This window comes from Emydura macquarii, unplaced genomic scaffold, assembly GCF_026122565.2.
Source record: "Emydura macquarii macquarii isolate MOO-44397 ecotype Brisbane River unplaced genomic scaffold, CSIRO-AGI_Emac_v2 contig_2897, whole genome shotgun sequence".
Taxonomy (NCBI): Eukaryota; Metazoa; Chordata; order Testudines; family Chelidae; genus Emydura; species Emydura macquarii.
In genome coordinates this window covers 41,736,708-41,808,796 of record NW_027133034.1, presented here as the reverse complement: position 1 = coordinate 41,808,796, position 72,089 = coordinate 41,736,708, and the positions used below count along the sequence as shown (strand labels likewise).

Here is a 72,089-nt window from a genome sequence, read left to right as displayed (position 1 = left end):
TACAGGTAAAGTCTTACAAAATACAAGGAATGCTGATTTTGATTAATTTCATATCTGTGTAATGTACATTGGCAAATGCATGATTTTTCCTTATTGCAGATCTGGAAATTAAATTTAAATGGAGCATAGCTCAATTATGCATTTTAACATGTTGTAAATAGGAAAATACAAATTAGTATGTTAATATTAACATAGCTGATTGAAGTAAATACTGAGGCAGAACTGGACATTTGGTGAAATACATAGTCATTTCTAATTCTTTATATACAATTTAGTAGCTACAAATGCATTTAGGACAGAATGAAGCCTTGTCAATCTCTTTTTTCTCATGGTAAATTTCAAGCTGTTTAAGTGAGGTTCAAACCCCAAATAATATAGTCTAAATCTTACAAAATCATTGGTTTAGTGAAGGATGCAGGCCAGAAAGTTTGATCTAATTTGAGGAACTAAAAAATACATTTCCCCCCAAAATTGTAACCTGAGCCAGAAATTCAGTGAATGAATTGTTTCAAGAGGCTACAGTTAATAGGCAGAGCATAAGGTCAGGATGAGCCAACCATTTAGTCTTAGACTAGAAGCCCCTATCCAATTCTGACCCATTTCACGTTTTCTAACCTCTTAGCAGCACAATTTAACTGATTTATATTCTGTGCAAGACTTTCCTAAAATCCTTAGCTCTTTAAGTGGTTCTACCAAGCAGATACACAAATCTCCCCGCTCGCTGACTGAAAAGTGTAGAATTCACTGATCAGGTGGTAACTCAAGTGCATCTGTGGTTTTTGCCAAATTATCACACAGGCAGGGCTAGGTCTCAGAATCAGGTTTGCATAGCGGTTCTGTAATTCTTACAGTGACTCATTTCAGAGGTATATAGTGTACCGACGGTTACAGACATAAATAGGAGCCATAGAGCTAAAAACAGCACAATGACACAACCGCCATTTCCCCTCTCCTCTCAGCCAGTCTCACACACATTTCATTTGTTCTAACTGCTGTCATGTCATTTCTTTTGAACTTTGATCTCACCATCAAAGCAATATCAGCAACCTTATCATGAGGGGAAAAGCACATGCAAGACTATTATTAATGATAATTGTTAATGATAATTAATATTATCAGACAAATAATTTCTTCCAGCCTTTATGCACAACAAACATAGCTCATGTGAGTAATTCCATTTAATTTAGGTCTATCAAAATACTGAATAATTTCCCAAGGAAAGTAGATAAAGTAGTTGAAAATATAATGTAAGGAATAATTCAGTGTTAGAGGGAAAATAAAGTTCTTTGCTATCTCTAATTTATATCATTCCATTTTGGGCTAAATAAAAGAATGTGAGTATCATTCACTACTATTAAGTTAGGAAAGAAATGTTCCTGGGTGGCCTTGATGGTATATAATTGAATTTTACATGTGAGAAAATTGGGGAGGTATTAATAATGCCATTTCCATGTAAAAAAAATTAGGGAACGAGAATCTGTAGTCTCAAGGAGTGATGAAAGTAAAAATCATGCAGCACTGGTTATTTTTTCCCTTTCACAGTCCCCTTCCGGAACCCACAAGTGCTAATATGTATAGCCCCTAGTTTAATTAGAATTAGTTAAACTGGACTGCTGTTGATTGGCAGGAATTCATTTGCCCTCTATAGATTAAACAGAGTTGATCAGATTAGCATTCCATCACCCACATTAGCTTGTTTTCTCCTACAGCAATCTTCCTGAATACACTTATCAATTTGCTCACTATGGCAGGAGAAATCTGTATTTCCAATAATGTTGCATCATTTCTATTGTTACTGAACCTTTTGTGTGTCAATCCCCAGTCTATAGCAATGCATGGGATTCTTCTGTCCTAAATGCAGGACTCTGCACTCGTCCTCGTTGAACCTCATCAGATTTCTTTTGGCCCAATCCTCTAATTTGTATAAGTCACTCTGTATCCTATCCATGCCCTCCACTGTATCTACCACTCTCCCCATCTTAGTGTCTTCAAATTTGCTGAGGGTGCAATACACCCCATCCCTCAAATCATTAATGAAGATGTTGAACAAAATCGGCCCCAGCACTGACCAGTGGGTCACTCTGCTGGTTACGAGATGCCAACTAGACTTCGAGCCATTGATCACTACCCATTGAACCCAATGTTCTAGCCAGCTTTCTATCCATTTTATAGTCCATTCATCCAACCCAGACTTCTTTTTCTTGCTGATAAGAATATTGTGGGAGACCATATCAAGAGCTTTGCTAAAGTCAAGATATATCACATCCACCACTCTCCTCACATCCAGAGCATGTCACCTCATCATAGAAGGCAATCAGGTTGGTCAGACATGACTTGACCTTGCTGAATCCATACCAACTGTTCCTGATAACCTTCCTCTCTTTCAAGGGCCTCAAAATGGATTCCTTGAGGACCTGCTCCATGATCTTTCCAGGGACTGAGGTGAGGCTGACCTTTCTGTAGTTCCCCAGATTCTCCTTCTTCCCTTTTTTGAAGATGGGCACTATATTTGCCTTTTTCCAATCATCCGGGACCTCCCCAAATTGCCACGAGCTTTCAAAGATAACAGCTGTGACGGGGCCAGCCCTAACAGCTATAGGAGGGTGCTCCTATTTGTGAACTAGGAGGGTGGGCGGGTGTCAGCCCGCCCACCGTTCAAGGCCCCTCCCCCAGCCTAAGGGGAGGAGCCACCAGACCTAGAGGGCAACTAATTATAGGAGGGTGCTGGAAGGCATATATATCAGCCCCAGGCTTAGCAAATCTTTGTTCCCTGGGTGATCCAGCTGCGGCCACTCCAGGGCAATTAGGCCAATTAGGCCAGCTGGGGCCAATCAAGGAACTTGCCCCAGCAGTTAAAAGTCTCCCAGCCAAGCAGATGGGGGGCAGTTGAGAGGGAGTTGAGTAGAGCTGCTACATGGTGTGGAGTCAGTAGAGGAGCGTAGAGGAGCTGCTGCAAGGTGTGGAGCCGGTGGAGGAGCTAGCGTGGGTGTAGCGAGAACACCCAGCCACGGGAGGTAAGAAGGAGCCTGTGCAACCAAGACCAGAGGACACCGGCCCCAAAGAGCCTGAAGGAGAGCTACAAGCCAGGGGGGGTTACAGAAGAGCGACCCAGGGAAGGTAGTAGCCCCTTGGACTAAGCTGTTTGAGGCTACTTCTTGCAGGGTCCCTGGGTTGGGGCCCGGGGTTGAGGGCAGGACCAGCCCCCCCCCCCCCCCCCCCCCATCCACACCACCAGCATAGCCGTAAGGAGCGCAGACCCATGGTGCAAAACAGGCCCACCTTGCCACACAGCCAATGGCTCTGCAATCACATCAGCTAAGTCCCTCAGCACCCTCGGATGCATTGCATCCAGCCCCAGGGACTTGTGCATAACCAGCCTTTCTAAATAGTCCCGAACCTGTTCTTTCAGCACTGAGGGCTGCTCATCTCCTCCCCGTTCTGTGCTGACAGTGCAGTAGTCTGGGAGCTGACCTTGTCTGTGAAGACAGAGGCAAAAAAAGCATTAAGTACTTTTAGCAGCTCTGAGTGGTGTTAGGGCTGGCCCCTAGAAATCAGCAAGCTGGAACTGGCTATCATGCATATCAAGTAGGGGCTCTGCTGCAGACCCCATTTGTGAAGACAGAGGCAAAAAAAGCATTGTGTACCTCAGCTTTTTCCACATCATCTGTCACTAGGTTGCCTCTCCCATTCGGTAAGGGACCCACACTTTCCCTGACTTTCTTGTTACTAACATACCTGTAAAAATCCTTCTTGTTACCCTTCACATCCCTTGCTAGCTGCAACTCCAATTGTGCTTTGGCTTTCCTGATATCAATCCTGCATGCTCATCAGTATCTTTATATTCCTCCCTAGTCATCTGACCAAGCTTCTACTTCTTGTAAGCTTTCTTTTTGTGTTTAAGCTCAATGAAGACTTCCATTTTAAGCCAAGCGTATTTGCTATTCTTTCTGCACATCAGGATGGTTTGTTCCTGCACCCTCAATAAGCTTTCTTTAAAATACAGCCAGCTCTCGTGGACTCCTTTGTGAGCAGCAGGTCAAGAGGAGCATGGCCCCGTAGGTTCCTCCAGAACTTGCATAAGGAAGTTTTCCACAACCCTCTCCAAAAACTTCCTGGATTGTCTGTGCTCTGCTGTATTGCTCTCTGAACAGATGTCAGGGTGATTGAAGTCCCCCATGAGAACCAGGTCCTGTGATCTGGAAACTTTCACTAGTTGTGAAGAAAGCCTCATCTACCTCATCCTCCTGGTTTGGTGGTCTATAACAGATGCCCACCACGACATCACCCGTCTTGCTCTTGCCTCTAAACTTAACTCAGACTCTCAACAGGCTTTTCTCCAGGTTCATACTGGAGCTGTGAGCAATCATATTGCTCTTTTACATACAGTGCAGCTCCTCCACCTTTTCTCCTCTGCCCGTCCTTCCTGAACAATTTATAGCCATCCACGACAGTGCTCTAGTTGTGTGAGTTATCCCACCAAGCCTCGGTTATTCCAATCACATGACTGTGCCAAGACTTCCAATTCCTCCTGCTTGTTTCCCAGGCTTCTTGTGTTCATGTACAGGCATCTAAGATAATTAGCCAATTGCCCTGTTTTCTCAGTATGAATGAGGAGGCCTCCCGTTACACCCTCCTCCACCTCCCTGCTTACCTCGGGGCTTAGGTCCACATCCTCCAGCGAACCTAGTTTAAAACCCTCCTCACTAGGTTAGCCATCCTGCCTGCGAAGATGCTCTTCCCTCTCTCTCTCTCTTTGTTAGGCGGATCCCATCTCTTCCTAGCAATCCTTCTTTCTGGAACAACATCCCAGGGTCGAAGAATCCAAAGCCCTCTCTCCAACACCACCTTCATAACCACACATTTACTTCTGCAATTCAATGGTCCCTACCTGGACCTTTTTCTTCAACAGGGAGGATGGACGAGAACACCACTTGTTCCTCAAACTCCTTTGTCTTTCTTCCCAGAGCCAAGTAGTCTGCAGCGATCCACTGAAGGTCATTTTTGGCAGTGTCATTGGTGCCCACATGGAGAAGTAGGAAGGGGTAGCAGTCTGAGGGCTTGATAAGTCTCAGCAGACTTTCTGTCACATCTTGACAGATTCTAGCTCCAGGTAAGCAGCACACTTCAAGTTTCCCGATTCGGATGGCAGTTGGATGACTGTCCCCCTTAGGAGGGAGTCCCCAACCACCACCACCGTTTCTTCCTTTTGGGAGTGGTGGTCATGTAACCCCCATCCCTAGGACAATGCATCCCATGCCTTCTGACATTGAGTGGATGTTTTCAGGGAGCTATTTATTCCTACCTTTTGTTTCTTATCTTTGAACCAATTACCGATGCAGGAAAGGACCTTCCCTCTTATCTCATGACAGCTTACTGTGCTTAAGAGCCTTTGGTAAGGGACTTTGTCAAAGGCTTTCTGAAAATCTAAGTACACGATATCCACTGGATCACCCTTGACCACATGCTTATTGACCCCCTCAAAGAATTCTAGTAGATTGGTGAAGAATAATTTCCCTTTACAAAAACCATGTTGACTCTTTCCCCAACAAATGGTATTCATCTGTGTCTGATAATTCTGTTCTTTACTATAGTTTCAACCAATTTGGCTGGTATTGAAATTAGGCTTATCGGCCTGTTATAGCCAGGATCACCTCTGGAGCCTTTTTTAAAAACTTGTGTCACATTAGCTGTCCTCCAGTCATCTGGTACAGAAGCAGATTTAAACGATAGGTTATATATCACAGTTAAGAGTTCTGTAATTTCTTATTCCTTCAGAATTCTTGGATGGATACCATCCGATCCTGGTGGCTTATTACTGTTTAATTTATCAAATTTGTTCCAAAACCTCCTCCTCCAATATCTCATCCTGGGACAGTTCCTCAGATTTGTCACCTAAAAAGAAAGCTCAGGTTTGCGAATCTCGCTCACATCTTCAGCTTTGAAGACTGGTGCATATAATTAATTTAGTTTCTCTGCAATAACCTCATCTTCTTTGAGTGTTTCTTTAGCATCTCAATCATCCAGTGGCCCCACTGGTTGTTTAGCAGGCTTCCTGCTTCTGATGTACTTATACTTTGCTTGCCAGAGTTTATGCTCCTTCCTATTTTCCGCAATAGGATTTAACTTCCACTTTTTAAAAGGATGCCTTTTTGCCTCTAACAGCTTTTTATTTTTTTGTTTAGCCGTGGTGGCACTGCTTTGGTCCTCTTACTATGTTTTTTTAATTTGGGGGTATACATTTAAATTGAGCCTCTACTATGGTGTCTTTAAAAAGTTTCCATGCAGCTTGCAGGAATTTCACTTTTGGCACTGCACCTTCTAGTTTCTGTTTAGCTTCCTCACTTTTGTGTAGTTCCCCTTTCTGAAATTAAATGCTAATGTGGCGCCTCCCTCCCCCCCCCCCCACACACACACACACAGGGATGTTCAATTTTATTATGTTATGGTCACTATTACCAAGTGGTTCAACTATATTCACCTCTTGGACGTAAGCTCCACTTAGGACTAAATCAAGAATTGCCTCTCCTCTTGTGGGTTCCTGGACTAGCTGCTCCAAGAAGCACTCATTTAAGGTGCCACGAAACTTTGTCTCTGCATCCTGTCCTAAGGTACCTAGTCAATATGTGGATAGTTGAAATCCTTCATTATTGAGTTTATTTTTATAGCCTCTCTAATCTCCCTGAGCATTTCACAGTCACTATCACAAACCTAGTCAGGTGCTTGGTAGTATATCCCTACTGTTATCTTCTTACTAGTCAAGCATGGAATTACTATCCATAGAGATTCTATGGCACAATTTGGATCATTAAAGATTTGTATTTCATTTGACTCTATGCGTTCTTTCACATATAGTGCCACTCCCCACCAGTATGGCCTATTCTGTCCTTCCAATATATTTTGTATTCTAGTATTAGGGGGTCTCATTGATTATCCTCATTCCACCAAGTTTCTGTGATGCTTATTATATCAATATCCTTATTTAATAGGAGACACTAAATGTCACCCATCTTAATATTTAGCATTTGTATATAAGCTCTCAAATTGTCACTTTTTGCTGTCGGCCACTCTGTGATGTAATTGAAAGGGACTCTTTTTCATTTGACTGTTCCTCATTGGATCTTACCCATATTTATCTCTTCCATCCTCTCCTCCTTACAAGGATATAGTAGAATATAGAGAATCTCCATTAATATTTCCTCCCTTAAGGGATGTCTCTGTCTGAACCATGTACTCCTCCGCATCTGTCAGCTTTCCCCCAGCCTTTAGTTTACAAACTGCTCTATGACCCTTTTAATGTTACATACCAGCAATCCGGTTCCATTTTGGTTTAGGTGGAGCCCATTCTTCCTGTATCAGCTCCCCCTTTCCAAAAGGTTCCCCAGTTCCTAATAAATATAAATCCCTCCTCCTTACCCCATCGTCTCAGCAACACATTGAAACCCTACAGTTTGCATATCTAACTGGTCCTGCATGTGGAACTGGAAGCATTTCAGACAATGCTACCATGGAGGTCCTGGGGTTCAATCTCTTACCTAGAAGCCTAAATTTGGCCTCCAGGACGTCTCTCCTATCCTACCCTATGTCACTGCTACCTGTGTGTACCACAACCACCAGCTCCTCCCCAGCAGTACATATAAGTCCTTCTAGCTCTCATGAGAGATCCACAACTTTGCACCCAGCAGGCAAGTCACTATGCGGTTCTCCTGGTCATCACAACCCAGCTATCTAGGGTTCCAATGATCAAGTCCCCCATTACTATTACCTGTCTTTTCCTAATAACTGGAGTTCCCTCCCCCGGAGAGGTATCCTCAGAGGACACCATGACATCATCCCCATCAGTTATGGGACCCTCCTTCCAGATGACAGCAAATGTTGAAATATTGGATTTTCCCACAGGATGGAAATTCAAATTTATGATCCTGTGGAAGGGCTCATGTACAAATAATAGATGTGCAGTGAATAAGGCAAGAGCTTACCTGGAGCCCAGTCTTCTTCACTACACATTGCACAAAATACACGCTGGGGATAAAATTCACTCTTGTACACATGGGCATCAAAAGGGCTGTGCAACACTGAAATCCCACTTGAGCCCTAAAAATACTGCATTTGAGTGATTCATAAAGCTTGCATTGGCCTTCTGTACAGGGATGAATTTCATGAGGTATGTGAGACAAGTGCTCAGGTAAAATCCATCTTTTGATCCATCTACAGGCTGCTCAGCCATTCCATAAGTACTAATCTCCTCCACAGCCACTATACCCCCCCAACACTTGTAGTGTGGGTAGTGTGACTGCTGAACCACAGGAATTACAAGTCCACTGGCCATATGCCTAACCAGGCACCGAAACCTCTCCTTGCTAGTGAAGGTGGTGGTTATACAAAACACAGCTGTACGGCACAGAGGAAGCTTGCCTCCCTCCATCTTTCAGGATGCTTATAGAAGGGTTTAGAGGAAGGATTTGGACTTGTTTCTGCCAGTGCATCCAGCCAGCCATGTGTTATCTTTTATGTAGGTAATCCCCAGGAAGTGTGGTTAATAATGCATTTGTATCTATTTAATATGCCATGGTCCTACTTAATCTAAATTAAATGCACATATGGAAACTAATTTCAGGCATTACTGAGAAGCTTAAGATAAAGACAGTAAATTGCAAATTCTTTTTTTTTTTTTTTTTTTTTTTTAAGTTTAAAATGTTTCTTCCTAGTCTAAATTGTTCTTTTACAGGTGCCAGGGAGCAGAAAGATAACCACTGTACCATTTAACTCCTATATTTACTGGGTGTTAAAATAATCTTTTGTATGGAAAGCTAGCCTACTTATATCAACTGGTAAAAATGCATGTTCTAAATTACCCTGTAATTTGCCTGTTGGAATCTAACATGGATGCAACAAAATGGAAAATTAGGGAGATTGTCAAGAGACAGAGGTTTTATATTTTTCTTAAATTGACAGGGTTAGTTGTGTGAGTTGGATGTGTCTTAAAAGAAAAGTTTGTTACAGGTTAATATACCTGGGGAGAGACAGAATTCACATACAACAGTACTGACAGCTGACCATATTGTGTGTAGCACTGTCAAAATAATAACAGCAGGTGGTAACAGTTTGGCTTATCTATCATTTTAAAAGTGTTGGCCAGTCAATCTCAAACACTAGATTCACACACAACTATTGCAATTGTCAAAAAAAAAAAAAATTTGGTTATATCTGAGAGCTATGTGCCTATGTGGCAGTGTGTTTGAAGTGTTTGAAGGTTTCTACTACTCATTTGACATTTGACTAGTTGGGTGACTGATGTGTATTTGAGATCACTTCTAAAATTAGCTTGAAAATAATACTTCAAAAATACCATCAACACATGGCACCAAAGGTAGATGCCACTTACAGTAGATTGTGAAGATCCTTCCTTACATACTTTGATCAGTTGTGAGATAATTAATAATTTAGACATTCCAGAGGGGTAGCCGTATAAGTCTGTATACCACAAAAACAACGAGTCCTGTAGCACTTTAAAGACTAACAAATTTAATTTCTGCAGGCATAAGCTTTCGTGGGCTGTAACGTCAGATCTGACGAAGTGGGCTATAGCCCATGAAAGCTTATGCCTACAGAAATTAAATTTGTTACTCTTTAAAGTGCTACAGGACTCTTGTTTGTTATTTTTTTTTTTAGACATTGAAGGTAATACCCCATTGAGAAAAATGGAGTAGTCCATATCCCTCAGAGCTATTGTTTTAGACTTTCAGTATGCAGGTAGGCATTACTCCATTATTTACACCTGTCTCAAGTTTGTAGGTTCTCTCTGAAATCATACCAGCCAGAGAATTACTTCTTTCTGATGAAAGTTAAGATTCTCAAGAGCAAGATAACAGCTTTAAGAAAGGACTGGGTTAATGAGCTGGCACGACACATCCCACATCAAACGCTGACTTCCCAATATAGTTCAACAGCACTGACTGACTCACTAATTCTAAACCAGGACTGTGACATTTTTGGAACTAGACTCTTCCACAAATGAGCTTTTTATTTAATGATTTTACAGTGAGATTACTATTATATCATTAATACATACTATAGGGAATGAAGTAACAGCAACTACAACTTTTCTTTTTTCAGATCACAAGAGTAATCAACAAAAATTCTGACTTGCAAAAGGTCAAATCCTAAAACATTTCTACTAAACATCTGCAATTTTCATTCCTTTCTTTGGGAGTTGTAGCTGCTCAGCATCTCTCAGGATTTGACCTAGTGTTATCACTACCATAAACAGAAGGACATGAAAGAAGAAAATCTGCATATTACTATTGTAATGACTGTGCAATTCAGAGGACAGAAAATATTGTACACAGGAGAAACTGTGCAAATATAAACCAGATCCTGATTTCCTGTAAGAGGCCATCACTTTTATTAAATGTTTATTGATTTGTGAATATCAGCTAAGCACATTGTCACTAAGTTTGACCAAAGCAATTTTGATTAATCCAGTGAGAATGAATCCAATTACAGCTGGTCAAATAATAAAAAATTTACTTGCAAATAATTTAAACCATGATTGATGGGAAAAATGGGACCAATAAGATATTCACTGTGTATTTTTGGACTTTCTCCAAAGCTCATTTGAAACTATAATTATTGACTAATTACTTATTTGATGAAAATGCCAAAATTTGTCAGTTTGAAGTGTGTTGTAGCTGTGCTGGTCCCAGAAAATGAGAGAAACTAGGCAGGTAGGTGATATCTTTTATAGGAACAACTTGGAGGAAGAGACAAGTTTTCAAGCTACACAGATCTATGGAGTGAGTGTGGTGATCATTTGGTTTCTTTTATACAGATTGTCTCCTAATTTTTGCTGTTAAGAGAAGCTGAACTTCCAGGATGATAAACTCCAAATCAAAGTAATAAAAGAACAGCAGAAAGTGTAAGTCTGGAAAATTTTGCCTCAGCTTGCTGCAGTTCCATTCACCTCCTGTGAGATCCTTTGTGTCTCTCTTCAGCTTGCTTGGCTCTCAGCTTCTTTTTCCAGCTGAGCCAAGTCTTGCTTCTCTTGCATTTGAAGTTCTGTCATTCTTTGTTTGTGTTCAAGCTGTTATGACTATGCCAATGTGACCAGCCTGTGCCTAGGGTAGCCCACCTGAAAATGCCTAGGTCAGGGCAGGCTGCAAAAATGAGAGCAGATTCTCCCAAAACTTGTTGCTAAAACTGATGATAGAGTCCCCAAACAGTCACAAACAATGCTTTTGATTCCCCACACAGGTTATCACGAAACAAAAACAAGAAATAAACAGCCCTCTTTATTGCATTTCAGTCTCTGGCTCCCAATCAGCAATGAGGTCCAGTAAAGAGACAAGTTTTTTAAAAAACGCTATTCACTTTACCAAAACTTTCTTCTGATCCCCAAAGGGTCAACCACATTACCAGATCAATATTAGTTTGGATCTTACCCAAAATATCACACTGCCAGCTAATCCTTTGGTATCTAAAACTAATGTCTTATTATAAAAGGAAAGAAACAAACGAGATGTGAGATGTTAAATGATCAAAGCAATGAGATACATACAAATGACTTCAAAGTCCATATATATCAGATTCTCAGCACCCTGGTGAGTTTGCTGGCATGCAGAATTCCTCTGGATTTGTGTGTCAGTCCTTTGTTTCAAAGCTTCAATTGTAGCTATATTGATCCAGAGGTAAGAATCAGGAATTAAGACAAAATGGAGATGGAGAAGCTACTTTTTATAGTCTCTGTCACGTGGCTTGTTCCAAACACAAGCTTACAGCACACTGATAGGGAAAAGCACTTGCAGTCCTCCTGATCACAGGCATATCCCTACATGTCCTGATGAGTCATAGGCACAACCCCTGGTTTCTCTCCTTGGGCTCATTCTATAGCTGATGGTCCTCAGTGAGTCATCGGTGCCAACACTAATCTGCCTGGGGGTGTAACCCAATAGCACAGTACAACTTTTTGGATACAGATATATCACACATATCCATAACTTACAATGTATGTTGTACAACTTACAAAGGTGAATCATACACAAACAATATTATCACACTTAGTTAATTATAACCTTTCCAGTGGTACCTGATACAACTTAGCTTTTAGGAATCATTGTAATTTTGTCATATTGGTATTAAATATTATAAATGATCACTCATATTTCAAAAAGCATCACATAAGCTAATCAGATAGTGATCAAACCTGCAGATAAAAGAAGCACTATCGTAGTCCTTAATCATGATGACTACATCAAAGATGCAAAACGGACTATCTGAAGAAGAACTCAGTGTAAGCTCAAAAGCTTGTCTCTCTCACCAACAGAAGTTGGTCCAATAAAAGATCTCACCTGCATTCTTTCACTAACCACCTACCATAAAAGACTCAAAGATAACCCCACATGGCAACAACTGAAACAGGAATTTAAAGGTGCCATCAAATTCTTCCCCAAATAACACCAAGAACCCTCCGTGAACCCACTTCAGGGACCTTCTATGTGCTTCCCAAGATACACAAGCAAGGGAACACATCATATTTGACTAGGGGACTTACTGAAGGAATATCAGGACTCATAGAAACCATCTTCAAACCACTCACCAGGCAAAGAGTCAGCTCTTCCAGAAACTCTGCAACATTAGCAACCTCCCCCAGAACACCATCCTTGCCACCATGGATATGACCTCTCTATACACCAACATCCTTCACCAAGACGACATCGTTGCCTGCTTTAAAATACTTACAAAAACACAACACTCAAATCCACCCTAAGCATGCATCCACTTCATTCTCATCTACAACAACTTCACATTTAACAACAAACATTTTGTCCAAACCATGGGAACACCCAGGGGAACTAGGATGGCTGCCCAATATGCCAAACTCTTTATGGACCTTCATAAGGAAGAATTTCTAGAAAAATGCACTAAGAAAACCATGATACATTTATTGTATTTTCATTCTCTAGACAGATGACCTCAACTCCCTCATAGACTATAACTTCAACAAACCACCATCCATCCAATACTCTCTCTAGAACATTCCCACACCAGCACAACTTCCTGTACATCAAATTATCTTAAACAATCATGGAAATGAATGTCTACATACAAGAAACCCACTAATCACCACACTTATCTTCACAGATCCAGCAACCACCCAGACACACCAAAAATCTTATCTACAGGGAGGCACTCATCTCAGAATTTGCTTCAAAAAGAAAAAGTCTAGGGATATGCACCTAAAACACACACGCTTAAAACTTCCTTCATTCTCCACCAGAGAAATAGATCACATCATGAAAAGGGCCATCCAAATAACCGAGGAGAACTTGCTTCAAAACAGAAAAATAAAAAACAAAAAACCACTGACTTCACACACTTCTAATTGTCACCTACCACTTCACAATGGAGCCCATTGAGGGTATCATTAAACAATTATAACCCATATATACATTAAACAATTACATTCCACAACCTGAAAGAAATCTTTCCCGAACCCTCTCTCCTGGCCTTCTAACAATCACCACAGTCTTGCCAAACCCATCATCAGAAGCAACCTCCCTGCAGCACCAGACCCTGCCAGAACAGATGCAAAACCTGCAGACACAACAACACTTCTATGATGATCAATACCCTCCAGAACACAACTTTGAAGAGTCATGGGTCTTACATATTCTTATCACAACATCATCTTATCCAGTGCATCAAATGCCCCAACAATAATTATGTGGGTGAAACCAGACAATCACTATACTCTTAAATAAACTCACACAGAAAAAGGATGACAGATACCTCATATCACTCAGGGATCACTCCATATCTGATCTCTCAATACTTATCCGCAAAAGAAACCTGGCACAACAGGGAAGCCTAGGAACTTAAATTCCTAACTCTAATAGACAACTATGACCATGGACTGAACTTAGTTTTATGGCCCATTACAGTTTGTAACATACCACTCCATCTGCTATCCTTAATTGTCCTCTTCAAACCCTTTATGCATAACAATTTAACCCCCGATTACCCACTTCATTTCAGATGACTGTCTTCAACATATTACCTCATATACTTAGCAATCTGTCCCCAATTTGTATTTATCTCAGACACTCTCCTGCCTTCCCTAAACCTGAAGAGCTCTGTGTCACTCAAGAGCTTGTATCTTCCACCTATAGCATTTAGTAAAGGAGATAGCTTTTGTTAGTACTATTGAGTTTTAATGGTGTCCACTTTATGTGCATTTATTAAAATGTACCATATGAAAGAGTCAAATGTATTCTGCCACCTTGCCCTCCACCTACCCCATTGATTACCATCTCAGTGCTATGCTATTACAGCCCCTCTTCCCAAGGCCTTGTACAGGTCTTCCACATTTGTGTGAACATCACAAAAAATAGGCACAGCTTTGGATTTTTTGTCGAGGGAAAGTGAGCAAAACCAACTTCATTCTAGGATCCCCTTTCCTACTCTTAAATTCCATCTTAAGTATACAATGCTGTTGTAAAATGGATGATCATCAGAGAACAGAAGCATAAAAACACTGTGGGCTAGATCCACAGCTGGTGTAAGTCATCATATCTATATGCAAGTCAGTGGAATCATGCTGATTTATACATCAGCTGAGGACATCGTGTTTTCTATTTACAGAGAGCATGTTGTGTTTAACTTTCCCCTGCTCTAGAACTTTCTCTTACATTTGATTTGTTTGAAGCCTTCTCAGTTACTCCAAGATTAGTATGTCTTATTTATTTCCCTTATTGTGTCCTATTTTTTCATCCAGTTCCTTCCCACATCCCCAAATTTTAAACATTGTAATACCATCCAGAAAACGTAACCAGATCTATGAAAATTTTCATCTTTATGTATCCATTTCCTCCTTCTTCAGACTTCAATTTACATTTCAAGAGTGTCGGTGGTTGGCCTGGGTTAACGTCTTTTTTTCATTTAAATTTTGTGTATTCTGTTCCAACCACTACTATTTCTAGGACAGATTCATGCATCAAATATCAACAATGACAGGAATATAAATTTGCCTTGGTATGACTATTAATAGGGCACATTCATGCATTAAATTTCTTCATTACAATAAGAATATAAAATTGCTGTGGAACTTGCCACTTGACTGTTTTTAAAGCCGTCCTGTTGAAGTGATATGCATTAATCCCCCTTTGTCTATCACAAAATGAACTGTGTTAATTAAGTGCTTTCCAATTCCCTAATTAGCTATGTTTCAGATTTATGGCAATAACAAAGCTTAACACAAGAAAGCTGTAATGTAGATATATACGTCCATGGATTTCTGGGCTACTATAAACTATATGGATTTGTTGTATGTTTGTTGTACGAATGTAGTCTGGTCCAAAGCCCATAAAAGTCAACAAGAGTCTTTCCATTGACTTCACTGAGCTTTGGGTCAAACTCATACCTCCAGTTCACAGGGTGAAGATTCTTCAGATTCCTCCAGAAAAACAAAAATAAACAAAACCTTGGTATGACTCGAATGCCCGTTAATTAAAGTGATTTGGTATTTTTACCTGTGAGGGAAAATCTAGAATGGTATGTATTTGTGTATGAATTATTCTATTCATAAAGAAATTTCATTACAGATTAATTTGAGGACCACAGAGAATGTTAATAAGAATAGTCATAAAAAATATGCTGAAAAGCAATATCAAAAGGACGAGAAAACTAAAAGTTACATTGACAAATGCACACAGAGTGCCTGTTACAGATGAAAGGTTTATGAAAAGTTACATAAAAACTGGAGTCTGAAATGCAATATTAGAAGGTTTCATTGTTTTTGAAAAGTTAGAGAAAATGTTTCTCAATAGAAGGTGAAATACTGAAACTGTCAAAGCTCCTTTGTTCATTTTTTACTTTATTATTAAATCACAGTATGTGAAAAACAGAGAGATGAAATTAGAACTACTTTTTTTAAAGGACTGAAACTGAATTAATTATTTTGACCACTGTAGCTACAGATATGAAACAAAAATACTCAATTGTTAAAATAAAAATAGATCTATCATTTGCTCCTAAAAGTGTGATCAAGTAATTCACTATCAAACCCAATAATGCTTCAATAAGTTTTCTAATCTCCCTCTCTCTTTTGAGATGTTTGCATCTGGCTGATTCTATTCACATTTTAATTACGTGAAATGATGTCCAGTTGTAAAGCACAGATTTAGTTTACTGTACTGTTTATGGTACTATCAGACTTCAATAGGTACATAAAGCTGAGGATTTACAAGGAACTGAACTTCCCTTTTTCTTTCCTTGTACAAGGATCATTCAGAATAGCACCCCTAGCACACTGTATAACATATTTCCTTCTGAAACCAGCACAGTGCTGCTCCTATTGGTGATAACTTCTACTGCATAGGCATGAGGTAGAAGGAGCTGTCTGTGCAGGACCACAGAGGGGATCAGACACCTCTGGGCTGGAACTTTCTGTGTTGCTGATCCCCAGAATCAAAGTGGTTTGGAGATAACACTATCTCCTATCTGAACCCTATATCCCTGACCCTGAGGCAAACCTTATAACCATAGAACCAGGGTTTTATTACCAGTTCTGCCATCAACCTACTGTTTGAACTTGGGTAAGTGAATTTAGGTTTCTGTACCTCTATTTCTCCTCCTACCCTTAGTCTGTTTTGTCTATTTAAATATTAAGCTTTCTCTCACTGTGTGTTGGTGCAGTGCCTAACGCAAAAGGCCTTCAGTTGCAGAGTGTCTAGGTGCTACTATAATACAAGTGAATAATAAATTGTGCCCTTGAAATACATCTTTAAAAAAAAAAATATTGCAAGTGATTAATAACACAGGTCAATTATTTCAAAATTTACTTTAAATAAATAGATGGGGAAGCCACTGTGGATAAGAAGCAACCTGAAATGTCATCCAAATTTAAGTGTTAAATAAGGGTTCCTTTCAGGCTTACAAGTCTAGTTGACTTATTTTGTTTGAGCAGGGCACTCCTCGTCCTGGTTTTGGCTGGTACTAGAAATACAAGAATGTGGAAACCAGAAGGTAGGCTACTCTCCTGGTATCTCCCACCCTGCAGAAATTAGAAATTTCAGGAAATGTCACAACTGTTCTCAGAAGATTTTCAGTCTGATTTTCAGGACAAAAAAGGTTTGCATAAAATATCCAACTTTTTTATGTTTCTCTGAAACTGCAGTCCTTTCATAACCGCAGAGCATGCACTACAATAAAATGTACTAGTGAGAAAAAAAAACTGGACAAATTATGCGGTAAGGGCTCGATGAAGAAATTAGTACAAGCAAATATTGTTAAAACAGCACACAATTTATGACTGGGTAAATACTGATAATATTGCTCATTGATGCACAAGGACACAGAATAAGGCCGTCTACACTAGAAAGTTTTGCTGATGCAAGTTACAGGGATGATCAAAAAGCACTGTAATTACAGTGCTTGTGCCTGTCCACACATCATTCATTGCGTCACTGAAGCATGTCCACAGTTGGTGCTCTAGCATTGACAGTGAGAGCAGTGCATTGTGGGCAGCTATCCCCTATGCAACTCACCAACTTGTGCTGCTGGGAGTTGTGGGAAGGAGGATTTCAGTGCATCATGAGTGGGTGTTCAACATTCCATGATGCAGTGATTTCCGTCCAGTCAGTTGATGGGTTTCCAACTGCATTTTGCAGCATTTTTCAGTGGCCCCAGTTTCTGAGCACTGGCCATCTCTGTCTGAAAGGATGGATCCTATACTGCTCTCCACTGCTAACAGTGTTCTGAACACATCGCTGCTGGTCGTGCAGTATATAATGAGCTCCCAGTCAGAACTGGAACCCAAGACGCCTGACCTGCTGTGTGCCATGCAAATAAACAATGCTGCATTACTGTTTGCATTCACAGAGCATCTGCACATAGTGCACTGCCGCGTTTAGACACATGAAATGAGCACTGAGTGGTGGGATCGCATTGTTATGCAGATCTGGGACAACGAGCAGTAGCTGCAGAACTTTTGAATGCACAAAGCCAGTTTCATTGAACTCTGTGCAGAGCTCTCCCGTGCCCTGCAGCACAAGAACACTGGAATGAGAGCTGCCTTCTCTGTGGAGAAGTGTGTGGTGATCGCCATGTGGAAGCTGGCAACTCCAGACTGCTACCGTCAGTCAGTTTGAAGCCAGGAAGTCCACCAGTGGAGCTGCGTTATTGCAAGAGTGCAGGGTTTTAATTGCATTCTGCTATGAAGGACTGGAAATCTTTGAAGTGTGTGTGAAATAGTAAAGGAAGAGTTGGAAATGGGGAAATAGCAAAGGAAGAGTTGGAAATGGGGGGTTGATAGGGAGTGCAGGTGATTGGTAGGTAGAGATTCTGAAGCCATGATGCCCCCTGCACAATGGAATCCCTAGGAGGAGTCCACACCGACCCAGACAACTGCGTGGGGATTCTAGGTTAACTCCTAGGAAGGGTTTCAAAATTCTAGTTGAGAGTGCTTTTCTGCTCTGAATTTTAGTGGGACTCAACCCTTAGAGAATGACTGGGCTACTCTCATGAGAGGAGGAGAAAGGATTTGCTAATCAGATGCTAGTGGCTAGAGTAACAATCATAAAAATGGACATCATGAATAAATAGTAAATATGTACATCAATGGTGATTATAAGCCTGGAGTCTTGATACAGCATACAGAAATTGCTTCTATGTTTATGAAATAACCTGATCCTATGAAAGATGTCTTCCAAGCCCTCCATCAGACTGGCTTATTTTCAGAAGCATGAAGATTTAGAGCCCCTATTTAAAAAAAAAAAAAAAAAAAAAAAAAAAAAAAAAAAAAAAGGCATCCTTTAACATTGCTTCACAAGTTCCCATTATCCATATAAATGCCTAATCTTTTTTGGAACGCTATTAAGATGCCGTCTTCAAAAGGCATATCTATACTGCAATAAAAGAGACATGCCACAGCCACAGCTGAACCTCCCCCTCAGAGCCAAACATCTACACTGCAATTTTATAGGCCCACAGCCTGAGCCCCGCAAGCATACATCAGCTGATCCAGGCTCTGAGACTCAGTCATGTGGGGTTTTATCACAGTTAGACATACTCAGACATCTGTGATAACAAGTTGGTTAATAAAACTACCTAAACACAGGATACATGAACATGTCACTTATTTACAAAATTTTACATCTGTAACTGAAGTGAAATGAAAGATATTTGTGGCAGATTGTATGTGGCAGAAATTTAAATTTATGCATAAAATCAGAAATTGAACATTTAACTTCTTCCTAGATTTACATCAGTATCAAAGTTAAATTCACTTTTAGAAAAGCAATAAGATTAATGTAGTTTGGTATTTTTCATGTTGACTGTCAGCAATGTAAGAACAAGTATGGATTTTCTGTTTTACTCCTTATTAAAAGGCAATTGATACTAATTTGATGAAAGCAGAAATATTGACTAAAGCTTTCAGAGAGATAATCATATTTAAAAATAGAGAAAACATGAAACCTCCCCATGGAAGCATTTGTTCATAAATGTTTTTTTTTTCTTGTATTTCCCCATAATATTAGAACTATTAGTATGACAGGTTAATAATTTAAAATCTGGAAAGTTAGAAATATAGCATTTCCAAGTGAATTTAGTTATTTCAGATATAGAGCATCTGTGTTTCAAAAGTAACAAAAATTCAACCTTAAATAGTGTAAACACCATGACCAAAATTTTCAAATGCAGATACCTAAGTTGTTCTTGCAAAATATATACCCATCCATTGTACCCCACAATATGAATTGCCCCCTCCTATACTCAGTTTTGTGGAAGGAGGCCTCAGGGAGAGATTTCAGAGAAAACTTCCAGATCATCCAATCAAAGTGAACACAGAGATTGTCCTTCAAAGGACAAGGTTTAGAAGATACCTCCAAACCACACAGATCTCCCATGAGCTGCAGGGTCCCAGAAGGTCTCTCTACACTGCATATTAAGCCTGCGCTCTGACTTGGGTTTGAGGCCCCCCTTCTGTCCACACACAAAGCATTCTGACTCAGGTCAGCAAACATACTGGATTGCTTAGGGGACGGGTCAAAGCCCATTTGCATGGTCATTTTGCAGTGTGGATGCAGCTCAAGCTACAGACCTTAGTCAGAAGGTCTATGTGATGCACTATGGACGCATTAGCATGGCTGTGCATCCCAGGTCCGGCAATTGTAAGCCCAGGTTTACAAGTGCAGGCTTGGAAACAGTGAGTCCACTACTCCAGGTCCCACAGACCAAGGTTCATAATGCAGCACAGACATACTCAGAGGGATCTGCCCAGATGCTTCCAGAACCACAACTGTTCAAAACTTGTGAGTCAGGGCATAAGACATCATGCAAATTTTAAAAATAATAAAATGTTGGGTTATTTTTATGCACCTCCTGGGATTTAAGTTACTAGTGGAGAAGGAGGCTCTAGTGGTTATGGTACTAACCTAGGACTTGGGAGACTTGGGTTCAATTCCCTACTTCACCACGGATTTCAAGTCACTCAGACCCTCAAGGCCTCAATTTCCCATTTGCAAAATGAGGATAGTAGTACTACTCTACCTCATCGGAGACTGGATGGTGCTCAGATATTATGCTATTATGTACTTTCAATATACAGTACACAATTTAGATTTTCCTCTACAATCTATAAATGTTTTTCCTAAAATATGAAAGCTGAGATTCTCACATTTCCACTTGCCACACAAGACTCATGTAAAACTGTGAGAGTTGGCAGAGTCCACAGTGGCTCTGATCCCCTTAAAGAAGTGAGCATGCCAGCATGACTAAGTTGTTCCTAAAATATTCAGGGTTCCTGGTCTTTCTGAAACATGTCAAAATTGTTAAAAAGAAGGACAGCATACAGCCCAAGCTCATGAGAAGACTGTGGTCTTGCCCAATTTCGAAGCCTTGCCATACAGCTATTTTAGAGACAAATAAGAATTCATTTACATTCTGTGGACTTTAATTAGAGCACCTGGTGTAATTCAGTGGTTAAACATCACAAGTGAGCAAAGAAAACGCAATTATTCAACATATTATTTAAGTCACTGGGACACATCACAGGAAGGAGGTTCTTCACAGCATGGGGTTTTGACTTTCCTTGATTTATGTTGCAGATAAGTAGAAAAACTTGATAAGCATATTCCAGGTCACATTTCCAAGAACTTTCCAGCAGTCCAACTACAGGTAATGCTTGACAGTTTGGAAGAAGAAAGTGTGGGTTTCTTTCTGAAGTTCATTTGCTATTGTGCCTTCCAGCTACTAATATAAGGAACCGAGTGCCTTAAATTACTGCTGACTTCCATGGAAGTTGAGGAAGCTCATTAGCAAGAGATGCTTGGCCCTTTGCTTAATTTTCAAATTACAAACTGATTATTTTCATCTCTAGCTAGAGAACTCTGAATGTTTTATCTATAGAAAGACATGAGCAATACCTACAAATACAAATATACTTGCATCATTGGACATAAAATGCATGTATAACAAATCATGGCTTTTTAGACATACAGAAAACAATCATTAGTAGGGCTCAAACCCAGAAACTTCAGCATTAAAGTCACAGGTCACCACTTGAGCTAGAGGATAAATCTTTTAGATTGAAGAATTAGGCTGCACAGTTGCAGGAAACTGATACTACAGGTGCCAGGTGGGATAACATATTTAGGTATGAACACATGTCAAACGAGAATTAGATTCAAACAATAAAACTGATTTCACACAGGCTTCAACCATCACTTACACCACTTTTGATAACTTATAACCTAAACCAGATTAAAAGGAGGTGTGCAAGAGGTGAAAGAAACTTAGCTTAATAAAACTTAGATCCACAGACCCACTATTTATTGCAGGAGAACTCAGAGCTGAACAATAATATGTACTAGCAACTAGTTCATAGTAAATGCTCTGCTTTTTTTCTAGCCTATTTATGTGATGATTTAGTCGTGTTTCTTAAACAGCTACAGATGTGCAACCATTAAATTATTTAGACACATTCTTTCCAATGCAAAGTTGTAAATAGATATTTGCTTCCTCTTTACCCACTTTTCCATAAGCCATGCTATGCCGAATCACAAAAACAAGTACTGTTTCCATAAAAATTATTCTAATGAAATTTTATTTGCACAGCTAAGTGCAAACATAATTACTGGTCAAAGAGATCTGTTTGAAAGAATTGGATAGGCAAATTCTATTAATAGCTTTGAAAAACATAGGTAAGATTTTTTAAAAGTACCTAAGTGACTTAGGATCATAAATTGCATTGAAAGCCAATAGAGCTTGTTCTCTGAAGTCTCATTAGCACTTTGGAAAATCTCACCTGTAAACTATATTCTATAGTTTTATCATCCAAAGAGAGTGGTATTATGGCATGATTGATTGCTACAGGTGATTGCTGATGGTTCAATACAATCCTTGGATGCATAAACAGGGGAATCTCAAGAAGCAGTAGAAATGTTATTTTTTAGTGCTGTCAATTAAATCGCAGTTAATTCAAGCAATTAACTCAAAAAAAAAAAAAGTAACACAATCGCAGTTTTAATCATACAGTTAAACAATAATAGAATACCAATTTAAATTATAAATTTGATGTTTTTCTATATTTTAAAATATATTCATTTCAATTACAACACAGAACGAAGTGTACAGTGATCATTTGATATGATTTTTATTACAAATATTCGCATGGTAAAAAGGTAAACAAAATAAATAGTATTTTTCCTTTACCTTATAAAGTACTGTAGGGCAATCTGCATGACAGTACAACTTACAAATAGATTTTTTTTTTGTTACGTAACTGCACTCAAAAATAAAACAAGGTGAAACTTTAGAGCGTCCAATCCAGTCAGTCCTACTTCAGCCAATCGCTAAGACAAACAAGTTTGTTTACATTTACAGGAGATAATGCTGCCCGCTTCTTATTTACAGTGTCACCTGTCACAGGTGTTCGCATGGCACTTTTGAAGCTGGTATTGCAAGGTACTTATGTACAAGATATGCTAAATATTCATATGACCCTTCATGCTTTGATCACCATTCCAAAGGACATGCTTCCATGCTGATGACAGGTTCGCCTCGATTATGATCCAAAGCAGTGTGGACTGATGCACATTCATTTTCGTCAGCTGCCATCAACAGAAGGTTGATTTTCTGTTTTGGTAGTTTGGGTTCTGTAATTTCTCCATTGGAGTATTGATCTTTTAAGACTTCTGACAGCATATTCCACACTTCGTACCTCTCAGATTTTGGAAGGCACTTCAGATTCTTAAACCGTGGGTCGAGTGCTGTAGTTATCTTTAAAAATGTCACATTAGACAAAATGCAAAGAAGATACCAATCTGCAGTGAAAGTGTTCTTAAGCAAACATCACCAGAGAGTGCCATAACATGAAATACGGCAGAATGCAGGTAAAACCAAAGAGCAGGAGACATACAATTCTCTCCCAAAGAGTTCAGTCACAAATTTAATTAATAAATTCTTTTTTAATCAGCATCATCAGCATGGAAGCATATCCTTTGATATGGTGGCTGAAGCCTGGAGGAGCATACAAATGTTTACTATATTTGGCACATAAATGCAACACCAGCTACAAAAGTGCCATGCAAATGCCTGTTCTCACTTTCAGGTGACATGGTAAATAAGCGGGCAGCATTATCTCCCATAAGTGTATACAAACTTGTTTGTCCTAGCGAGTGACTGAACAAGAAGTAGAACTGAATGGACTTGTAGGCTCTAAATGTTCTACATTGTTTTATTTTTGAGTGCAGTTATGTAACAACACCACAAATCTACGTTTGTAAATTGCACTTAAATGCTAGGGAGATTACCTTACAATACTTGTATGAGGTACATTGAAAAATACTATGTCTTTTTTTTCTTTTTTTACAGTGCTAATATTTGTCATAAAAAATATAAAGTGTAAACTTTGTATTCTGTGTTGTAACTGAAATCAATATATTTGAAAATGTAGAAAACATCCAAAAATATTTAAATAAAGGGTATCTATTATTGTTTAACAGAGTGATAGAAACTTTAATTAGTTGGGATTAATTTTTTAATCATTTGACAGCCATAGTTACTTTACTTCTATATTTGGAATGTGTGATCACTGATGGAATACTGTGTCCAGTTCTGGTGTCCACAATTCCAGAAAGATATTGATAAATTGGAGAGGCTTCAGCAAAGAGCCATGGGAATGATTAAAGGATTGGAAGACATAGCGTTTGGGACAGACTGTAGAACTCAATCTATTTCAGTTTAACAAACAGTAGATTAAGGGGTGTCTTGATTACAATCTGTAAGTACCTATCAAATATTTGTACTTCTTATAATGGGTTCTTCAGTCTAGCAGGCAAAAGTGTAACATGATCCAATGGCTGGAAGCTGAAGCTTAGACAAATTTTAGCATTTTTAACAGAGAGTGAATTAATCATTGGAACAATTTACCAAGGGTCATGGTGGATTCTCCATCAGTGGCAATTTTTAAAATCAAGATTGGATTTTATTTTTAAAGATCTGCTCTAGTTCAAAAGGAATTATTTTGGTATTATACAGGAGATATAAAAACTAAATATAATCACAGTGATCCCTTCTGGCCTTGGAATCTATGAATACGTTGAGTTGTATTAACCAAGAAGCTATGAGAACTGGGACTACAATTAAGAAGAAGTTTTGAGTTAGGCCAGGTGTGTGGGAGTTTACTATAAACATCTGTGCTGGATGGCCTAAGGCAGAAGATACAGTTAGATGTCAGTGGTGCTCAGCGGGGAAGCAGCGTGCCAGACGGCAGTGCAGCATGAGGGCCTGAGAATGACATTGGGGCTGTGAGGAAAGTTTACAGAAAAAAGCAGGGGAGGACCAGCTCTGCAAAATGAAGTGTGTTGTGACCTTTTGATATCTTAACTATTTCCAAATCATTACTGAAACTGTAGAACTGGATTAAAGGTTTAAGGACCTGCTGCCACTAAAATCAGTGGCAAACTCCATTTACTTAATTGGTGTAGGTATCATCTCAAGGAACGTTGGTTTTTGCACAAAACCATAGTGTTTGTAAATATGTATTGGCTTGATCCAAAAGGTATGGTATATGAAGTTATTAAAGTGTTCCACTATTTATAGTGGAACAAGTGAACTATGACAATAGCTTGGAAAATAATTCACTACTTGCACTGTGCAGGAAATGATTTTCCTAATCAGTGAAAATTTGAAATTTAAAAAAAATTTCCATCCTGAAATGAAACAAAGTCAAAATTGCAAAAGTGTTCACAAACTGAAGATTTGAGGAGAAAAAAATGGTTCTGGTCAATAAAAAAATGTTTTGTTTAAATACTTTTGAAGCAATTTTGATCTTTTTACAAAAAGTATATATTACATTTTTAAGTCATTTTTTCAACTGGAAAAGAAAATCAGATTTTTCCATTTTGGAAGTGTTGAAATGGAACATTTCTACTATTCTGAAACTTTTTTCCATAGATTTTTTTAGGATGAGAAATTTATTGAAACCAACCCTTTCCTACAAAGTGTTTCAGTTTCAATAAATTGACATTTTTCAGCAAAAAAATGTTTGGGAAATTTTCACCAGCTCTACTCACTAGATTCAACTCCATTACAATTATTCCAGCCTCCAAATTCCTTGTGCTCAAACATTTTTCCAGAAACTAAGCGACATCTTTGACTTACCACAAAGGCCAGTTGTGCTATATTCTGTAAACTATGGAATTTATTTGTATTTTCATGCATTGACTAATTGGCTGTGGGAACTTCTGGGATACACTTGTATGAAAGATGCTGTGTAAAACTATATTGTGCAAACACTGATTAGAAAAGAATATTGGATTAGCTGATTCTACAATATGACCATTTAAAAAACGTTTTTAAAAACAATTTTAATCATCAATGGGGAAATGAGATGCTACTATAATAAGAGTGAAATATGGTGTTTACTAGTAAATCAGATAATAAAGCAGCTTGACAAGTCTGCCCTTTCTGATTCATTCATAATTCTTTGTCCCTCTCAATCCATTGTCTTTTTTATCTGTGATACAAAAAATAGAATATGTCGGAGTTGGACACAAAATCTGTGGGCCACATCTAAAAAGTGCAGTTTTCCCATAACTAAACCATAAACCTTCCAATTCCCTTTTCTCCTCTCACCCCATTATCAAAAGAGTTTATGTTTTCCATATTTCTGTTCAATGCTGAGTTGCTTTCCATGTTTGAAACTTCTGTGCAAATGTGGAACAAATACCCTCATTGTCTAATGGTCTTTGTTCATATACAAACAGTCTAACTGAGTTTCAAAAGAAAGGACAAGATAACTTCAAGCTACCTTGAGGATGGCAAAGTTTCTCCCTAAAGAGTGAGCCAAAAGGACAAATTTTCCAATCAGGACAAGTAATTACATCCACAAAATATGCACTTATGCCTATAGCAGGTACAAAATACGGTGTGCAGATGTGTATATTAGAGTGTAAAATAGGTAACTGCCTGCCCAAATTTGGATTTAGGAATGTAATTACCCATTCTGTGTGCACACCAGCTGAGGCACCAAAGGTTGGAAGTTTGGTCCAAAGGTTAATATTTTCACGAGGATTATCTAATGACAAGGAAAAATACCGTGGATGTGTCTTGAACATCCAGACACCATGCCTAGGCTTTAACAGAAGAGGATTCTGCTTAAGACTGGACTCCTCCATTCACAAGACTGATCCTGCAAACTCAATGTGCATAATTTCTGTGTACAGGGTTAGACATATATTGGCCTGTCTGAATTGCAAAGTAACTCATTTTAATTCCTTCCAGCATGGTACCACCTTGATTAATATGTAATCAACTTGCAATTGAGGCCTGGACAAATTTAAACCCATCTTTCTTGTGATCAATATGGAATCTATGAAGAGCTCCAGCCATCTCCTTTGCTTCTCTGATTAGACTGAGTGCATAGAAAGGATGTTTAACTTCTTACTTTCCTGAAAGAATGATAGTTGCTAATTAGACAAAATAGTGTTGTTTGAGCAAGAAAGTAGATCATGTAACTAGCTGTGATGCTTCCTGAAGGCACGCAGGTTTGAGGCTTTTCACTACTACCTGCCCCTTAGTATGAGGAAGCTTTGTATGTGCCTGCCAGGGGTTAGCTCCCTAACCCAAAGTCCCCAAATTGTGGGGTTCAACTCCCTAGGGTGCAGAGGGGCCTGGGCCAGCCCCACCCCACTTCCGTCCCCACACCCACAGCCATAGGCCCCAACTGTGCCCTGGCTGCAGTTCTGCTCCCGTTCCCGGCCACAGACCCAGCTGCAGCCCCAGCCTCGGCCACGATCACAGCCCTGTTCCCGTCCAGGCTCCCAACTGCAGCTGGAGTGTGAGGGGGTGCAGAGAGGAGTAAGGGGAGGGGAGTAAGGTAAAAAGTTTGGGAACCACTGCCCTAACATCCCTGGCTGTGATCACACAAGCACTGTCCTCCATGCCTACACAGACCCCACTTTCTCTCTACAGGTTAGTGATAGTCATGCTCCAATCCCCAACCTCTCCAAGCATCCCTCTGGTGTGACCAGCCCCTGCTCACAGAACTGCTGCTCCCAACAAAGCAGTGCACCCCAGCTTATCAGTTATATGGAGCTGTGAGCTGAGGTGTAACACAGCATTTAGATATGTTTATAGTGAAAACAAGTAAAAATTTAACAGAGTTGGAACTTGCATGATAGCACATAGAAATATGAGAAACAAGTGGTTACATGTAAAATAAAATCATAACACATTCTAGAATCTAGACCTACTTAACTAGTTACTGTCATGTCTTATAGTATTGCTCATCAGCATTTTACAGCCAGGTACATGGTGATCCCTTTTACATGAAACAAGCCATGCTCTCAGTTTCTCACCTCAGTAAAGGCTGAGGGGTGTCTCTCGGCACTCTTAGATACATCAGGATAGTCCTTTGTTCTTTTTCATAAGTAGGATATCCCCTGCCAATTGTTTCTCCTGATGGCCTCCCTCTTTTGTTGTTCTTGCAATCCTTTAATCAGCATCTGGTTTTAAGGACATAAATCTCCAATATAGCTCATTAAATAATAATACCTGTACATGCATTTCATAATGACACTCAAGACCAGTACATTACTGGTTGTTGGTAGAGACCTCCATGCCACCCTTTGGTGCACTATTATGTAGACATCAGACCCAGGGGATCCCCATAAATCCCATGCAGCACTCATGCCCAATGCCAACTGGCACCAAGGGGTCCCTTGGGTCACACTAGTCGGTTGGATAAGAGATGTGAAGTAATACCAGGAAAACTATCATTGTAGATGCAGATGTGTATATGTCAGATTGGCTCTGATGGTCTGGAGTCTGGAATGTACACTACCTTATACAGTGTGTGGGCTATAGTACACTTTTCCTTTGTAATAATTAAAAAATAGATTATGTAATTCTCTGTCTGATTAGACGAGATCCTGTCTCCTGAAGGAATAGAAAGTGATTAAAAGACTAATTTCTTCCCTCTTTGCTGTCAAGATAAACGATTGTAACGAGACCCCTATGTTTTTTTAAAAATTTAAAGAATCATGACTCTGCTGTTCTCATATACAATTTTTTTTGGCAATTTCTTCCTAGAAAACATATTTCATTAAATTTCTAAAGGATTAGATGCACACAGTCAGTCATCAGCTCAATTTAAAACAAACAAATTTCACACTTAAAAAGTAAAAATCTTAGTAAACTTAATATTTATAAGATGTCTAGGTGCTTATTTCTTGGACTAGTAGTATCAGTATTAGTCCAAGAAATAAGTATTTCCTTCTTTGTTTGATAGCAGCATAATTTATCTTCATGAATTACTAAAAAAAAAAAAAAAAACCAATAAAGCCTCTTCCATGTTAGAGAGGCAGGACAACACTACACTATTATTTCAGCTAAAATGCTCTTAGCCATTTACAAATTTGACTTACTAGGAAGAGAAGTGAATGTAAAAATCTGTGGGTATCATTAATAACTAAGGTCCTGATCCTGCAAATAATTATGCATATGCTAAATTTTATGTACAATGAGTAGTTATATTGACTAGAACTATTCACAGTATGTAAAATTAAATGAGTGTAAGTCTCTGCAGGACGGGGGCCTAAACAATGGAATATCAATTTCTATAGCGTCTCCCTATAAACAACCCTTTCACACCACTTGAAAGAAGCAACCCTTTCACACCACTTGAAAGAAGCAAAAAGCTGGCTGATAACAGAACACAACAATAATGCAGAAAAAAACCGGAATATTCACCCAGGGTAAAATTTGCAAGTATTACAGTGGTTCAAGACTTTACTGAAACACAAAGTTGTGCAAGGATTGTCAAATTTTTTAGTGGAGATGCAAATTAAAGAGCAGACTCAATAACTTATTTAGTCAATAATTAGTTGGTCTTCAGAAATAGACATGTATATTGAGAAAAAAATTGAAATACTTTGTTTGCTTTGCAGTTTTCCATTTCAGTCACTTTCGCCAGAAACTAAATTACAGTAGATTATGTTTTGTCTACAATTATGCAATAGACTTTCTGGTTAGCCAAATCATGTAGGGCTACATTACCATAGCCCTTACTGGGCTGTACAAGGGAGAGACCTCTCTTATTTCACTCAAAGTGTGGTGGGTTTACATAGCACCCACCCACACACTTCAATGAAGTGGGCAAGGAGGTAGTAGAGAGGGGAAAGAAGTAGGATGAACCCTAACTCCACCACCCTTTCTCCCTGATTAGAGTACCTGGACAGATGCACAGGAGGGAAGAAAGCTTTTTACCATCACTATAAAACAGACTTGATTATCAAAGTTTCAAGTATCTGAAATGGTCATGTGACCTGATGTCTATTGAAAATCTTCTTAGCTATCCAAAACGTATCTGTATTTGTTCAGTGGTCCCCATTTATTTAGACAGTCAAAGATGCATTGTATTCATTCCCCCATCCCTTGGGATTTTTATTCTAGTTGAGACTAGAAGCAGCAGTATTTCATCATGGTATTTCTGATCCAGTTGGAAGCTGGAAGTACCATCAATCTTGCAAAGAAGTGTGTTCTGACAAGTGTTCTAGCTCAGTTTCTTAGAATTAATACAGATATATGTGTGGGGACCACTGGTCCTTTTGAGATCATATAGCACTAGTGAATGCATCTTCAAAACAGGAGAAGATTAGTTTTTTAATGAAATAAACCAAATAAAAAACCAAGCCAGCCAATCCTATGGACACTTAGCAATTGGAATGTGGACCCAATTCACTTGATTATACCTGTGCTCAGGAATAACCACAAAATGTACCACACCTGTCATAAAGTGAAAATACTTCATCTACACAGGATTACGTATATCATAATTATGTACATCAAATCAAAACATGAAAAAAATCTGTTAAGTAGTAACAAAAAGACATTGTGCCTCCTTGATTTTGGAATTTAGGAGCAGGCTGGATAATATGGCACCCATAAAAAGTAACTGCCAGAAAACAGTGGAGCTAACTAAAATTATCTTTGTTTTCTGTCAGTTCTACATCAGGAAATATTCCAGACTACAGGACTGAATATCAGGTAAGTTCCTTAAATCAAAAAAGAATGAAAGACAGACATTACAATGCCTTTCATTTTCTCACCCACACAAACCTTAAAATACATCAAGCTTTGTTTCCTTGATTTTCTCCATCATTGAAATTTCTTAGGAGAAAAGGTAATTAGAAGTTGAATGGAGAAATACATAATTTAGTATTGTCTCATTATATCTCATTGTCTGTATCACTAGATAGCAAACCATTTCATTGTGTTAATATTGAATTTTGGAAGTCAAATAAAGTTTTTGTTCAAATTTTTTCCATTAGATTTTATAAGGTGAAGGAAGTCAGGACAAAAGTATCTTCAGATGCTTGAAACTGTATGCAAGAATTTATTATACTTACAGTAGTGCCCTGTTATGTAGTGTATATACCCCATGCTGGCCCAGCAACCAACAGATTAATGCAAGTACCACCAATCAATGCTGACTGGCAGCTTCACAGCAGCTGGGGGGATAAAAATGTTGGGAAGCAGAGGGATGGGATGGCTGCCAGAGAAGCAAACAAGGCTGAAGAAGGGAACTCCTGGCCACAAGCTGATAAGTAGCTGCTTGCAGACAGCACCTTGAGGTGGAACAACCAGACCAACAGGCTGAAAAGCCTATAGAAACCAGGGGAAATAGTAAGAAGCTCAGGGCACAGCTGGAGTTGTTGAGTCCTGATTCTGCCTGTCTGAGTTAAGGGCCCTGAGCTGGAATCAAATGGAGTGGGTGGATCTGGGTTCCTCTACCAACCACCTGAGAGACTTAATTGAGGGGGGTTTCCAGACCCCCTAGCCACGAGGACCAACTGACCCCACTAGGAACAACAAGGAAAACACACACACATCTGCAGGACTTGGGTGAGAGGGACTGACTGACCACCCTGCCAGATCTAGTGAACCTTGGTGCAATGCTTTGCCTGGCCAGAGGTCATGCTGCGGCATTTACACACCAGCTCACATGCCCACTTTGTGCTAAGCACTTTCCAAACATGCAAGAAGGACATTCTCTCTAGATGTGGTCAGGAATTTTTCAAAAACTGTTTTTCCACTGAAAACTGCAACTGTTTACCAAATTTTCTTGTCGTGGGGAGAGTTGTCAAAACTCACCCAGTTGAGTAAAGAGTCTCAAAGTTATCAAAATGTCATGCTTTGACATTTTCAAACTGGAAAGTTTCAAATCAAAATGATTATTTCAGAAACTTTGTATATTAGGACTAAAAGGGGGAAAAAGTCAAAAATAAAAAAGAACATTCTGAAATTACCAAAACAACGCATTTCAATTGACCCAAACACAAAATTTGTTTGGATTGTCAGTTCATGAAAGTTTCAGATTGAAAAGGTTTCCCATCCTAAAATGGGACAAAAACTCAATCTCTGAAAAATAATTTTAGTATGGAAAAATGGTTTCCTGCCAAGCTCTAATTCTCTATTCCAAGAAACTCACGATGTAAGGACAGACAGATAAGTAGAGAAGTTAGGGAAAAGGGAGCAACAAATGTGCACTTTATTCACAAATGAACTCAATTCACTGTAAGCAGCACCATAGTTTCAAGTCTTTAAGAAACACTTTAACATGGAAAGGGTAGGTCTTATTGTTTTTTCATGTTAAACACATTCCCTGTGCTAGGCACTTTCCAGACAGACAAGAAGGAATGGTACTTACCCCAAGGAACTCACAGTCCGAGAACAGACATAAAAGGGAATCACAGAATTGTAGGACTGGCAGGGACCTCGAGCGGTCACCTAGTCTGCACTCGAGGCAGGGCTAAGTATTATCTAGACCATCCCTGACAAGTGTTAGTCACTGGAGATCTTTAAGAGCAGATTAGACAGATTACACAACCTCCCTAGGCAATTTTTTCCATTGCTTAACTACCCTGACAGTTAGGAAGTTTTTCCTAATGCCCAATCTAAACCACCCTTGATGCAATTTAAGCCCATTGCTTCCTCAGAAGTTAAGAACAATTTTTCTCCCTCCTTGTAACAACCTTTTCTGTAATGGAAAAAATTGGGTTTGTTTAGTCTAGAAAAGAAAAAAGTGAGAGGGGACATAACAGTTTTCAATCTTCCCTCAGCGGTCGTGTTTTCTAGACCTTTAATCATTATTGTTGTTCTTCTCTGGACTTTCTCCAATTTGTCCACATCTTTCCTGAAATTTGGCACCCAGAACTGGACATAATACTCCAGTTGAGGCCTAACCAGCACGGAATAAAGCAGAACACTTATTTGTGTTTTACTTACAATAATCCTTCAAAAACATCCCAGAATGATGTTTGCTTTTTTTGCAACAGTGTTACACTGACTCATATTTAGTTTGTGATTCACTTTGACTTCCAGATTCTTTTCTGTCATTTCCCATTTTGTATGGGTGCAACTGATTGTTCCTTCCTAAGTGGAATATTTTGCATTTGTCCTTATTGAGTGTCATTCTATTTACTTCTGACCATTTCTCCAGATCATTTTGAATTTCAATCCTATCCTCTTGCTGCACTTGCAACCTCTCCCAATTTTGGTATCATCCACAAACTTTATAGGTGTACTCTCTATGCCATTATCTAAATCATTGATGAAGATATGGAACAGGACTGGACCCAGAACTGATCCCTGTGGTATCCATTTGATACATCCTTCCAGCTTTACTATGAACCACTGATAATTACTCTCTGGGAATGGTTTTCTAACCAGTTATGCACCCATCTAGGTTGTATTTCCCTAATTTTTTTATAAGAAGGTCATGCAAGGCAATATCAAAAGACTTACTAAATTCAAGATACTACATCTACAACTTTTCCCCCATCCACAAGGCTTGTTACCCTGTCAAAGAAAGCTATTAGGTTGGTTTGACATGATTTGTTCTTGACAAATCCATTCTGACTGTTACTTATCACCCTATCTTCTTCTAGTCATTTGAAAATTGATTGCTTAATCATTTGCTCCATTATCTTTCCAGGTACTGAAGTTAAGATGACTGGTGTGTAATTCCTTGGGTTGTCCTTATTTCCCTTTTTATAGATTGGCACTATATTTGTCTGTTCCAGTCCTCTGTAATCTCTCCCATCTTCCATGACTTTTAGAAGATAATCACCAATGGCTCAGGTATCTCCTTAGTCAGCTCCTTGAGTATTCTAAGATATATTTCATTAGGTCCTGATGTCTTAAGACATCTAACTTGTCTAAGTAATTTTAACTTGTTCTTTCCCTATTTTAACCTCAATCTTACCTCTTTTTCACCAGCATTCATTACATTAAATGTCCAATTGCTACTAAACTTTTTGTGAAAACAAAACAAAAAAAAAGTAATTAACACTTCTGCCATTTCCACCTTTTCTGTTATTGTCCCACCCACCCCCCATGGAGTAATAGGTCTACCCTGTTCTTGGTCGTCTTCTTGCTTCTCATGTATTTGTAGAATGTTTTCTTGTTATCCTTTATATCTCTAGCTAGTTTAATCTCAGTTTTGCCTCGGCCTTTCTAATTTTGTCCCTACATACTTGTGTTGTTTGTTTATATTCATCCTTTGTAATTTGACTTTTTTCAGGACTCTTTTTTTGAGTTTCAGATCACTGAAGATCACATGGTTAAACCCAGGGTGGGTCTCTTGCAATACTTCCTATCTTTCCTATGTAGTGGGATAGTTTGCTCTTGTGCCCTTAATAAAGTCTCTTTCTGAAAAACTGCCAACTCTCTTGAACTGTTTTTCCCCTTAGACTTGCTTCCCATACAATCTTACATATCAGCTCCCTGAGTTTGCTGAAGTCTGCTTTCTTGAAATCCATTATCTTTTGAGCTGTTTTCCCTCCTACCTTCGACTTTCAAATTCTCAACCAGTTCCTCCCTCTTTGTCAAAAATCAAATATAGGACAGCATCTCCCCTAGTAGCTTTCTCTACCATCTGAAATTAAAAAAAAAAAAAAAAAAGAAGAGTCTCCAATACATTCCAAGAATTTGTTGGATAATCTGTGCTCTGCTATGTTATTTTCCCAACAGTTGTCTGGGTAGTTGCAGTCCTGCATCACTACCAAGTCCTGTGCTTTGGATGGTTTTATTAGTTGTTTAAAAAACAAACAAAAAAATAGCCTCATCCACCTCTTCTTCCTGGTTAGGTAGTCTGAACACATCACAGCAGAACTGGTTCTTCAAGACAGATTAATATTGACAGGATAAGGGCCTGCAGATTAGCTCAGGAAAGTCATGTCTGGTATACAGAGCAGCATGAATACAGCAATTGAAGAAGTTGACAAACAGGTAGCTGGTGGTGGTAATGTACATCAAGTGAAGTGAATGAAGGGATTGACCACAGGTGTAAAGAACATTTTAACACACATCTGGTGATGGGTCTCTCTCTTCCAAGGACCTGTCTAATTATGGCAAACACTGTATGCCTAATAAAAGTTCAGTTGTTACAATGGCCATAATTTGCATCATATCAATTCCTCAAACCCAATGTAGAGTACATCTAGCCGATAAATGCCTCTTCCCCTCCATTCTTCCAGAGCTATATCCTCTCTCCTTTGTACAAAGCCTGAATTACGTGAATTTAGCACAGCTTGTTCTGTGGGGCATGGAATCCTCCTTCTGTGTACTCTTTAGCCACAACTTTTTCACCTTTTCACCCCTCCACGTGTTATCCAATAAGTCTGCCTAGTCACAGATACTCTGGTCATGTCCCAGGCCACCATTGTCCTACTCTCAAAACCACCCTTCTGTGCTACTGTGGGTGGACACTCCCATCTGAGGTGCAGAGATGGCATAGACTCCCCCTGCATAAATGTCCCAGAATTGTATTTCTTCTTCTGCATTTTGAGTCACATGCTTGTGAAGGTGAAGAATGGGATTTGCCCCTCTGTGAGCAGATTTTTCCATTAAGATTTGGAAAGTGTATATTACACTTTAGGGCCTAATCCTGCATTCTCTGAACACTGTAGAACATCTATGGGAGATTTGGATTGTAAAAGAAATGCAGGATAGGGCTCTTAAAATCCTAGAGGTACAGAGAACCTGTATTTCTATTGCAGATAATATTTTGATGCTTTCACGGATCTTTTCCCCCAGAGATGTTTGTCTCCTGGACAATTTTTAGTACTCTAGGACCTTTAAAAGCTTTTTTTAGTTGGAGGCTGGGTTTTAGAAGAGGAAAAGGTGAAAAGTTCAATTATAGTTTAGGTGCATGTTCCAAACGTAAGACAAATCAGGTAAAGGGAAACTCTTTGAGGAGGTTCTAAGCTCTTTTACTTGAACGCCTAGGAAAGGAAAACTAGGTATAGAAATTGTTTATATAAAGTATTGTAGTTTCTGACATTTTAGATTACAAATTTTTCAGCTGCAACTAATGATTTTGTCTTGATTAGGGAAGACTGGTAACAAGTATTCAAAATTTGCAGCTTCTCCTCATCACTAAATCATAGCAAATGAGAAATGGCAATTAGGATATCACATTATTTATTATACTACTGTTTGGATGTTTCAAGACACGAGATGAGGGTGCCTCTCTAATCTCTCTTGAGAGCTCTGGAGTAGACCTTATGCTCGTCCTGAGGCGAGTGGGTATCACTCCTAGAAATCTCTTAAAGTGGCAATGTCAGTGTCCCCACAGCGAAAGGGCAGTGCTGAAATCTACTGATGCTGCGCCGCCGAAAACGGGCAGAGTGGCTGAAATATTCGGCGGAGAGCATGGTATGGCCCCTTCAAAGTAGAGGTTCTGTGATTTCGGCCCCTCACTTTGAGCGAGTTTGACAACCCTGAACTAGAGTATTTGGAAGTCAGTGGGGCTCTATGCAGGTATAAGTCTCAGTCCTTGTTAATCAATTTTCAGGATCAGGGGACTATATTTGTAACAGATTACAAGGAGAAACATGACAAAATCCATTAAATGGGTAGTAGACTTTCTGAATTGTTTAGGTGTTTTACTGACAGTAGAGCATTCAATGCATTATCTATTAATTAGGTACTCTAGATTAACAATATACAACAAGAAGTGGGAGAAAGGAAGTATTATCCGCTTTACAGCTTGAAAAACACACACAAAGGCATGAAAAGATTTGCACATGGTCACAGATCTCCTGATTCCTAGTCCAATAATTTACTCACAAGACCACCTTTTTTCTCTGCAATATATCACTTGTAAAGGGAGGAATGGCAGAGAAGGGAAGAGATTTATAAATCCCGGCCTGACACATGATACGTTAACAGTTGCAATTTCTATTGACAGTTCATAATACTCGTTATTTGTATGCAGAAATTTACTTTTCTGTATTTGTCCTATCGTAAGCAGTTGTGTGACTTCTTTCCCCCTCTCTCTCCCTCCTCGAACACATGGACCAAAGTAATTGGTGGCATCATCAGTGAATGCATGGTATAATTTCAATACTTTTTGAAGTTTATTTACTCTTTCCTGGTCCCTTTTGTTGTTTAGCTGCTGTTTTGTAGGTCCTGTGATTATTTTAGCCCACTGACCACAGAGTGAAATACTGCCTCAAAGGTCAATCAAAAATTTTGCCATTGACTTCATTGGGGCCAGAATCTCACCTAAACTCTTATTTCCCAGGAATCTAAATACAACACTATGTTCAACAGCTTCATGTTGATAAAGATTAAACAATAAGCGTTTATGAAAAAAGCAGAGGATTTGTGCAACTGTCACTGCCAAACAACTTTATATGACCATTTGTGTCTTTCAACACTACAAAAAAAATAAATGAATTAAATACAAAAAATTAAAAAACAAAAAAAAACAAAAAAAAAACAACCCACAAGAATATTTGCATTGATGTACAGCCTAATTTCCTTGAGAACTAATTGCTCCCAGTGCTCTTTTCTCTGGCTAATTGAGATGATCGAAGGGGAAATAAGCATTAGTATGGAATTGTAACACTTCGAGAAGCAAAAGCCACAAGTGAGTGCTGTATTAGACAGAAAGCGTATAAAGTCTTTTGTAAATCTCTAGTCTGAATAAAATGTTTGCTAAAAGTACAAAGGGATAGTCAATGAAATGACAAGGCAGCAGATTGAAAATTAATAAAAGGAAATACTTTTCCCATGCAATACACAATTAGCTGTGGAACTCACTGCTACCAGGCCTGATTGAGATCAAGAGTTCAGAAGGATTAATAAGATATTATATTTATATGAATATTCCAGAATGCAGCCAGGTGAAAAATGAACTTTGTGAGAAAAAAAATTGAAAATGTTAGTGAAAAAATTGATTTATATTTGTTTTAACAAAAATTTGACAAAGTGTGACATTACAATATATACCAATGTTAAAAGGCCAGTGGGGTAGCATCACTTCTTTAAAAAAAAATTATATTTTCAGTTGATCCAGGAAGTAAAATATGGTGGCCCTCTGGAATTTGGTATACCTGTGGAAAAGGCTAAGTTTCTAACCTAGAGAATCAAACCTCATAATCCTGGTCCATTAAAGTAAATGGCAAAGCTCCAACTGACTTCAGTGGAAGCAGGACTTATTCAGTGTGGTTAAGTTTCCACAAATACTGTGTCAGTGTCCTACCTCAGGATCCTTTAAGATGAATAGATGCTCCCTTGTGACAGGCCGTCCTCCTTTGGTGCCTTCTGCTGGCAGCCACTGGTCCTGCAGTGGTCTGCTTTTTCTTGCAGTTTGGCCCTCTTGCTGGGACTTATTTAGTCCCACCCCTTCTGGGGTGGACCACGAGTCTAACAAACAATAGTTTTCTGACTTCATACTGGGTATTCATACTCCAGACTCACTAATCCTTATCCTCTGTATCATGGGGTTTCCACACCACTTTCTTCAGGGGGCTGGTAGGGGAACCCAGGCTCTCCCTTGCCTCTGGCTTCTAGAGGAACTCCTTAATAATCAGTCAAGGCCTGGCTACACCGACCCCTTGCTGCTTCCCTGAAGCACTTCTTATCTTGATATGTCTTAGTTTTCCACAACCCTTCCTGAGCTCCCAGCATATCAGCTTTTCCCTTCCTACGTGTCTTCCCCAGACTCAAGGCAGAGCTTCTTAGCACTTTCTGCCACCCAAACTGTTCTGCTGCAAGAGAGATTTCTCTCTGCTTTTCTGGCAAGGCAGTTCCTGATCCAGGAGAATCTTCCACCAGTGAGGAGAATCCTAGGCAGACTCATTCCCTCCTGCTTTCCTTCCCAACTGCCTTGGGCTCCCTGTTGCTCCCTTCCTTCTAGGAGACTGTCTGCCAGCAGCCTAGCTGAGCTCCCTGGCTCCAGCCAGGTTTCTCTGCTGGACTAAAAGCCAGAAATCTGCTCTTCTTCCTGGTCAGCTTGCAAATAAACTGGTTCCAACCTTTTAGTGCCTCTCTTTAGGCTTGACACCTACTGGAGGTGTATCACGGTGGATCTGACTGGCCTTTTATGGGATTGGTACTTTCCATCATAGAACCTATTGGTGCAGGCTTGCAGCTGTAGAGGATTTACAGTGTTTTGGGGATATATCTTACAATGAGTGACAGAAGACAACGCTTTACTGATGATTGTCTGTGCTTCTGACTTACTGTATGACTTTGGGCAAGGAATTTAGGGCCAGATCCTGAAAACCAATGGGAGTTGAGAGTACTTTGCAGTAGGCACTCAAACTTTCAGGTTGCAGCTGTTTCATCTTCCCTCCTCTTCCATAGGGACACTGTGTGGCTTAGTTCACTACTATACTTATTGTACTGTGAGATCCTTTTACACAAGATGCTATAGTGTAAAAATCAATACTTGATTAAACAAATCCTATATTCTGAAAACTATATAAATTATTCAAAGAAAGAAATTTATTTCACTTGTGTCCATTATTAAGATAAAACACAGACTCTTTTTGTTCATTGTAGAGGTGAGGGGAGAAGATAATCAGCCCCTGGAATCTCAACTATTAAGAAAAATTCTACACATTTGTTTGGATATTTGCATCCATTTCTTTTATAAAAACAATTAGTTTCCTGCTATTCTGGTCACAACAACTTACCTTTTATGCTGAATACTTCTTGTGAAACAAAGCAGCTCCTGGGCAGTTTAAATCTTCTATGGGAGAAAATTATATCAGAGTTAAGGACTATTCTCATTGGCTGCTTTAGCAATTAAGCCTTTAATAAAGTCAATGTGGCAAAAGCACGTTTATTCAGCCAGGAATCTGCCATTAAAAATATTTTATCATATTGAGCACAAGCACATCTTGTGGCTCATGACCCCTGTGTGGTCAGAAAAGTCGGGGGCTGGAGGAAGTCATGGGGGAAGAGCAGAGTGAGAGGGGAAGGATGAATGATTTGGTTGACAGGGTTTCAAGAAGCTACTTTATGATCCAGTATCTATTATCCCTATCCAATATTTTGCCTGATAAAGAGTGTCTTGATCCAATCATGATTTTAACCTTTCTTTAGAGAACAGCTATTCTCTTCTCCCTCATTTTTCTTTTGTCAATAATTGGATGTTGATGAACATGCTAGAACCAAAAGACAAACATTTCCAAAAGGTGTTCATGAATGTACAGTTGTAATGAGACAGAAAGCATACACAAGCAGACATGACCTCAGGTCACTTTGACAAATGACCTTGGTTAGATAATACACATGCCTTCATGACAGTTGAGTTGTCAAGTGAATGGGCTTTTAGTATATTCTTGCTACCAGGCTGCTGTGAGACAATAATAAATGTTATTATTATTAATAACAACATTTGTTAAGCGTCACCTTCAGCTAAGCTCTTGTTCACAAAGCAGGCTGCAATGAATCATATCACTGTTACCCTGCTTAATCAGCTGTTTAAAGGCAGCTTAAGCCCTGACGCTGGAAATTTCAAATGTCGCTTTTACATCAAATGTACACTTTTCAGTTTAGCACACACCTCTATAACCCTACTTGGCCAGAGTCTTGACTGGTGTCAATTGTCATGACTTTAGCAGAGCTAGGATTTCAATGGGCTATACCAATTTACACTTGCTGAGAATCTGCCCGAGGAGTCTACATAAGTGCACCTGAGAACAGAATATGACCCACTGTGTTTCAAGTCACGTGCTACTTGTTCATGCATGCAACATACAGTGAGGAATTGTCTCCCATTTTACAAGACCACCTATTAGAACAAAGGCAAGTGTAAAAGAAAGAGGGGGGGTCCATATGTGAGGCTGGGTTAAGTGTTGGAACATTATATATATGATTTTCTCCCTCAATTTCTACAAGTGTTCCAGAGGCCATTAATGTGTGCAGTTGATCTTGAAGGCAGAAACCCGACTGTCATTCTTGCCAAGTTATCTTGATCACAATTGGTGCCCAAATATTATTATGATAGGAGCAAAAAAGAAATACCTTACATGTGTAGATTAAGTTAGATCAAGTAAAATAGCTGATGTTGGATTAGGACAGACAGAGTACAGTGAAAATTTAAAAATGAGCTATTCTTTAAATTACACTCTGTAATATGAAGCCTTTTGGGGGGGGCTTCTATTTTCTGAGGACTATGTCATAACCACTTCCCCATGAAGAGGGTACAGAGATCCAGAGAGCCCAGCCTTCAGAGTACAGAAGGGGCCACAACAGCCATGGAAGGGCTGTGTTGTACTCCTCGACACTATACACAGATTGGGGATTTGATCCCATCCTGTCCTAGTTGCCAAAGAATTCCTTACACAAAACATGAATGCTCTGCTATTTCGATTGTGGAGTGGGATATATTTCAACTGCAGAAATTTTCACCTCTATCACCACTCACTGAAATATCCCAATACCTCCTCAAGCACCATGTTTATATTACTGTTCAAAGTGATGAATGTATCACTGAACACTGGATGCCAAAATGACTGAATCTGAAACTTATTTGTATCATTTCACTGGCTTTCTCTTGCTTACAGTACCAATTTTGAACTTCTTATCTTTGATTTCCATCCCCTACACAGTTGAGTCCCAAACTCGTTTTTAGATCTCATCTATCATCAAGTCTCATATTTTGGTTTAAGTCAGCCTTCTCATTGAAGTTCACTCCACCATTGATGTCAATCTTGACAGATCTTTCATTCTCTTTTCCTACTTTAGTTTGTGTGTGTCCCTCCCTCCCCCCATGTTAGCACCTATGCATCAGTCTCAGTCTCCTGGTCCCAATGTACTATATTTAACCATCTCCCCATTCATGACCTGAATAACAATCAACTTCTTCTGTAAAGCCCACAAAGTAAAAAGTGAAAAAACAATAGATGAGGGTTTTTATAAAACAATCCCAAGAAAACCCTTCCTCGGTGTATTTTGTGTATTCTAAAACAAACTCTGAGACAGAGTCTGAGTTCTGCTTTGATAAAGTGCTGAGCAGACAGTGAGAATTTAATAAATAGTATCTTCTTCTTGATAGGGTTCTGCTGTAATTCAGTAGTTCACCAAGAATATGATCTCAGTGGGAAAAAGTGAGCCCATTCACCTCCTGAGAAGCACACGTGAGCTGTGACCATAATGATTTTTCCCCTCCACCACAGTTTTCAAATATTGGGCTCGGTCCTAGAGATCTTATTCAGTCATTACCCAGGCAAAACTCTGATTGAACTTCTATTATCTCTTCTGGACCAAACTCAATAATGTTTTTTTTTCCAGCAGCATATTTAATAGTTTATTATTAGAACATATTTTTAGTTTCTCCCTCCACATTCTGGTGAAGGCAGAAGTTCTTGGTGATGACATGTTAACATGCTTCTAGTAGCTGAAAGCCAAAAGCTCACACAGCTGTAATTCATAGTTTTGTTTTGTTTTTAAACACAAAAAGCCAAAAATGGCTGAGTACTTAAAAATGGGACAGTAACACAAATCCCAGTGATGATTGAACCTGGTGATATTCTAAACAAAAAGAGCTTTCAGCCATACTTGTAACTGTTTTCATTGCTTCACATTGACTCATATATTCTATGCTTCAGAGTGACACACGTAGGTGACAATCCTGGAATCTTACTATATAGATATTCATAGTCAGCGGATGCATCAACTTTAGTCAGCACTATACATTGATTAGAAATTTTCCAATGAGAGTAAGTTGATTCAGAAAATACCAATTCGCTGAAGTGAAAATATTTCACCAAATCCATTACAGTTTCAATTAAGCTTTTATTGAAACAAGTTGGTTTCCACTAGAAACTCATTGGTGTTCCAGGGTCCACAGCTGGAGCTAGGTCTCTCTGGGCTGCTAGACTATTTGCTATTTAGTGAATAGCACAATGAAATTAACAAGAATATCAGTTTCACTTTTTTTTTTTTTGGAAACTTTTCTGTGTTTCCAAAATGAACATTTTGTTTCCCCAAGAATTTTCCGTAAATTTGATTTCATTCTGATACACAATGAACTCAAATATGAAAGCCCAAAATTTCATGGGAACTGAAAAAGTGTGTGTTTTGGCCACCTCTACTACTGACAGATATATAAAGCTTAATTCTGCTCTGTTACATTTGCAAACTGAAAAAGGGTAGCAGAGCTGTAACTAAAAGCAGAATTTGCCCTATGCTCATTACCTTAAAGGGTATATTCTTACAAGAGATAGTGCTATTAAGCAAAATCTCCTGATTGTATCTTTAAAAATCTTTAACGAGATTAATAAATATTAAGAACTTTTTCAGAATCTCAATTGCTGAAAGTTTTCTTGGGTTCACATTTCTGATATCACAGCTCTCACTCAGGTGTACACACAAAACAACATTTTTAATCAGATAAGAGGCACAAGTAACCCATGGTGCAATAATGTGTGTGTAAATGAAGTGATCCATTATTAAAGATTCCATAATGCAGGTGATTTTGGTGGAGAACAATCATCCACAGGATGGGGGAGCTGTTTAAGCCAAAAGACCAGATATAAACATTAACCCCCGCAAATTAAAAAAAATCCTGTTGCCTTTCTCAGATTTTTTTTCCATTGTATTTGGCTGTTTTGAAAGGTGTGCTTATTCATGGAGTAAATAACTTCCTGCAGAAGCCATATAAATCTTATCTTCAGTGCTACATCCTTCACTGCCCTGGTAACCAACATATTTAAGTTCTAAGCCTCAGGTTTTTATGTACTATGTATTATACCTTAAAATTTCCTTTTGCCATTTCAAAACTTCATTTGGGTCCCTTTAATCCTTGCCTTTGATGGTCATAATGAAATCTTGCTAGATATAATTCCAAGATGAATCCTTGTATTGTTACGTGAGGAGGAGACAACCGCTGAGTGTAAATCTTATGCAACTTTAAAACCATCCATTGTTTCTTACTCATTTCCTAAATTGAGACTTAAAAGTATTGTTTATGATATTTTATCCTTCAAATACCTTCCCGGGATATGTATACGTTAGAGCTGGTAGGTGTAAATTATAGATCAAGGAGATATACCACTGCTAGCTCTGATCAAGATAGGAATATAGTGAAAAAACCTGGAATAATGGGCCTGACCCAATTCTTACTGAAACCAATGGAAGGACTCCCACATTGACTTCAATGAACACTGGCTCAGGCCCAATATTAGGAGTATGCCCTATTGCCATCAATGGCAAAATGCCCATAATTTCCATGGGAGCAGACAGAACCCTTGAAGTACCAAATTCTAACAAACATACATCAAACCAATAAAATAAAATCTAAAATAGTGACTTTATTTTATTTAAATAGATCATTATTTAGACACTCAAAATAGAGTTTTCTGAAAGACCATAATCTTCTAAAGAGGTTTATTTCAATAAGTACTTTGATATATATATCTCTTGGGTAATAAGCTTACTTTATAATGAAGTATAAATCAGTTTAAATTGTACTAAATCAAATTTCTGCAGATGGGTTATTCTCTAGGTTTAGGGATGATAATACAGCACCTGCTTCAGTTTATAAAGATGGTTTTAGATAATCTTCAGATATTATCTCTTTTGCTGTGTCATTAAATGGCTCTGATTGAATGAACATAATTTTGACATTTAAGAATCATATGCCATGTGTTTACTTTCACATGATTGGGGTCATTTTTAGAAAGCTCAGCACCTGAATGACTCAGTACATTCAATAAGTGTTACTAAGATGTTCATAAACAATATTTTCATCATTCTAATAATTATAAATATACAAGACATAAGTGCTTAGATACCAAACTGAAGAGGTGTGGTACAAGAACCTGACTAGAACATAAGAACTGCTATACTGGGTCAGATCAATGGTCCATTACCTAGCCCACTATCCAGTCTTCCGACAATGGACAATGCCTGGTACTTCAGAGGGAACGAACAGAACAGAACAGAAAATCATCAAGTGGTCCATTCCTTGATGATTACCTAAAGAAGACCATCCTAATGTTTCCAGACATCAGAAAAAATAGTTGGTTTTAAAGGGAGATATACAAGTTAAATTTGAGTGTAGTCAAAATAGGAAGCACTGAGGAAGCCAAAAACTAATCCCATTTATTTGTTTTATGAATATCTTCAACAGAATTTAATATGAAAAAAATCAATCTGTACTTTAGTAGTACTAACTCAGTCACAGTATTCACTGAAAATGTCATAACAGATTTTTCTAAATCAAACAAATACTACTTTAAAAAAGAAACTGTAATCATGTATTGCCACTGAGATACTGCATGTTCTGGAGCATCTGCCCTGAACATACCCACATCATAATTAGAGATGGATTAAATTTTTCAGACTAATAGCTTCTTCGTTGAAAATGCAGTTTCAGTCAACCCAAAACTATTTGCAAATTTGACATGAATTCACTGAATAGTTTCAGCCACAAAGTTTTTCAGGCTAGTTTCATGAGAGTACGTCCCCAAAACAATCAGTGGAAGAAATGGTGGTGGTGCTGCCAGTGTCTGCCTTATAACCCTTAGCCTGTGGTAGGGTATTCTCCTGGGTAAGGGGAGATTTAAGTTCAAGTCCCTATTCCAATGAATAATTAATTATTTATAAACAGTGGAACAGCTTCAACAGGAGAGTGAGAGAGACCTTCCCTAGGATACCTTGCAGCCCAGGGGTTAGGACATTCTCCTGCAACATGGGAGACAAAAGTGCAAATTCTTGCTGTGCATGAGGCAGAAGAGGGAATTGAACCCCGCACCCCCCCATCCCATGCAAATGCTCTAGCCACTAGGCTAAAGGTTATAAAGCAGAATCTAACACCACTATCACCTCCATCTCAATCATTTTGCAATCTAGCCCTTCACTTTTGCTCGGTTTTAAAAAAATGTGAAACTAGAAGTTGCATTTAATGTTGAATGTAACATTGCATTTGACCTAAAGTGAAATTTTTGTTGATTTTTGATGCACAATTTTTTTCCCTAGAATTTTTTGGAACTTCCAGCAAATTGAAAAATTAGTTATTTACCCATCTGTAATCATAATAGCCAAAAATAGTTGGACTTTCTCTATTTTCTAAAGCAAATTTTCCAGAAGAAAAAAAAGTAATGTTTGTTTATGTCTCTGTAGCTGCCACTTCAAACATTACTCAAAGTAATAACTACCATTATTTCTATTGTGCTTTACATTTGGAAAGTGCTGTACAATTCTTTCAACTGCTCTCCATGGCAGGTAAGTATTGTCCCCACTGAAAGGATGTGAAAATTGTAAGAAAGTTAAATGTTCTCCTAATTAGGTCACCAACACTTGCTAATGACTATGAAGAAATTGCTGTCTGAACTGCTTTCTCTATAGGTAGTCAAGCAAATGTGTCATACCATGGTTCAAGGAACACCATTCTCATGCCAAGAAGAAAGAAACCCTCTACAGTCCTCAAGAAACAGAACAACTGATTCAGAAGAGCACTCAGAACTGCCAGTTGTTCTGTGGTACTAAAGCCCTGAAGAAAGATTCTATATATCAGAAAATAATTCAGAATGAAATCTTCTATCAGGACATAGGATATTTCTAGAAGAACACATCCGAAGAAGAAGAGACCTCAAGCACAAGTGGAGAGATGGTGGTATTACCTAAGCATTTCTCATAAACTTTGTTTTTCTCCTCAAGGGTGTAACTGACAACAGTCATAGGCCTGGTCTACATGGGTGGAACTTAGTTCTCACTAGCTGACATGCACTATACATAATGCACTAACATAATGCACACAGGATGACTATGCCCTCTTTCAATTCATATGGTTGTGGCTTGCTGCTGCATGCTAAACACTTGGCATTCTTGGAGGGTATCCCATAGTCTTTTGCTTTGCTGCTGAGCAGTGTGCATTCTGGGATTTTTCTCCCCTCACATTGTGAGATATATAGTGAAAGCAAGGCAGAAGCCAGTGGAATTCTGGGACTTAGGCTCAAATTCAAGAACATCCCATTATTCCACTCTCTGTCCCATGCTTCCTCTCTTCCTAGGTGGGCTAGCTAGCACCATTTTCAAATTCAGTCAGTCAGCATGGACCCAACAATGCTCCAACGTTGGGAATCACAAAAACAGATTGCTGGGGCTTTATTCGAGCTCTCAGAAAGGAACCAAGGTATTTCTTCTACATATCATTTGTTTGTCAAGAATGCATATGTAACCCATGCCTCCTTGGTGTAGCTAAATGAGAGGTATTTCAGCTCAGGCAGGAGAGGCTCATGAATTAAGCTCAAGAGGTCCCAGATTTGAGTCAGCCACTAACAAGGGCAGTCTGTCAGCATTACACATCCATGCACACTACTATATTTAAAACTTAGGTTTAATAATAGAAACATTAAAATCATGTGGGTAGTATTTAAGTAGTAAAATCATTTGTAGTACTTAAGTTTTGTTTTGTTTTTTTTCCTGGGTTAAAAGCTACATAGAGGTAGTGCCAAACAGAAAGATATCTAAGAGAACATTTCAGAATGGAGCAGCAACCTTGAATTCTCAGATCTCTTAATCAGTGATCCAGAACCAAGTACCCAAAACAGAACTTGGTAAACAAAAGTCCTGTGAGGTTTTATTTATAGATAGTTGGAAAGATTTTTTTTTTTTTTTTTGGTAAATGTTGATTTCACCATACACCCACACAAACCAATCAAATTTTACCAATACCTAACATAAGAAACATTCCACTAGAGAAATTAGTTTGATTTAAAGATATTTACTTTGGATATATCGACATGAGATGTTTACAATTTGTGTTTTAATTATTATAAAGCTTTAATTTTTTGAATCTCAACATCTGTCATTAAATTATTGTCTGACCCCCCCCATAATTTCATGCAACTCTAAAAATGTAAATGGATAAAAGTTTTTAAAATGCTTACAAGTGATATTATCCATCTAAGTTATAATAAAAATCAAGTTCTTCCAAGCCTATTGATGGAATACTTTAAACACTCGTTAGGGTGTGTCTACACTGCAATAAAAAGCCCATGGCAGCAAGTATCAGAGCCTGGGTCAGCTGACTAGAGTTCATGAGGCTCAAGCTACAGGGCTAAAAATTGCAGTGTAGAAGGCAGGGTCAGGCTCCTGAGATCCCACAAGTGGGGCAGGTTTCAGATCCACAGCCCCAACCCCAACATCTACACCACAATTTTTAGCACCATAGCCTGAGCTCTTTGAGCCCGGCCAGTGGCAGCCATGACACTGGTCTTTTATTGCAGAGTAGGCGAACTCTTAGACACACTGAAAACGGGGAGATGGACATGTGTCGGACAGGGAAATTAATGAACAAACACGATTTTTATATTATACATAAATAAAATGTAGACAGCAGTTGTCAGCACTAGAGATGGCCCTGCCACCAAATATTCTTGCCCCCCCAAAATAGCTTTGAACACTTAACTTTGTAAGTGTGGCTCCAGATAACAACTTCATCACACCAAAGCCTCTTTTCAGCACTCTTGCAAACTTTGGAAAGAAAGGGTTTCAAAGATAGATCTGAATTTTGTCACTTATGAGTAGTCTAGTACATTTTGACATGGGTTTTTAGCTAGAAGCAAGTAGCTAGAGTGGCTATTTCCTGCACTAACAGGCATTGTTGCTTTCTCTATTACTCTAGGTTCAGTACTAGGCACTACTACTAAAAGATCTTTGGGAACAATACCACAGTGGATAGAGGCAGGTGAAATACAAGTTAAGTAGATAGCAGACCAACTTGCAAAGTGCACTCTCCAGATTGCTATCTAGATTTAGAGAAGAAAGGAAGTTAGCTGGCCACTGATTTGCAGTTCAAGTTATAAGATTTTTTTCATCTGGCAGGACCTGAGAAACCCATTTGGGAAGTGACAGTTCTTTATTCCCATTTGATAGTCACAATCTCTTCGTGATGCACTAGCAAATGCAGAAGTCATGTAATGCTGATTAAAGAACATAATGACATAGAGAGATGAAAGGCTATCTCTGTTCCAGCCTAGAAAAAAATACACTTGGAAAATACAGCTGAAGCCTGAGTTTCTCTTTCATGTATATGCATTACTTAGCAACCATGGTATGTTAGTGAATGCACTGACAGCTGCTGTAATGAAACACACATTTGTGTCCTTGTACAAGAACCTTCCTGTTAAACATTTAGACAGGTCTATATTTTTTGGCCTTTAGTATACAGGAGCTCTGTTCCAGAATGGGGGAAAAAAGTGAGTAACTTTGATGCTGTCATAAGGTCTTCCTTCATAACTCAAACTTTTACACTGGTGAAGTACAAAGTTTGCAGAGAAGTTGGTTGATTGATTGAGTCTCCCTTAATGTGTAGAGAAGATTTAGACCTCTGGTTTTTTGGGGTTTTTTTTAAATGACTTTCTATTTTCCAGCAAACTGTTAGATATTCCTAGACTGCAAAAGCATTGTATGGGATTGTGTCACACAGCTCCATTTAAAAGCAGTTAACGGTACATAGCTAAATCTCTGTGGCTAACTACAACTAAAACCCTGGAATTTTAGGGTGGGCTTAAATAGTAAGTGTTTGATCCAATATTCACTGAAGTCAACAAAAAAGACTCATTGAATTCTATAGCTGCTTGATCAGGCCTTGAATTCCTTCCTTTTTAACATCAGTATACATCTGGGTTTTAACTTTTTGCCCTTCTGCAAATCATCCAAGCAATTACCAGTCTTTAAAAAGTACACAGACAGACACTTACTAACTCTATCTCAATAGGTGTAAATATCTAGCAACACTAATGATTAGGGCCGTGGCATCAAATTCACCACACTAGAGTTGTCCCTAATTACTATCATAGCAGCAAATTTAATTGTAATCTATTCACATCTTCATTAATTCACTTTCTTTCTTTTGTACAATTCTCTGTTTTGTTTATGTGTATTCTCCCCACAAAGGAGGACAAATTTGTAATTCTATTGAATTTATGTCAGACATATAGGCACGTGGATTCTTAATCATAATAATACTTATTTATGTTTATTATATAATATCTGTGGTTAATACTAGGCACTATGGGCAAAAATTTCAGAAGTGACTGGTGATTTTGGGTGCCCACCTTGAAGCACCATAAAAAGCCTGATTTAATTAGCACTCAGCACTTCTGGAAAGAAAAAAAAGGCAGACTCCATTATTGAGGCACTTGTCACGTCTCAAAATCTTGACCTCTGATACTAAGGTCACATCTACACTACAAACTTATAATGGTATAACTATGTCGCTCAAGGGGAGTGAAAAATCCACAGCCCTGAGTGATGTAGTTACACCGACCTAACCTCTGGTATTATCAGCACTATGTCAGCAGGAGAGCTTCTCCCATTGGCATGGCTACTGCCTCTCATGGAGGTGGATAGCTACACTGATGGGAGATGTACTCCAGTCAGCACAGGAGTATCTTCACTTAAGTGCTACAGTGGTGCAGCTGCATCAGTGCCTGCCCTAAAAATCACTATAAGTACTTTAAATAGTGGAAGTAATTTTAATACTACAGAAGGTACATGCCATACATTTATCATCAGGTTGGTAGGTACATGGTGTAAGGAATCTTGACCTACAAATGTTGTTCTACTCAAGCTAGCGTACTAAAAATAGCAATGTGGGATGTTGCAGCATGGGTTAGCCATCCATGTTTAGAACCATGAGGTTGGGTGGGCTTGTACATGGATGGCCAATCCATGCTTCCACTCATGCTATTTTCAATTTTTGACCTCTTGTCACTGGAAGGTTCAAAGCCAGGTTCTCAGCAGCAAAAAGCATAGGCTCTGCTCAGGAATAGAGCTAACATGTAGATACATCTCCCTTTACTCATCTACCCTCTAACCCAATTATTTCAATGCATTTCTCCTCTTCCATCATCTCATCCTCTGCTCTCTTTTCTGTCTCAGTTGCCTCCTCCTGTCTTGCATTTGCGGAATGCCATCCTTTAAATAGAAATGGACCAAACATATTAACATGCTCTTCCTATTCCCTGCCTCAGAAGCAGTATGAACTTACAGCTATTAGAACTACTGTAAATGATATTGAACTAGTGATTAAAAAGGAAAATCTTTAGATTAATAAGTAGTTCAATGGAAATAATAAGAATCAGTAATACATCCAGTATTTCAGCCCCAGCTTTTGAAATTCATGTGTTTGTGCAAAAATAGTCAGAAGCCAAAACACTGACTATTTCCCAACAGCATCTCCATTCAGATGGATCCCAACACCACAAAAATGTCAACAAAATCTTGAAATAAGAGTTCGAGATTGAATATTTAATATTCAGGAATTTTAGACCAATATAAAGGTCAAAACCAATATCAAGAGTAACCAACTGCACAGATTTAAAACAGTTGAAATACCGTCAGTATTTCTTGGGGAACAATTTAATAAATCCGCTAAATGGCATAAAGCACAAGATATTATATAGATCCAAAAATACTCCAAAAATTGCATATAAAGATAATATGTATTAACTAAAATGATTATCTAAATTAGAGACACAGGAAGTCAAACAATCAGCAAACATGATAGCACTAGGGAACCAGAAGGTTCAGCGGATTAGAAGTGAGTTGTAGAACCTTGGACATCTGGATGGTTTGGCCCTAGCCCAGGTCAGAAGCAAACTGAAAATCATCATGTGAGTGATCAGAGAGCACATCAAAGTGAGTTTGTGTCTCAGTCCAGATGCCACTGGACATATGTTAAAAAAAAGCCACAAGGACCAACAATGAAAGATCTTACTACGCAAGAAAGATATCTTGGAGTCATTCTGTAATAACCCTCGAGCCCCCAGAAGCACCCTCAGAACAGTGTTATTTTGGGGAGGCAGAGTGAGGAAACTTGCATTGCTGTAGCCTAGACTGTAACTAATGTGGCTAAATAGAAGACTGACATCTTTGGATTCCAGAATTTGCCCAGGTTCTTCCTTTACTAAAACTTCATCCTAAAGTGCTTACTATATTTGTCTCTGTAACAGATTCCCTCCTATCTGAGGCCTAATTTTCATTAAAGGTGACAGTGGTACAAATAAACTGGGCAGTGTTTTTTTGTTTTTTTAAAAAAAATACTGTACAGATTCTATGCCCATGGGGCATTAAGCAGTGTTCATTTTGTCCAATACTAATACTGCTATAAGCAAACTGAAGCACATAGGCAAAAACAATATGAACGCAAACCCCTTGTATAGAAACAAGTACAGAAAATACTTTGGAAGAAGCCTGAAGGGCAAGAACTCATGGCAGATTTAAAATTTCATCTATTCTTCTCACCCCCAGAAACTCTGAGCTGGATTCATTCAAAGGACACAGAGATACATATATATGTAAATGAATGATTGAATCCAGCTCAGTGTTTTGCCTGTTTTTGTCCTATGCTGTCATATTTTAAACGACAATTTCTATATTTTAAATTTAAAAAAAACACTTCTTGTACTAATTAGCAAATATCTACATTTAAAGAGAACTTTCACCTTTGTACAGGGTTGCAAAATTTAGTGTTTATTAAGCACTGGTTTTTATCAATATAGAAATTTGGTAATTATCACTAGATCTATTGCAGATGTACTTGGTCAGGAACAATCCCAAAAGACTTCAACCACAAACAGACACAAATGAAAACTGATAAAGCTGGCACACTGTCACAACAACATGACTATTTATTAAATTGAATGATTTACTAAAATGAAGCTCAGAAAGGATAATCTAAGAAGCAGAATAATTAATTAATAGTATTGAAGTTCTATTCACAAAATGAGAGAGACAGAGAAAATGCCTTCTTCCCTCCCCTCCCGCCCCCCCAAGCAAAAAAAAGATTTGGACTCTCTACCCAAACCTCATTTTAGCTAATCCCTCTAACGGTTTCAGTGTGGTGCTAGACTTCCATCAGGTAAATGCTGGGTCAAACTAAAGCTCTATTATTGTGGAAAGATCTGTGAAATGAGTCTTGCAGTTTGTCCTAAACTTAGCTCACATTGATCAGTGGTGGAATAGAATTCCATTACCTCGGGCCTTCCATTGAAGGAGAGTTTCTCCTTATGAACCCTTAGTCACTAAACCACTGTAACAAGCTGCAGGGACAAAGAGGGTATGGTAATGCTGAATGAGCTAGGTCTGAGCTTTCATCAGAATCTACTTCTTCAAGAAGATGTGGAACTGAACTGGGAACCATCGAAGTATATGGAGCACTGGAATGATGTGATCTCTACAGTCATTCCCACTTAGGAGATGGGTTAAAGAAGCAGCTGCAGCAGTGATCATGTGCTTTTTGTCTTCAGCTGTAGATAGAATGCATAGCAGAAGATGGTGTGTGTTAGGGCTGTGGAGTTTATTAGAGCTAACATACGGTTGGAGATGAGGGCCAAGGCTCACTGCGGCTTGTCATTCAATGGTCATCTTCAAGGAAATTCTCCAGGCTAGTCAAAAAGGACAGAAGGCAGGATTTTAACTGTTGTCATGTGGGTCACATTTGGGTCTGTCATTTTTCAACATATTAACAGTCTCTGATTGGATTGGCTCAGTTTCAGAAATAACCTGTGATTTGTTAGACAAATATTTTGCCAGTGGAAAGATGTATTGGTATAAACCTAATAACAGTGTGGGAATAATATAATCCCTTCACTAACAAGAACACAGTAGAATTAAATGTCTGTTCTGTGAAAAGGCATGCTTACATGGTCTGATAGAGGCCTCCATTCTGTAAGGTTTTAAGATGTTCGGGGAGACTTCAATGGGAGTTAATGGTGCTCACCACCTCACAAGATCAAGGCTTTGTTCTATCCAAAATTCTCATTAAATGTCACCTCTTATGAAGTCTCCCATTTCAAAGACTATCAATAAAGCATCCAATACTAGATGCACTTTCAAAGATGCTTCTCACTTTGGAGCCAAGATAACTCTGGTGACTTTATAATATTTTCGCTGGCTGGAGTGGGGAATAAAGGGTCTCATATGTACAGAGAGAGTCTGAACAAAGTTTAAAGAAATATACCATATGAATGAAAAGCACGGTGATCCGTTTTTAAGAGCCATGAAGCTGGCCAGAGCTGGGTGGCTCAGTGTAACGGCAGCTGGGGAAGTGTTTAGAGATTCCAAAGAGAGATACCACTCACAGAGCTGCCTGGTGACTGTGATGGCTGTGATCTTGGCCAACACACTGGGGACTGAACCCTGCAGAGCTAAGAGCATGAGTTACTACAGCCTGAGCTAAGAAGCCAACACTCTGTAGCTGTTACAACCCTTATACTCTGATCTGGCACAGAGGGGAAACACTCACCCACCAGTGTGATACACCAACACAGAAGCCATTCCCTCTCCTGTTCAAGTGTTGAGATCCATGAATGTGCCCCTCCTCCTCAGACACTGAGGGCTGATGTCATGGAGGCATTAGCAGCATCTCGCTGGCTTTATGCGGGTCAGTCCGTCTATTGAGGAAACTGAATGCACCATACTAATCAATCATTCAATGCCCCCAAACAGAGCTGTCAACAGGAAGTGGAGCAAAAGGTTCATTAAGATCAAGCTGAACCTGCACCACCACTAAGAACTATCTTCACCCTTCTCTCTTGTCTCCAACCCTATGTTAGCTCTAAGAACCTCCACAACCCAAACACACAGAGGGACAATCCTGCATGAAATCTCCATACACAAGCAGCTCCACAGTTTGCCACCATGAAAAGACACAGCAGTAGATATGCACACCTTTCTGTGTTCAGTGCAGGCCACCTCAGGATCAAACTGGACAGTATAGAGCTGACAAAGTAGTTGTAAGGGGCTTCTGAACCTCTTCATGTAACAGATCAGGCTCAAATCTGGCCGTTAGGATCTTGGATGGGATGAATGGACCCAATGCAGGGTCTGTCAAGATGGCTAAAGCAATGCCCTCAAGCAGCCCGATGCCCCTGCAGAAGTTTCCAGGAAATTGTAGCAAAAATTAAGAACCATCTGCCTGCCTTGCAATCTATGAACAAGGAATAGTGGAAGAGCATGGACTTTATGGAAAAATACAAAGCTTTCCTCTTGCACGAAGAAACATAAATCAGTGCAAGAAGAAAGCTGGCAGGAACATATGAGCACAAAAATCTGTTTATACTGTTTGAGGATGATTGCGAAAGGCTGCCCATTTCCTTTTTATCTGAAGTTTTGGGCCGTGGTTGAGGGAAGTCTTTACTTTGATTAAACGCCTGAACATTTTTATTTTCTATCATTTGTACATAAAATTCAATGCAACTCCTCAGTGCTCAACCTCCACTGTGGTCATGCATTTTCTACCATCACTCTGGCCAGCCTGACTACACATAAAAATCACGCTCATAACAGTGAAACAAAACCCCATTTCAACCTATTATGCATGGAGTTCCTTGAAAGCAAGGATGTTTAATCAGAAGTATATTTATGAAAGCCAGGGACTTCACAGCAAACTTTCTACAAACATAGTTACTGTATACCATGTGTTTTTAGCATTACCTCTGAGAATCCCTTCACTTTCACTGTTTCTCCAAGAAACATATACAGCACGTTATTTCCTTACCACTTTCCTCCCACAGTCTCCAAAGCACTATTCAGAACAGATGACCTGAATGTGACTTGGTTTTTTTCCTACTGAGCCCTACTTCCCCTTTTCATAGGGTATGAACACATACTGTACATCACTGTGCAGATAAAAAAGATATTAGTCTCTGCTAAATAGAATTACATACTGCATTTCTTCTATCAAGCCATTGCTGAACTTAATTTAAATCAAGAAGAAAACACTGATTCAGATTATGTACATTAGTTCTGTGGTATTTGTACAGTATGACTTGAGGGCCTTCAAATGGTTTCAGGTTTAGCATATAGAAAAGCCAAAAACGTAGCGTATTTGACAGCATCTCTTTCAATTCCTTTTAGTGCATAGAAAGAGGTCTGCTTTGAATCGGACATCTTTTGTGCAGAGTCCAAGTTCCCCCCCTCCACTTTTCCTCCTCAGGAAAACTACTAAAAAGTTATGAAATCGCCTTTCACAAACTTCAAATTAAAAAGTTACTACATGTTGGCTACAGAAGACATCTCTGTTTTCAATTTCCATCAGAAGTACCTGAGTTTGATCTCTCCTGCCACCACTGGGCTAACCCAAAATAGGTGCAACCTATGATGTTGCAATGAAGGGCATCGTGCCAATTCTCTCCCAGAGTCAGTCAATTTTGTTTCACTTAAACAAGGCAAAAACCAGTGAAAGTAAAAGAAAATATAGGCCAATCAAAAATCCATGCATACATCAACCTCGGTGTATTATAAGGTCAACTAATTAGAAGTGTTTCATGGAGACATCTATCATTTTAGCCTGAAAGCTTCAGGGTTTTGTTTGTTTGTTTGTTTGGGCACAGCAATTTGGAAAGGTGTTTGAAAATATAATCAACTGGCTGAACAAAATTTCAGCTAAGAAACATGCCTTAATTATAGGAACTTCAAGCCAGTTACCAATTTGGCTTACTTAAAAAAAAAACAAAAAAAAGCATATGTTTCTAATTGAATTAGAATTTTATGCCATTGCATCATTAGATGATACAGTTAAAATGCACCATTCGGGTCAGGAGATGCAGATCCATATATTTCAGTTTAAAGACTACCACCAAAAATTTTAAGGAGAATCAATTAACTCAATGGATTTCTCAAGAGCTTTAGCAAATTGTCTGGTACACAAATGCAGTAAAAATTCTAAAAACACTGGCAAGGAAAAAAATCCTAATAGAAACTAGGTACATCTTTTTTTTCCCCACTTCGCCATTTGCCTCTGCTCTTTACAGTTTTACATTCATTCATTTTAACAATAGGAAATTGTTTGCTTTAATTAGTCTTTTGGAATTTGTGTTTTATTCCTTCTCCCCTTTCCATAAAACACTAAATCTTTCTCAAAAGAGGAAAGGCTTCATTCCATTTTTTTTGTCATGATTTTCAAAATTGCTTAGTGATTATGAGTACCCAAAATGAAACACCTTGATTTTCAGAGGGTGCAATGCTTAGCACTTTCTGAAAACCAGATCTCCAATACTTCAGGTCTGGTATCCAAATCCAGAGATCCATAATCACGTTGGTTTTTTGAAGGATGAATTTTTCAAAAAAAAAAAAAAAAACACCCAAAATTGATTTATGTAATGCCCAGATTACTGTAAACCTATACAAAATAGCTCCAAATTAGGAGACAAATGGAAAATAAATGCACGCAGGGGAAGTCTGAAACTGGCATGGAAGAAAAAGATTGATATTTCAATAAATTATTTCTATTCACCTATTCACAGGCTTTGCAGTTAATTTAAGTTCCAGAGGGGTAGCCATGTTAGTCTGTATACAGCAAACATTCCGATGCATTGGTGGTTGGGACTCTTGTATTTCCTACAAGCTAATGTAAAGAAGTACCATTTTCTGAAGTGTAATTGCATAAAGCATTTCTAAAACAGTATTGGAAGACTTTCAGATTATCCATCAAAGGAAATCTAGTGAGAAATAAACCACATTTGTCTGCAAATGAACGGATTGTGTCACATTAGACACCACTGCCCTCTTCAGTCAAAGAGATTCCCTATCATTTTGATTTTATACTTTTATTTTAGAAAACCTACTCAGAATGTTTCACCAATAATATATGATTACTTAATGTAAAAGGGAAGTTTAGAGGAGATTGTTCACAGCATTCAGACTGAATGTTACAATCATTTTTTCATACTAAGCAAAGTGACATGACAAGTTAGGCAAATAAAGAACTAGTTCCCAGTAGTATGGTTTAAATTTTGCTAGTTTCAGATGCACATATACCAAGTAGACAACTCACATTTGAGATTGACATTTCGTTAACATTTTGCTCATTGGAATAGTTAAATGTGATATCTACCTCATTCTCTGAGATGGCCCCAGAGAGAAATGGAAGACTGTGAAACTCCTAAGAAAACAACACAATGCAGTATTCAATCTTAGAACACAACAGAGCATTCAGTTTTGGTTCATTTAAGAACTAAACAAGCTTCTGAAAATAAGGGACAGTGTGCCTCTTAAACTTAGGACATGACAAAATTGGTGGCAAATGGTTTATGAAAGTACATTCAAAATTATTGAAGATGCAGTGTGGAAAAATGTTGCATCCACAGATATTTTGATTCTTTTGCATCCCCTGATACTTGAATACTTGAAAAGCCACTTTCATGCAATTTCACACGCAAGATTTTTCAAGTTTCAATGGGAGGCGGAAAAATGGCCCCAAAAATCCACATGGTGTAAATGCAGGTCTAAGAACTAGGATGTTAAATTCAATTCCCCCACCCCACCCCCTTCAATCACTTACTGGGTTTAATTCTTTAACTAGGATAGCAGTTTATACAATTTTATTTAGTAGGTGAATATTACTTCCATTTTACAGATGAGGAAACAGAAGTTCAGGGAAGTAAAGTGACAGGCCCAAAGTCACACATCAAGTCAGTATTAGTACAAGGATTAGACCCCGGGGGGGGGGGGGGAGTGGAGGGGGGAGAGAGAAGAGAGAAAAACACCACAATTCCCCAAACAAAGCATAACCTATTCAAAGACAATGCCTTCCAGCCATATTGCTTAACTTTTGTGAGCCTCAGCTTCTCCAGCTGTAAGATGGAGATAAGATAAGATAAGATAAGACCAATCTTCCTGTGTCTGTCTTCTGACTTCCAAAATCCTATCTACTTTCAGGTTTTGCTTATGATAAAAAAAAATCTAGTTTTACAGATGGAGATTTGTTTATTATTCACATAATAGTAAAAAGGATACCCTTGCCACATGATAAATTACTATTTAATTGCATTTTTGTACCTATCTCAACAAAATATCCTTTCCTCATGCAGATCTAAGCCCTATCAACTACTTTCCACAACAACCCATGCTAAAAGACATCACATAGCAGGACATAAAAGACTAGGGTTATTTCAAATTTTGTTCCAGAATTCCAGAAACTACAGGAGGTTTACTACACCACCTTTTAGAGATACAGTGTCCACCCCCTTGTGCTCAGACAACTGATACTCAGGAGAGATATGGGCAGGGATGAGTATGCTATAGCCTTTTAGGTAGGTTAGCATCACCACCAGCAGCAGCTTTGCACAGTTCTTTCACTTTGAGAGCAAGAACTGCAACTGTTCCTGAGCCCTGCATAGGTATGCAAGGAAACAATGAGAGTGCAATGAGTCTCTTTCTTCACTCAAACCCCTTTGTGCTTCTGCAAAGAGCTGGGCAGCATTTAGTCTGAATGCAAATGTATTTTATTGTAAATTATTTATATCTGAAATGTAAGATCATGACATGGGTGATCTAGAAAACGTTATGTTAAAATTACGGAATCCCACAGCCTTTTCAACTCCCTGAATTTTTCCCCTCATCTTATATTTTTCTCTTGAATTTAAGAAAGACAGTACATTGCCAGCAGGCAATAAATTCAAGAGACTTGGGCTTTAATCCCAGCAGTGCCAGTGACTTACTGTATGACTTGGAGTAAGCAACTTCCTCATTGCATCCTTCAGTCTCCAAAGTATAAAACGGAGATGATAATGCTTACCCGTCATTACAAAGAACTTTGGGACCTAGGAAGGAAAAGCTTTATTGAATATTAGAGTGAGCTTGCTAAGAAGTCTGAAGTCTTTGAATGTACTCATACTCCAGCTAACAATCAGATTTACACGGATTCAAGGTAGTTCTACTTCCTTTTATTTGGGGGGGTGGCCGAGTGAGGAAAACGGACTACAAAATACTTTAAAGCTGAGGAAAGATCTGAAAACAATGTGCTACATTACAATGGGAAGTTTCTGGCCCAACTATAGATTAAAGGTGTTTGTAATTACAGTAGAACCTCAGAGCTACGAGTACCTCCGAAATGGACGTTGTTCATAACTCTGAACAAAATGTTATGGTAGTTATTTCAAAAGTTTACAACTGAACACTGAATTAATACAGCTTTGAAACTTTACTATACAGAAGAAAAATGCTGTTTTTAACCACGTTAATTTAAATGAAGCAAGCACAGAAAGTTTTCTTACCGTGTCAAATTTTTTTAAACTTTCCTTTTTTTAAAGCACTTTACATTTAACACAGTACTGTACTGTATTTGCTCTTTTTTTGTCTCTGCTGCTGCCTGATTTCGTATTTCCCATTCCAAACAGAGGTGTGTGGTTGTCTGGTGTTCGTAACTGTGAGGTTCTACTGCAAGTGGTCTTCATTAACACTTTCATTCAGAAATATCGGAGGCAGTGATTTACTAAAACCTCCAAGTAACTGGTCAAAAATATGAAGAGTTCACCTCATAGAGGACCAAATATCCTCTTTACACATTCAAGTAACTCCATTGCCTAGTTGGAAGGCTACTGAGATTATCAAATATTAAGTGATTGATATTAAAGTTATATTGATATATAAAAAACCCGATCAATATACAACCTTCAACATTTGTATTAATTAATAGAATTTTAAAATCAGTCATTGCCATCAAGCTGTGCACTAACTAACCTAAGTAACTGCCACAGATCCTAGTGTTATTCAAAGCGTTCACCTCTCCTTACCAACACAATGCCACTTCCAGTATCTTGTTGGGTACACTGGCATCTTGTTCTACAGTAAATGGTGCAGCGATGGCATTTTCCCATATGCTTGTATAGTACATAGCATAATGGGGCCCTGATCCTGCTCAGGGATATTGGACATTACAGAAAATATAATTACCAAACTACTTGCATGAGAAGGAAGAGAAGAATTTGGCCCAGAATGATTACAGATTTCATTAAATACCAGAAGGAGACGTACTGTTAGTAGAGTCAGTGTCAAACTCTATATAGGTGTAAGGAACTGATCCTGTAAATACTACTAGGCATACTGTACCTTGAGTAGTTCTAGAGAGGCTATGGTGGTGTTTACATAATTGGCACTTAAATTTAATATCACTTTCACAAATGTATTAAAACAGAGATTATGTTTAGTATTGTAACAATATTTTTGGAGCAGCTACTCTGGATTTGGCTCTTTATATCTGAAAACAGTATAATTTTTAAAATAGTAGAAAATCCCTGTACATGATAAAAGATATATGGAGATAAGAGTCCATTGTGAATCTTTAACCTTTTCACTCTTTATGCCTCTCATTTCTGCTTGGTAGCATTCTTTGAAATGCTCATTTCACTGAGACACAGTGGAGATGTTCTGTCCATGTACCAGGTGTATTAGGCAGCACCAAGTGTTGAATTAATGTTAAGATGACTACTGCATGTGGGAAAAGTCCATTTGTGTTGGTTGCATCAGAGCTGAACCACAGATTTCATAGATGAGCATCACCCTGGAAAAATTGACTCTCTCTCTGTGGGCCCTCCCCTTTTTTCTTCTGTTCTTAACACCTTCTACAGCTCTGAATTATTGCCTATAGCATACTATCCCATTCTTCCTCCCCACCCTCCACTTTGTATAAAAGAAGGAAAAGAAAAGGGCTGTTGGGGTGGGGGGAGGGAAAATGATCAGGCTATTATTTCAATGGAACCAAATAGTTTTGCCACTGAGACAGTACCAAAGAAAATCTTATGGAAAGACTCAATCCTGATATCCATGGATCTTGACATGACCCCCCCCCCCCCCAAAAAAAAAAAAAAAAAAAAAGCCACACAGCTCTGAAACAGCAGACTCATGATTCCTCTAATCTGAGGATCTGCAGATAGAAATTGTGATTTTAAGTTGTACAAAAATGTGCTAAGGAAAGTGGCATTTATAAAAATTAAGTTACTTGCACATGCACACTGAAATATTTTTCTGTCTCATTTCCTCATCTATTTTAGGTATTTTAAGTTGACTAAGCAAACTAGTCTAACAGTGTAAGCTTTTGACATACAAGATCTCTTGTGTGTGATGCAGACAACTTAATTAAAAAGAAAATATCATTACAAGTTCAAAATGTTTTGAAACAATGATGCTGACATTATTTCATTGATGCCATCCGGTTGCTTTATAAGCTTGAACCCCATTGTACTATAAACCTAGTTAGGGATAGCCGATAAAAACAATGCCAGAAAATGTTCTAAGGACCTAATGAGCATATTCAAGCTTCCCAATTGGGGAACAGTGCTGAAGTTTGTGGTTTCAAAATTCTACAGTTAATTAAAAAAATATGAACCTTTGGGAAATATTCTCTTGCCATCAGTCTCCAGTAATATTTTGAGAAATAATGAAAATGGTTTTTAGTGTTTCACCCTGAATTTGAAGGTGAAATGAAAAATGATTCACTTGTTTCTGAATCATCCAGTTTTTATCTAGAATAATAATATTGATTTAACATGAATTTTGAACATTAACTCATCAGTTTTCTCTGCAGTTTAGTTTCCTATTTAATTTCTCTTTGGCTAAAACTATAGACACACTTCCAGCTAACAGGAACTTTGTATGATTCCTTCTAATAAACTTAGACGGAATCTTTTCTTTAGCCAACCTCTTAGAGCTGGTGAGTTTAGACCACACAAATTGTGGTTGGAATCTTGGTTGTGTCTATTCTAGTGTCTGGCATTAATGTTAGTGAAGTGAGTTTGGAGAACTTAAATGCATATCTCCCATTAAGTAGTAATAATATTACAGTAGCAACCCCAACTAACTTCAGAATCCCCACACTGGTGAGAGTCCCTGCTCAAAGAGTTTGTAATCTAAATAGACAAGATAGACTATCACAGGGTTCACTCACAGCAAGCAGAACCTCCTGCTGGCTGTCCTGGGGATTAGCTTTGTCAGCCTGCTCTCTCCCTCAGGCTTTCCAGACCCATTGACTAGCTAGTACCTCCAACACCCTTGCCACTCCCCGGTGGCTGGTAGGTAAACCCAGGCCTGCCCTCTACATGGGTTTCCACACCAAGCAGCCACACTCCCACCTCTTGCTGTTGTTTCCCTGGCCTTATTCCTACACATATGGCTTTCCCTTCTCTGGGTTTGCCAGCCTCCATGTCCCTCCACTCAGGGAGTGACTGCAATCTACTTCCCTCCAGCCCCACCCCTACACTGCAGCCAGCTACCTGGTTTTATACAGGCCCATCTTGTTCCTGCACAGGTGATCCCATCTTTAAATAGCTGCCACCAGCCTAAATTCACCCCCCCACCCATTTGCAGTCTAATTAGCTGATTGGGCCCACCTGGCCTAATTCAGCCCTTGCAGGGCTGGTGTGAGGAAATCACCCCATCCCCACAGAATAAGGAAAGTACAGAGGAAGGAAAGATCATCTAGGTTCCCTTATCTGTAAAACAGGAACATGAAGTAATTTACCAAGAGTAAAAAAGGAAGCCTTCAAGAAGAGCAAGGAACTGAATATCAAGCCAGTGTCATTACCATAAAACCAAATTCCCCTCCTCACAAATTGAGTATCCAGTCACTCTAACTAGGCCCTCACAGAAGTTAGTCAGTTTGCTGCCTCCTAAGAGACAGAGCACACACCAGCTTGGTAGCTTGGCTAAAGACTCGCACTTCAGTTTAATACACAGCACTGAGATGGTTTTGTAATAAGATGATTATAAATTTAACAGATAATAGATTTAAGTATTTTCAAGTAAGAGTGAAAGATGGAAAAGGTTACAAATAAAAAACAAAAACAAACAAACCTCACTTTCTAGTGATTAAAACTTTGCCTGAGCAGTTTCCTTACTTAGATCAAGTTATCAGCATCTCTAGTCTTCTAGACTAGGGGACCCAACTTTCATAGGCTTGAAGAATGTTGTGCCCTATTATCCCCTCAGTGATGGATGACCAAATGGCCTTTTGCCTCTGTTGAATGTCTTTTCAAAGTTCACTGACCCTGTTTCAAGAGGCAGGAAGACTTCCTGGGGTGCAGTCTCCATTTCCCTTTGAGATTGGTAAGTGGTCATCTTCCCCCACTTGCTCACCTGATGGCTTTGTTTACTGTGCAATGTAAATGCACTTTTCATGATCTTTGGTCTCATCTTGCTTAATTTACATTAGAGACACAGTCAAGCCTGCAAAACAACATTCCTTTGTCTACAGACAGGCTGGGTTTAGGCACTGTCTGCCAAACATAATTTAGGAACATATTTCCAGCACACATCTATAATTCTTTGTACACCACCCATACATACATTACGCAATAATATTAATGAACAGCATGTTACCAGTTTCCATAGGACACCTTACGCAGCACCTTTTAGATACACACAGATTATGACAACAGTGAATTGGGGGTAATGAGTATACCAGGCCTGATAAGAGTTACAGTGGTGTGCCCTTTGCCAGATGGCATTGAGGGACTGCCTGCGTCACATTTTTATCATTAAATCCCACTCAGAAACTCCAACCAGAAAAGAGGTAGAAAAAACTCCTCAATGATAATCAGAACCGAAAAGACACCTTCCCAATCACTTTCCCACTTCCACCATTTCAGCATTTTAAAAAAATCCTTACAATGAGATAAATTAATAGTCTTTCTTCAGCAATAACCTCTCACTTCTATGTTACTGAATTAATTATGTAATCAAAATGGAGATTATTCAAAAGTCTAAATACAAAGAATTTATTAAAAGGTGAACAAAGTTTTTGTTCAAAAAGAAAATATTTTGAAATTGCAAATAAACAAGTTTGTAGATGGAAACTCCCGTTGGCACATATGGATCAAGTGCACAGCTTTGTGGATGCAGACACTTGCACACATATTTGTCAAATCAAGGGTGGAAACATCCCTCGCCAGCACAGCATCACTGCCTCCTTCAGACATTTACAAATAATGTACAACACAGCTACTTCATCCTTATCTGCAACTTCACATTTCTGTCATACACACACACTTTGTCCAAACCATGGAAACACGCATGGCTGCCAGAAAGGCTTTCCAATATGTCAGCTTCTTCATGGGCCACCTCGCAGAAGAATTTCTATAAATACCACAAAACCAATACTATACCTGACATCTATCAAGGATATTTTCATCCTCTGGACAGATAAACTCCCTCATAGATTTCCACCATAACTTCAACCACCAATAACCATCCATCCAACTCTCTCTAGAACACTCACACACCAGCTTCAATCTCCAGGACACCAGCCTCAAAAAGTGGAGCCTTAGAAATGACTATCTACAGGAAACCTACTGAACACCACACTCACCTCCACAGCTCCAGCAACCACCCCAGACATACCCCTCTCCCCCCCCCCAAAAAAAATCTGTTACTTACAGCCAGGCCAGAAGAGAATTTCTGGAATATACACCTAAACACACTTAAAAGTTCCTGCACTAAATAAGGACACTCCACCAGAGCAGTAGATTGCAGCATGGAATGGGAAACCAAAATATCCCTAAAGAATCTGCTTCAGTATGCCGGGGTGGGTGGGGGCCTCTAGCCATACATCCCTAGTTACCTGCCACACTGGAACCTACACAGGGCATAGTCAAACAATTACAAGGATGGGCCCAGATCCTGAAAGAAATCTTTCCTGAACCTTCTCTTCTAGCCTTCAAACAAACCTCCAACATTACCAAGCTCAACATCAGAAGCAAGTTCCCCACAAACCAGGATGAACCAACTCAAAGCAGACCCTGTCAGGACAATAGATGCAAAACCTGCAGACATCTCACCACTACTATGATGATCAATATTCCCCACAGCACACCTTTCAAGATCTATGGGTCCTACACATACTTATAACAACATGTGGTGTGCCTCATCCAGTGCATCAAATGTCCCAACAACAACTATGTGGATGAAACCAGACAATACCAATCTCAAACCAACTCTCACACAAAAATGATGACAAAAATACCCCATTGCCCGTGAATGGACACTTCACAAAACAATCATTCTACATCTGACTGCTCAGTCCTTGTCCTTAAAGGAAACATGCACAAGACCTTCAAAAGACTAGCCTGGTAACTTAAATTCATAATTCTGCTAGACACTTAAAACCACGGACTCAAAAGAGATACTGGTTTTATGGTTTATTTACAACACTTTGTAACACACCCCATTGCCTGTTAACCCTTAACTGCCCACTTCATTTTAAGTGGTCTCCTACAGCACTTGTGAACCCCTTATGCTTAACAATCTGTCCCAACTTGTATTTAGCTTATACACACTGGTTACCATCCCCAGACCTGAAGAAGAGCTCTACGAAGCTCAAAAACTTCTCTGGAGCTCTCTCTGACAATGAAAAACAGCTCAGCTCTCTCTCTCACACCTCAGCATATGTTCATTTTGGCAGAAATATCATTGCAATGGTCTACAGCTAATGGGCTATTACAATGCTTTAAAGTATCAGGATGGCTATCATTACAATCAGTGTAGAATCAGTGGAGACTCATTCTTTCTGAATGAGGACTGTTACCATTCCTCTCTTGTAATGAATTCCTTGGTGGAGACACTTTTGTGTTCCCTGTGGTACAAGGTCATTTCTGCTCTAAAGGGATTGATTGTGAAGTCTAGGAATTACAGATACTTCTCAAAATTATGGCAATGGTACATCCTACTCATATGGGTCTAGTTTCCTTGTAGAAAAAAATAATTGTCAATTATTCCAAATTGGCAATTTGGTTCCACAGTGACTGTAGATAACTAATCTCTTTAACAACATAAATGTGTTACACAAGGTTTGCTACAGAGAAAAAAAACAAGAGAAAAAAAACTGATACTTGAATTGTACGCTATTGTTCTAGGTTAAATAAAAGGAAGTACAAATGTACTACAATTGTCAACTTATAAATAGATCCAGATTTAACGGTTGTTCTGTAGGCCATTTTTAGAAGGGTGTCTGGTATAACTCTCAACTGCCTGCATTGTGACTAAAATTAGTGATATCCCTCACAAAATTTCACACAAATTTGGGGTCCTTTTATTTTTAAAAGTTATGTGAAACTAGGGATATAATTATTTACACAAAAATTAATGCTAGAGCATTTTTAATTTCTTGGTATTTGTTTGTTTTATGACCCACATTTTGGATTTGTCCCACTCTTGTATCTTAGCAGGCTAAGAGCTGTTGTATCTAGAGACAGTGATCCAAGTTATGGTAATAAATACTACCATGTATTTTCACATCTGTTAAGTATGGATGGGGATTACCAAATAATTCCCTTACCTTCAGAGTAGAGGCTTTGCCTGTCTAGTGGTTTCTCAGTCTCATTAATAGCTATCCTGTTCACTCTCATTTAACTGGTGTGGCCCCAGTTGCTTGTTATTCCCTTACTCAAGTATTACTATTGTCTGCGATGATCCCCAGCTGTTGCTCCTACTTCCTTATTTGTGCTGGGGAGATAGAGGCTGCTATTTTTTTACTCTGTAGAGATAGGAATATGCACAATGATTGGATGCCAGGGAACCAAACCTGGATCCACAAAGGGACTTAGGTGCCTAAATCTGGGGTTTAGGCACCTAAGTCCCAGTTCAAGGCAATACTGTGATCCACAAACCTCAACTCAGCTGCCACTTAACCCTAGAGATGCCTAAACTCACTGGGCACCTAACTTTCTGTCTCTGGGCATGAGCCCTGCTACCTCAGGCAAGTCCTTGGATGCTTCTCTTATGCCTAAGTTCCAGAATGATCCTGAACCCCACCAATCTCACTTGTGGGGCCTGATCTAGTTCAGGCGTGTTCAGGTGTGTATTGCCACACATAACAGCTGGGAGAGAGGAGAACTCCCTGATAACCTTCAGTCTAGTCGTTAGAGAACTCACTCAGAATGTAGGAGATTCTGGTTCAGTTCTCCCTCTGCCTGAGAAGGAGATGTGAAAGGTGATCTGTTACCTTTCAGGTGAGTGCCCTAATCATTGGGCTCTGGGATATTCTGATGTCAGTCTCTCTCCTTGAAGCTGCTCCACTTTAATTAAATATTAATTGGGGCATAGACAGTGCGAGAATAACTTTCTAATCCAGTGACTAGGGCACTCACCTGAACCATATGAAATGTCTGTTCAAATCCTTTCTTCACGTGAAGTATGGGGGGGGGAGGTATTGAGTCAGGGGCCTCCCACATCTTGGATGAGTACCCTAACCACACAGCTAAAGGTTTTTAAAGGAGGCTACTGCTTCCTTTCCTCTCTCCCAACCTCCTTGACTCTGGGCCATTTTGTGTGGAGTTAAGCAAGCACCTAAACTGTTTTTTTGCACACACAAAAAAATGACATAGGTGTTACAGGCCCAGTACAATTTGAATTGCTTGACTACTGTCCTACAGGCCTAGCATAGCTTCAGTTGCTTGCTTGGCTATTCTGACCCCTGTAGCATGATATCTTCCAGTTAGCAGAGATAAACAGGACTACTGAATAACCTTATAGATGTCTCAGTTTCTGCATAGCACGGCACATAATAAGACAAAATACAGATACTGTATGCTTGCAGCTGCACATAGATAACAGTGATGGGAACAACACGTTATCCTTGAACATCTGGGCGTACACTGTTTTATTGTCAAGGGGCATACTTTTACTCTGCCCCTCCTATCACATGATGTTGTTTTGACGACCCAATTATCATGGTGAGAATGGAATGTAGTTAAGGTTGGAAACCCAATGTAGGTAATTAGCATATATGATAATGAGAGAGATAGTTAGATGAAGGTTGTTTATGGAAGGGTATAAGAAGTCACCACTCACACAAAGGGGGGTGTTCCATCAACACCTGAGCTCACAGGAGGTGCTGCTGGTTGGACCAGAAGATCCACTTACTCCCTGGAGAGGCCCCTGAAGAAAGCCATTCCTGTATACAGCCTTCTGAGTGACTGCTTAGCTCTCTAGGCTTAGTGAGTATGATATATTGTAGTTAATTTTAGGCTTTGTATCTAACTAGTATATTTATAGAAAACCTTGCACATTAAATATTATTGATCTTCAAATCAGGCGTACCGTGTCTCACTGGAATCCACACTGATCACAAAGTGTCCAGAATCAACAATAGGCACCTGAACCACCTGACTGAAAAAAGAAGGGTTCCTAGCTGTGGATCACAAACAGAGATTGGTGCCTTCCTGAAGCCCAGAATTAGGCACAGATCTCTGTGAGATGACTGGGGTTTTCAACATATCTCTCTCATCAGCATTTCCCATTGAATAGCTTAGGTGGCTCCCCACCCATTGAATAGTTTAGATGGCTTTCCTCAACCCTATTCGAAGGTACATATCTCTCTCCATTCATCATATAGAAACCTATGGGTCTAACCCAAGCTTTCTGGATCACAGTGATTTTTTTTCAAGTTGGCTAAAAGTTAAGCATTGCAATGCTCAGGGCTTGTCTTCATATACAGCGTCACACTAGTGCTTTAGTGAAGATGATACTACACCAACAGTAGAGCTTCTCCCAATGGTGTAATTAATCCACCTCCCCGAGAGGGGCTAGATGTTTCTATGGGAGAAGCTCTGTTTACACTGGGGGTTAGGTCAGTATAACTAGGTTGCTCAGAGGTGTGAATTTTTCACACCTCTGAGAAACCTAGTTATACCGATATAGGTCTGTAGTGTAGATTGTTAGAAATAACCAAACAAGTTGTCCCGGGGTGGATTGGGGAGACAGAACCCTTTATTGCCTGCTTGTTCCACGTCGACACCGCGAGTGAGCAACAAGGGGGTTACTTTACAGTTCTTTTATCCATAACAGTATCTAAATATATACATTTTCAGAAACTCCCCATAGACCGTTATTTGGTTACATTGACACCTATAAAATTAATATTAACTACATAATAAATATAATTATACCCGCCCCTGTTTGTTGGTTACGGGATTACCATACAGAGGTCAGGCACATCACCTTAAAACCTATAAATTTTACACTAACATTCTTTGAAGTAAAGGCATGCCAGGGAGAGGAAGAAGATAATACTTTTTTCCCACCAAAAGGCCTTGCACAGAAATAGCGATAGACTTATCCCCTGCGCAGATGGCCAGGAAGGGAGGAGAAGAAGAGAGATAACAGACTCTAACTAAAATTCACATCAATTAACAGAAGCAAGGTTTGCCCTTGCCTTGACTCCGTTCCCTGGCCACTTGTCCAGCTTTTAACTCTTTACTCTCCTACATAGAACAGTAGTGTATATCTGGCCTCAGTATTGAAATGCCTATGCCCTTTTGTACAGCTAGGCCAAGATGCTATGTGTGTGAGGGAAAGAGACTGGATGAGATTAAGCATTGGGGAAGGAGTGAGCAGTCACTGTTTTATATGTATGCAACATATAGTTTTAATAATAAACAAGGAGGGAAAAAAATGATACCATGGAGGAGGAGGTAGGTGAGAGGGAGAAATAACTCGGCCTGTAAGAGTCGTGGGTGTACTTGAAGCAATTCTATCTGGGATTTTCTACTTTCAGAGGTGGTTCATCTCTAAGAATGGTAAGATTCCATGGCTCAGTGTCTGACTGATGTTTATGTGTAAAAAGAGTTGTCTGGAAAACAAAATCCCACCGTTCAGTTTGGTTTTCAAGCTAATGCATTTTGGCTCCATAAAAAACCATAGGCATTTTTTTGTAATTGTTTCAGTTGGTTTCCAAATCAACAATTTCTTTCATCTTTTTCTTTTTAAGAGTTACTGACAAACAAATAACCGACCCCATAGCACAGCTTGTGCAGCATCCCACACATTAGAAAAAACAATCTCTCCATTAAGCAAAATATAATCAGCCTACTCTTGCCAGAATTCACATATATCCCAGTAACAGTAATGTCTGAAGCATTAAGACAAAACAGATACAATCAGCTATACTGGTTAATCACATTTCCAAGACATTTCTTGAACACTACCTCAGATGTAAGACTATTAAATGCTACTCTCAAAAAAATCTACCTCCCGTCAGCATCCTGGTAAATTAGCAAAATCTTTGTGTCACAAGCAAAGCCTTAGAAGACAAAGGGCGAAATCCTGGACCCAGTGAAGTCAATAGCAAAATTCCCATTGACTTCAGTGGGGCAAGGATTTCTCTCCAGCACTTTAAACTCTTTAAGACAAACATTAAACTCTTTAATGCTATGTTTCTATGAAGTGTTTCAATTTGTTTGCAGAGTAGCCGGGTATGGAAAGCAAATGTGACCAGAACTACCTCTTTACTCTTGCTCATATCTTATTTACTCAGGTAAAGAAAAAAGAATGAGGATTCTTAACCATTTAGGGCCTAGGACTGTGACTCATACTTATGCTGCAAGTGATCATATTGATTACTTACACTGCCACACTTCTACCACAAGTAATCACATGGATTTCCATGGGACTACTTGTAGAGTAAACTATTACACAACATGAGCAAGAATGGCACATTCTGGCCCTTAGTGTTCTCTGGCTAACTGTGATCTTTGTAATACAATGGGAATTAATGGCAAAGAAAAGAAAGTGTCAGATGGATAATCTGCCTACATCTTTCCTGCAATTAACATATTGATCTTTGGCTTGAACGACTATGGCAATTTATTCTGGTGGTTGACATCTTCTTTTATTAACTGGTGAACCACAGACCAGGAAAATTTAGTAATTGTATATCTTGGATGAAATCCTGACCCCAGGAAAATTAATGGCAAAACTCTCATTGAATTTGAAGGGGCCAGGATTTCATGCCCTGTCTTGTACTCTGTTTCTTCCACTTACTACTATGTTTACTTCAAAGGGCAATGTCTTGCTATCTTTATTCATTCCTGAATTCAGTAAAATCCCTTTGAATTTATTACATTTCCTTTAGTTAGGCATAAATTCATTCAGTAAAATCTTCGAGGGTTTGTTCCTAAAATATCCTTGATGAGCTGCCAGCAAATCCTCCCAAATGCATATGAAGGTTCTACAGATGTTAGAATGAGCTTTCTTTTTTCATAGATCAGACCACTTCATAGATCAAACAATGGGTACATTAAATGTGGTCTCCTACCTCTGGTAATAGTCAAAATCTGATCCTTCAGAAGAAAAGTACAATAAAAAACCTTAGCTACACACAATTATACCTAATGTAATATACAACTGTATCAGACTCTCCTTGAACTAAAGCATTAAAGACAAAGTGAAGTAAAACCAATCTCTGATCTCACTATTACTCACCTATGTTAATTATCTTTCTTATTTAATTTCTAATGACTACACATTGCTTGATATATTCCCTTTTTCATGTAGACCATTCCCGGAAGGGTGTGCATTAAAACTTAAGAGAAGCACATAATTTATCAAACATAAGTCATTATCCCAAAGTATTAGTATGTCATTCATGAATGGGCATAACTGGTGAAGAAAATGGTAAATGTTTTAGTGCTACTGAATGAGCTAGTTCATAATTTTCCCAGCCTAAAGTAATTTGGCTAAATTCAAATTTCATAAATACATGATGATAGGAAACATTC

The 72,089-nt window shown here is 38.9% G+C and overlaps 1 long non-coding RNA gene across 2 annotated transcripts; it reads right to left on the bottom strand.

Annotated features, from left to right (window-relative positions):
• Positions 1 to 27,612: 27,612 nt before the first annotated feature.
• LOC137166948 (uncharacterized) lies at positions 27,613 to 67,039 on the bottom strand. 2 transcript variants are annotated; one of them, XR_010923893.1, is made up of 3 exons: positions 66,869 to 67,039; positions 39,492 to 39,547; positions 27,613 to 28,004 (listed from the first exon to the last, which is right to left on the bottom strand). It is a non-coding gene; the product is annotated as an uncharacterized lncRNA (long non-coding RNA). The 2 variants fall into 2 exon arrangements; XR_010923894.1 differs by lacking the exon at positions 66,869 to 67,039 and adding an exon at positions 53,135 to 53,189.
• Between the last annotated feature and the right edge of the window lie 5,050 nt (positions 67,040 to 72,089).